Below are 72,089 nucleotides of genomic sequence, written 5' to 3' on the forward strand. Positions count from 1 at the left end.
CAAGACTTTCTATGTTATTGTTACCAAACAAATTCCAATGATGGCTACTATGTACACTCATGGTTTTGGTTCCACTTATGAACAAGGAGGAACTTCTGGATCAAAATCTTTGTCTATGCCTACTGTTCAAGGTTTTGGGAATTCATCAGGACCTTCTATATCATTGTTGTTACATATCACAAATGAGCTTTCAAGGTTTTCAACAATTGCCTCTGCCTTATATGTCCAATACTCCATTAGCTTTTGATTCTCAAAATGGTTTTGGTTCCTATAATAACTTCAGATGAATCAATTTTAAGTCCCTAAAAATTAATATTAAAAAAGAAAAAAAGAAAAAAAAAGGGTTTTACTCTTGGAATGCATCTGGATATCAACTAGAAGGATATAAATACTATGCATCCTCCATAAATGAATGTACTAGCCTACTGATTATACTTGGATATTTCCTGTAATGAATAAAGCTGCAGTTTTTAGTATCTTTGTTCAATTTCTTGCTTTTGTTACAAATCATTTTTCTGCTCATGTTAAAATTTTGCTAAGTGATGGTGGTGAGCAGTACATTAGTTGTCAATTTCAACAATTTCTTAGGGAAAAAGGATGATTCATAAAAAAATGGTCTTATACCCTAAAGCAAAATGGCCTAGCTGAAGAAAGAATAGGTATATAGTGGAGATAGCCATTACTCTTCTTCAAAAAACCTATCTGCCATCAAATTTTTGGATTCATGAATGTGTCACTACTACTTACCTCATATATAGGATGCCCACTTCTGTTTTACACATGCAATTTACCTTTTGAGTTGATATATGATTCCCCACCTAGAATTGATCATTTGAGATTGTCTGGATGTGTTTGTTACCCATCTATGAAACCATATAGATGTAATAAACTTAAATAAAAAACAACTGAGTGCATTTTTCTAGGATATGTTGCACAATATAAGACCATCTCCAATGATTGGGCTAAAAGCCAAATTTTTTAGCCCGAAAAATTTAGCTTTTAGCTCAGAACAGCTTTTCTGCTCCAACCGTTATGGCCTAAAATTTTAACCCGGGATTATTAAATAATGAATTTAGGCTATTTTTTTTCTTAAATTAAATTAAAAAAAAATATGTAGACTATCGTAAATTAATTTTATGAACATTTTAATCTAAAAAATTTAAATTCCGATAAATATTGAAAAATCACTAAATTTTCGACAAAGCAAGCCTTCAACTTTCACTAATCTTTCAACCTTGGGCTAACTTACAATTCACCAACCGTTCAACACCAAATTTTCAATTCACAACCGTTGAACACCAAACTTTCAACTTTTATCAACCGTTTAACACCAAACTTTCAACTTTCGTCAACCGTTCAATTTTCATCAATCATCCTCTATATAAACATATGTCCAATATTTGTTGATCACACAACCTTTCAACCTTTAATCATCCTCTATATTCACCAATCTTTCAACTTTCAAAGAATTTTTATTTCCTAAAAATCCTCAATATCTCATCAATGGATGATGACCAACCAACAAAACTTTGCAGTTTTCTTGGAACTTTGCAATGATTTTATCCCAAATTTTTTTTTTATTTTGATTTGTGCCAACTACATCATCTTCGCTAACAGAAACTCATGCCAAGCATTAAGCAACATCTTCCTCACAGGTCCAATTACGACATCTAATATGCTCTCTTGCCATGTTGAATGATTTGGAAATGGAAAGAAATGGTAAAAAGATAAATTGGAAGAATTGTAGGAGAAAATTGAGTTTTGTGTGGGTGATTGAACAAATACATAGGTATTTATAGAGTTTTTGGGTGAATTTTGAGTTAAATAATTTTTTTTAATTATTTTAGCCGTTAGATTTAAATTTGGACCGTTATTTTTTTTTTTTTTTTACTGTTAGATTTGATTATATTCGATCTCAGCCGTTGGATTCAATAATATATAAATATAAAAACAAAAAAAAAATTGAATCTAGGCTGTTGGATTAACCAACGGCCTGATGATCACGACTGTTGGATGCAAGGCGAAATGTGGCTGACATGCCCACGTGGGTGGTTCCCTCGCGGTCGGAAGGCTCGCACGTTAGGTGCGTTGGGGGTTGGGTTGGGCTGTATTTGGCACCCAAACGCTGAAAAGCAAACATTTCGGTGGGGCCCACACCCACTTTTGGGCTAAATTTTGGGCGGAATCTAGCCTCACTTCCCCATTTACCTTTTAACCCAAAGTTTCCCCTTAGGTTGGACTGAGTGTGGGAGGAAATTTAGCCCACAGCCCACCATTGGAGTGAGTCTAAAGGCTATTCACTCATAGACAATAACCTGCTTGTCTCTAGGCATATAGTATTTGATGAAGGCAAATGTCTTAGTGTGGGCCCAACCATACGGGCCAAGCTGCGAATAAACACTTCGCCTGGAATTGGGTCCTGATGTGGACCTTGCCTAAGCCAAGAGAAAACGTTACTGGGAGGCTAGGCGAGAGTGCACAGTACCAGAATGCTCAGTTCATGACTAAGCAACTGCTTGCTGGGACATTGCTGGAAAGAGACATCATCGCCTGCCTATGTCCTACTCCGTTCAGAAAAATACATGTTTCTTGACTTGGTGCTGGTTATTCTTCGAAAATGAGTGAGGGAAAGAGATTCTCAAACGAGAAAAAGAATCAAATGACTTTATAACAGCGGTAAGGTCGACTTTTTTCTAAACCTCTTTTCCACTAGCACCCCCAACCCAAATTCTGGGCTTACGTAAACTTGCTCTGGACTTGAATTCACAATTAGGGCCCTTAGACCATCTCCAAAGATGTCAAATACGTCTTGATATATATATATATATGATCATTTGATCACTACTCTGAAGAACACTTCTCTAAGACAAATAACCCGCCAAAATTTTCTTCCGGGTTTTAGTGTTTTTTTTTTTTTTTCTTCACCCCATGAAAAGCAGTTAAACGCAAAAAATTGGACAGAGTAAATTGGACTCCATTATAACCTAGAAAAGGAGACCCATATGCTGAATAACTGGAAAGAAAGCAAATTTAAATGGGCAGAAAAATCTCCACGTTCAAGCCATTCACTAGTGTCCCCTGCCATTCGCATTTCCCATCCCATGCTATTAGCTTTTTTTTTTGTTTTTGCAATACTAGACATAGCATGAACAATCTCCGATTCTCAGAAGCTTGCTTAAATGGAGAAAGACAGTGAAAATCTCGTTTATCTATTCATACGCGTCACTAAATAAGTAGATGTTGGTGATCGTAAAAACCCTTTGCATCTTATTTTGTAACAATCACAAGTCAATCTCAGTGTTCCTCATTCTGTTAATCTTACTCAATGCCTCCTCCATTTGCCATTGATATCAATTCTTCTTATTGTAGTAATTAATAAGAATACTACTTGATTCCTTACAAGTAAACAACTTGTCCTTATGCAAAACTCACAGATTGACGTGTGTGCTTATATCACTCACTAAAATCACGAAAGAAAATTTTCCGCAAACTTACCAAACTAGTGATTTGATAAGTTTTGTAAGGCATTAATACTTCAAATTAAACTAACGAAACTCGTATGGACGAACAAAATTATTCTCATTAACACCTCAAATTAAGTACAGCATTATTCCTAAACATTTCGATAAAGTCGAAAAACAAGATTATTATTCTCAATCCTATCTGCATTTTCACAAAATTGGCCTTAATACAACAAGTTAATCTATATCATATGAAAAAGTGGACACTAGTCGCAACAGAGAGACAGATATCCATGTATAACAACATTATTCTATGTTTTAAAACCAAACAAAGGAAGAGTTTAGAGCAACATTACATGATTAAGTCTCCTTATCAAACACCTCCATGGCCGCCGCCAAACGGTTCGATCCTGTCCTCGCCCAAACCCGCCATCAGGACCGACAACCCGGAACTCACCTCCACCAGTACATGCGGATCATTGTAGTTCCTAACCGCCTGAACAATGCCGATCACCCGCTTATACGGATCCGAACAATTGAATACATCCGACCCGATAAACACTCCGTCGCAACCCAATTGCATCATCAGCGCTGCGTCGGCCGGCGTCACGATGCCACCGGCGGCGAATAGCACCACAGGCAGCCGACCCATTTGCTTGGATTGCGCAACCAGGTCGTACGGCGCTTGGATTGTCTTCGAGAACGCGAAGACTTCGTCGTCGTCCATGTTGTTGAGCAGCCTAATCTGACCCATTACGCATCTCACGTTTTTTACAGTCATGGAGACGTTGCCGGACCCGGATAGATCCCCTTGGATTCTGATGACTGCAGCGCCTTCTCTCACTCTCCGCAACGCGTCGCCGAGAGTTTGAGCTCCGCAGACGAAGGGGATCTCGAAATTGTGCTTGTTTATGAAATGCTCGTCGTCCGCCGTGGCCAGATACTCGCTCTCGTCGATATAGTCGACCCCAATGGATTCGAGGATCTGGGCCTCGACGAAATGCCCGATCCGTGATCGGGCCACGACGGGGATCGAAACGGCGCGTTTGATGTCCTTGATGAGAGAGGGGTCGGACATCCGTGAAATGCCTCGGGTGCGGGGCGGGTCGGAGACGATGACGGAGCAAGCGCCGGCTTCTTCGGCGAGCTTGGCTTGCTCGAGGGTGTTAACCTCGACAATGGCGCCGCCGCGGAGCATCTGGGCAAGGCCGACCTTCATCGAATATGGGTTCTGCTTGTTTTTGGCGTCGGTGATTGCGCTGCTGTTGTAGATTGTGACCGCGCCGTCCTCTGCCGCCATCGAGGTGTTTGTGAAAATTCCTGAACGAAACTAAATGCCTCGAGGAGATCGAAGACCTGGAGATTTGGTTGGATTTGGGAGGTGGGGATTGTGTATATTTAGAGAAAACTGGAGGGAAGATGAGGGGGATTGAGGAAGGAGGTGGTTCTTGAAGCTTCGTGTGGGTGGTGGAAGTTTCTGGTATGTTTGTGATTGACTGCTGACTCGCGTGTTTTGGTCGGTGGCGTAGGAAATGTAGAAACTTCGGTTCCATGTGCCAAGATTGATGGCATCTTTGCATGGTGTCCGTCTCTCCTTGTACGGTTGTGTGCGATTCCCGTGTATTAAATAAAGTTTTGTTTGTATCCGAAATAATGAAATCCCTTCTGTTCTTTTTTGGCTCTGCCTCGTAACAACTTTTCACACGAATTGATTTACTGGGGATGGTGAGTTTTTATTTGCATTGCATAATTTGAGATTGTACATTTTTTGGGGTCATATTTTGCACAAACATGTTACTCTTACTACATATTTGTATCATTTTTATAGAGATGAGACCGACATATGCTCGTAAGCCTACCTCTAATTAGAAAAATGATACAAATATGTGGTAAGTGTAACATTATTTGTATTGGATCATTATTGTTGCCTTTTTATAGGCGAGCACTATCTGGTTTGGTTCAATCAAGTTCTCTCGAAATCGAAAATCAAATTTGAAAATGGAACTAGTTTGGTTTGATTTAGTTCACTTTCATACTTAGTTTGTGTTTGGGTATGAAATATTGGATTTGGGTCAAAGGTGGGAATTGGCATTAAGGTTTAATTCTCGGCCTAGTGGTAATCTTTAGGCCGAATGATGTTCAAAATCCAGCCCTTAGTGGAATTCGGCTAAATCCTAACAGAAGTGGGATTCTAATGCATAAGTGGACTGGGTTTAGAATCCCAGTTCTAGTTAAAGTGGTCGAAGAGTTTAGAATCCCAGTTCTAGTTAAAGTGGTCGAAGACCACGTACGGATTGGTTTTTCCATATAAAGGGATAATATCATAATCCAAAAGTACATCGAGGGAGTATAGTTCTAGTGGGACTCTACTTCAGCATACTTGGTCATTACGAAACTCTTTCCTATAAATAGAATGAGTCTGCAACGTGAAAAGAAACTTCAACACAACACACTAAATAGAGTCAAAAAGTATATTGATTTATAAATGGAATTTTTTTTTTTCAAATGCTCAGCGCAAAATCTCGCTAAACAAAATCCTCTCACATTTTGAGAAATTACTAACTCTTATAACTTCGTCATCACCCTTTTAGCTTGGAGTAACAGCATTGTGTTGACAACCAACGACATCTTTCATTTAGATTAACAGCACTGGAGCCATAAAATCGGGCAATTGGGAAGTATCTTCAATTTGGATTAACAACACTACCTCAAGCTTGGTTGATTATCTATTCAAGTCTCGATCGGTAAGGAGTCTTCAATTCTTTCGTTGAACAAGGTCATTTCACTAGCTTTTAACCAAGTGAGGTGTTCTATGATTGCTTATTCGCAGGTGCACTTCAGAGTTTGGCATTTTGACGACCGAACAATGTTCACCATCAAGACACTTATCTTGTATGAGTATTTGTGTCCTTACAATTTGATCCAAGTCCGCGCACCTATATATTAACGAATATAGTTGATACAGCTGAACCTAGTGTAGAAGATCTTGAACTTCACGGTGCCTAGTAACCTTGCCTTTAGGTTATAGAGTCCAAGGCTGAGACATGTTCCTTCCTCGACCTTGATCACTTGAGTATAAAAGCCAGCAGTGCATTCGACATCACCATCACACTCATGCTACTTGCCGACCGAGCTCGGTCATGAGTTAGCACGTCCACATTCACTAGAAGGAAGTAGTTAGCTCTTAGTTACTCAGCCCGTGTGCCACGTAAGCTTGATAGTTTTTAGGGTCAAGAGTTTGATTTGAGCCACACTCATTTGATATTTTTTGTAAAATTTCAAGGGTTTTGGGTGTGAGCTCAAACCAAACTTAATTGTTCTTCAATTGGCTCGGATTCAATTCAAGAACAAGTACTTCTCACAATGAATGAAATTCATCAAACTAAACCTTCATAACTAGTTCAATACAATGACAACAAAATTACCCTTTAAGAACAAGACGCGTATAAGAATAAATATAAGATAAATCTATATGTTTCGTTTGAGATTAGGTTTAATTAGCCAATAAAGCTAAACTAAACTGAATCGAATCGAACCAAATTTGGCTTGATTTTCAAAGGGTTTGAAACTTAAATTTTGACAAATATGAGAATTTCTAAATTGACATATGTAATTTTCTTGCTTGCATTTATAAACATTTTTTTTTTAAATTCTCTGTCAAATATAACTTGGTATTTGGAGGTTACAAATTTGAACTTTAAATTTCATTTAAATACTCTCATTTTCAAATTGACCATCACCATCATGATCATTGCATCAATTGTCCTCTCTACCATTGCTGACAATTTTTTCCCCACACCCCCACCACCTTGGCATGACAATCACAACCGCCACCCCTACCCAACACCCAGACTATGGGCTCACCCCACCCTAGTAGCACTCATTTATATATTCATACCTCTAAAAAGACGAACATTCAATTTCATGTTTGAATCCCACTATACTTGGCAAAATGAAAATGTTGCTCCTTTTACTAAAAGGTTACAGGTTCAAGTTGTGAAAACATCTTTACAAAACAAAAGTAAGACTACGTACGACATACGTTTTTCTCCTGACCTTCTCAAAGCGGAGAACCTTATTGATTTGAGGTTATCATATATATACTTTTAGGTTTTGCTAAATATGAAACTTTTAGGAAAGTAAGTGCTAACGTTTGTGGGATCTCTTTTTGAAAAAAAAAAATATTATTCAATAATTAACTTCAGTAAGATTTGAAATCAAGACATTTTTTTAACAAAATGTGCAGTGAGTCACAAAACTAAATTAGATAATCAAAATTAACCTCATTTAGTCTCGAATTAGTCCTCGCAAGTATACAAATCGGATGATTGTATAGCATATAAGCATGGATATCGTCCCATAGAGATCGAATTGATTCTAAAGTCTTACCAACTAAATTGAAACAAATTATGATTGAGAAGTTTTAACAAAAAAGATAGGAGATTTTGAATAAAACTGAAATAAAATAAAGCTTGAAATAAAATGCCTGTAAATAATAAAATGAAAACATAAGAAAAAAGACCTAAGACATCCGAATTCACCATAACCAATTCTATTTAATTCCCTTAATATTTTATGCTCAAGTAGTTCCCCAATATTGATGATTGATTTTTCCTAAACCCAATGACTATGACATTTGGTTGCATCAAAAGTATTATTACATGTTAACCCTCTATGGCATCTAGATGAATTTAAACAAGTAAGAACCCATTAAGCTCTATGGAAATCGTTGGACAATCACACAAACCCTAATTGCATGGCATCTACAAATAGGTGTATATGGTATTAGTTACAAGAAACTAAACCCAAGTTAAGTATGACATCTACTCTAACTTGCATCAAATCAACTTAATTGAAACCTAGGCGGTGATCAAGCATCTAAATAAAAATCAAGTGCATTATGATTAGCAAAAGATACTCAATAAGGAAGAAAAACTTGATAATAACAATGCCACAAGGCAATTAAATATTCATGATTAGGCTACATCGTAGCCCTAACAAAATAAAAAAATGAAAAGTTCTTCCTCTTGTCCTTCTTGCAGCAGCCTTTTCCTCCAATATGATGATTTTTGGTTTTTGGTGGCTTCCTCCTTTTCACAAGGAGTTTTAATCTCCTTTTGTAACCAACGACAATAAACCTAAGTCCTACTAAATTCTAATTAAAAACTATTGTTCTAAAAGTCTCGGCCTAGCGCCGCCTCGACCTTGTCTAGGCGTTAGGTGGCTGGCTACAACCCTGATTAATGCCTAGGCGTTTGAAAATTAAAAAAGGGTGCCTAAACCTGCTGAGGCGCCCACCTAGACCACCTAGGCACCCGCCTAACCCGCCCAGACCCACCTAGGCAACCGCCTAAGTTACGACTCACTTAGACAGAAAATAGATAACTTTCATTTTGCATTTTTATTTTTTCAATAAATTGTAAGATACTTGTTGAATACTTAAATGAGCACACATTATATGCTTGTAGTTTATGATGAAATTAAATATATTTGAAGTATAAACTGACATTTATTTATACGAAATATAATGGATTTACTTAAATTCGCCTAGTCTGCCTAGGGGCCAGCCCGTCGCCCGACTAGCGCCTAGCATCTTTTAGAACCTTGTTCAAAATCCACTAACTAATTAATGGACTTTAAGACCTTATTAAAGGAAAGGAAAAATAAATGGAAATAATAAAACTAGTAGTTAAGTTCTTTCCTAAAATCCAATGAATAGTGTCCCCATGTCGATTTGATTTCCAAAACCGTTGCAATCTCATCTTCTTGTTGTAATGCACATGTTTTCGTGCAGTTAGTTCAACTCTTGCTCCATTGAAATTACCCTAGATACCCGAAATCACCATTTTTCACTTCTTTTTGGCATAACTTCGGTACTAAAGCCTATATATTAAAACTTAACCAATTTGAATACACAAAATCCGAAGGAAATATATGATAAAAATATATGAAATATGACCACATCAAACAACCCCAAACTTAGACTTTGCTAGTCCTCGAGCATAACAAAAGAAAACACAAAGACTCGACAAAAAAATGGAGAAAACCCAACCGTGAGATAACTTTCAAGAAATAAACAACAATAGTTCACGACATTATCCAAATTTGAATCAAACCAACTTGGAGTGTAGTGTGTGTAATAGTCATGTCAATGCAATTCCAAGCTTCTTAAAATTATCATATGCATACAAAGAGCTTCTCACGCATACACTCATTCACTCATATTTGTGGGTTAATATGTTTCACTCAAATGATCTCACAAAACATACCGCCATATGCTTGCTTGTCCACCTAACTCGCTATAAATATCAAGTAACTTTTTGAATCAAAAGGTCTTTCACAAAGTTGTAATGAGGCTGAGTGTTAATTGACTAAACAATTAAAGGGTATGAAAAACACAAAGTCTAATTAACTTGTAGAGCATTACAATTGTATTGGAGAGATGGAGATTCTTTAAACCCATAAAGCACTTTAAGAACTTGAGCACAAAAATAGAACTTTATTCATTTGGTTAACCTTGAAACGCTCTTTTCTTTACAACATCAAAATTTTCCATTTTTTTTTTTTTTTTTTTTTTTTTTAACTGCAAACAGCATTTTTTTTTTCTCATCATTTTTCTTCCTTTTCTATTACAATATTTAGGCTCCAATACTTGGAATTCTCTCCTCTTAATAAAAATTACTCTACAAGCTTTTTAGACGGGTAGAAAATTCTTTACAAGGTTAGGTAGGGAAAATTTAGGTTTAAGAACAAAAAGCTCACATAAAGGCTCAAAATGGCTAAATTAGGAAAAATAATCATAAAGGCCGGCTAGAAAGGCTCAAAGAAAGAGAAAAAAAAAATGCCTATATCATTTTCAATATTTACATGAATTGATGAATGTAATGAGAGGCATAAAGCAAGTTTTAGATGTAACATCCCACATCGATCAATGGAGAGGGGGTGATGTGTCTTATATGTACATGCTCACCTCCATATAGCACGAGGCCTTTTGGGGACTCACTGGCTTCGGATTCCATCGGAACTCCGAAGTTAAGCGAGTTCAGGCGAGAACATTCCCAGGATGGGTGACCCATTGCTCGTGAGTTCCCAGAAACAAAATCGTGATGGAATGGTAAGCCCAAAGCGGACAATATCGTGCTACGGCGAAGTTGAGACTGGGATGTGACACTAGAAATACATGTCAAAATGAGATCGTACACACAAGAATAAATGGGATTGAAGCATAATGGTTCAATCTATAATAGGCTCAAAAACTCACAAAGGTTACATAGGATCACTAGATTCACATATGAAGCGTTAAATTATGCTCTAGTTTCACATCAACAAGGCTATGTGCATATATGTTTTCCATATCATGATCATAAACGAATATGGTTAAAACAAAGATAAGGTAAAGAACTAATGTCGAGCTTAAATTTCTTGAAAGTTATGTAAATAGAGACCGAATCTCATCACTGAATTGGGAAGTGGCCAATAAGAATGAGACTCAAAGAAAAATAAAATGTTTTTGGATTTTTCAAAATTATGTAATTTTTTTATTTTTATTTTTTTTCGGAACTAAAACAAAAAGAATGAAAAAAAAAAAAAATTAAAAATAGGCATAATAAAACTGGACACAAAGGTACAAAAAAATATAAATGATTAAAGCTCTTGGACAAAAAAAAACTTCCCGGTTTTAAAGAAGCGGCAAATGAAGATGTAGATGGAAATTCACTCCCAAACTTGATTTTGTATTGGCATCAAAGCTGAGTGACCCCAATTTTCTGCAAAGACATTAAACACATGAGTAAGCTAGCAAGAGAATTAGGAAATAATTTATTATTGAAAAAAAAAAACTAACAATTAATGTGACATCCCGTCCCGGAAATATCGAAACGTACGTGTGAAATTACAGTTTTACCCCTAGTGCGTTTTTCGTCACGTTTTGGTTGTTTTGTGTGTTGTGGCATGTGTTTGGAACCACACACACTCCCACACACACAGACATTGTCCCTCTCTCTCTCCTTCTGTCTTCTCTCTCTCCCCCGAGCTCCCATTTCCACCATTAACGTACAGACACACACCAAGAACCCTCAAACCTTTGCAGATCGAGGGAACCAACTATACCATTGAACTCGTGAGGCCGAGGCGAGCACAGCCATACCATTTTCAGGTGAGAAATCCTTGGTTTTCACGTCGATTCGACAATGTCCGATTCGAGTACTGTTCATGCAAAGTTTATTCATTGAGTTTTTGGGATTTCTAAGCTCGCAGCATATCCTCCAAAGTCTAAATAGTTCTATCTGACTGACCGTCTGTCTGTGGATGATACGCCGTACTGTAAAGTAATCTCGTGCCCAAAGCTTCCTGAAAAGCCACCCAGAACTTCGATGTAAATCGTGGGTCACGATCCGAGACAATACTCACAGGGACACCATGGTACTTCACCACCTTTGAGATAAACAATTCCGCTAACCGGCTCAAAGAATACTTCTCTCTCACTGGAATAAAATGTGCCGATTTAGTGAGCCGATCGACGATCACCCAAATGCCGTCAAAGCCATTTTGTGTACGCGACAACTTGTACACAAAGTCCATGGTGATATTTTCCCATTTCCACTCTGGAACGGGAAGTGGCTGCAACAACCCAAACGGCTTCTTCCTCTCTGCTTTAACCTGCTGACAAACAGCACACCTGCTCACATACTCGGCTATCTCCCTCTTCATACCCGGGCAATAATAAAATGGTCGAATGATATGATACATTTTAGTAGCTCCTGGATGCATGGCATAAGCCGAGGTATGTGCTTCATCGAGAATTTCTTTCTTCAGTTCCACACTATTAGGCACGAACATTCTACCCTCTAGCATCAACATGCCATCCGAATCACGAACTCTGAGGTCTCGCCTCCTTCCTTGCTCTCGAGCTTGGATTAGTTCTTGAGTCTCCCGATCAGCTACCTGAACTTCAAGCACCCGATCAACAAGAATTGGCCTAACCTGAAAATTAGCAAGTAAAGCCACATCTCGGTCTTCCGCTTCTAACCTCACTCCTGTCGCACACAGATCCGCCAAAAGAGGAATACGGCTAGCGTACAACGCATTAATGCGGCCCTGAGACTTCCTGCTAAGTGCATCAGCCACTACATTCGCACGACCAGGGTGATAATCAATCGTGCAATCGTAATCGCTGAGCAACTTCAACCACCTCCGCTGACGAAGATTAAGTTCCCTCTGAGTAAAGAGATATTAGAGACTCTTGTGATCTGTAAAGATCCTACACTTCTCCCCGTAAAGATAGTGTCTCCACAACTTCAACGCAAAAATGATAGCAGCCAACTCCAAATCATGTGTAGGGTAATTCAACTCATGAGGTTTCAACTGCCGCGAAGCGTAAGCAATCACCCTACCATGCTGCATCAATACACATCCCAGACCATTCAAGGAAGCATCGCTATAAACCTCGAAATCACCACTATCGTCTGGGAGTGCCAAAACAGGTGCATGAGTGAGACAATGTTTCAACTGCTGGAAACTCTGTTCACACCTATCGTCCCACTCAAATTTAACATCCTTCCTCGTTAACCTCGTCAGTGGTAAGGCAATCACCGAGAAATCCTTAACGAATCTCCGATAATACCCCGCCAAACCAAGGAAACTTCTCACCTTGGTGACGGTTCGCGGTTGCTCCCAACTCTCCACAGCTGCAACTTTCTGAGGGTCCACCAAAATACCCTGAGTAGAAATGATGTGCCCCAAGAACGCAACTTGATCTAACCAGAATTGGCACTTGCTAAACTTAGCATATAGCTGGTGTTCCCTCAACCTCTTCAACACCAACGTAAGATGTCGAACATGCTCCGCCTTCGACTTAGAATACACCAGAATATCGTCAATGAAGACAATAACAAATCTATCCAAGTAAGGCTGGAATACCCGGTTCATTAAATCCATGAAGGCTGCTGGTGCATTCGTCAACCCAAATGGCATAACCAGAAACTCGTAATGACCATAACGAGTTCTGAACGCCGTCTTAGGGACATCATCCCTACTGATCTTCAGCTGATAGTAACCAGACCTCAAGTCTATCTTGGAGAACACGCAAGCACCTCTCAGCTGATCAAACAAATCATCGATACGAGGCAATGGATAACGATTTTTAATCGTCACCCGATTCAATTGCCTGTAGTCGATGCACAGTCTCAAAGTTCCATCCTTCTTCCTCACAAACAGAACTGGAGCGCCCCAAGGCGAAGTACTAGGCTGAATAAACCCCTTATCCACTAACTCCTGCAACTGAACCTTCAATTCCCTCAACTCCGCGGGAGCCATACGATAAGGAGTTAAAGAAATATGATTAGTACCTGGAAGCAACTCAATAGTGAACTTCACGTCTCGATCTGGGGGTAAACCAGGTAAATCCTCCGGGAAAACATCAGGAAAGTGTCTGACCACTCTCACATCCTCAACTCTACCAGGAGCGGCCTCATCTAACACCACATGTGCTAGGTACCCCTGGCAACCTTTAGACAATAACTTTTTCGCTCGCAAAGCTGAGATAACGCTGTGTCTCACCCCACTCTGCTCACCCACAAAAGTAACCACAGGTAGTCCAGGTCGGTGAAATGTAACTACTTTCCCGTAACAGTCAATGTTGGCACGATAGAAATGCAACCAATCCGTGCCCAGAATCACATCAAAATCCACAATATCCAACGGGATAAGATCGGCGGACAAAGCAACACCCTCTACGATTACTGGACATCCTGGGTACACACAATCTACAACACATCTCTCTCCTCTAGGCATAGCGAACTCTAAATCGTACCCTAGAGGTGTGGGGCGAGGTTGCGTCACTTGAGCAAATGTATGAGAAATTACGGAATGTGTAGCTCCACAATCAATTAAGACTCTAGCAAAACAACCAAGAATGTTTAACGTGCCCATAATCAAGTCTGGGTTGTTCTGAGCGTCCTGCAGGGAAATATTACGAAGACGCCCATGTCCCTGCTGACGTCCGCCGCGGCCTCCGCTCGCCCGAACACCGTGTCCCTGAGCACCACGTCCCTGACTGGGCTGACCCGACTGTCTCGAAGACCCTGCACTGCTAGTGGCAATCTCACCCTGCTGATATTGTCCTCCCTGATACCACTGAGAACCACTCGCTGGAGCTGGAGGATACGGCATATAGCCGCCCGAATACTGAGGATAGCCACCCTGGGAATAGGGATCCTGGGGGTACGGATACTGCCCCGGAGCATAAGGGACAGCATCACCCTGATAGTGGTAAGCACCACCTCGACCAGTCTGGCCGTAGCTAGTCGGACCCTGGATCTGCTGGAGCGGTGCAGGTGGTGGCAGAAAGGTCTGCTGCGGTTTCTGTTGCTGCTGACCCTGGGGACAATTCGCCGCTCTATGTCCCACCTGTCCACACGTGAAGCACCCACTGCTACCACGCCTACACTCGCCGAAATGCCGGTTGTTACACCTACGGCAAACAAGGGCTCTGCCTCGACCACCATCGCCCTGCCTCTGGCCTCTAGTACCACCAGAAAATCTACCTCCACGACCCTGTCCAGTGGCACTGAAGCCACCACTCGAAGAACTCGAGCTAGCACCACCCCTCTTGAAGTTCTGAGTCTGACGGGGCCCGAGCGATGCCTGACCTTTACCTTTGTCATCCTTCTTCTGATTGCCGTCCTTTTCCTCATCAGTGTCACTCGACATGTTCTCAGAGTCCTCGATCCTCAACAGTATCTCATAGAAGTCCTGGTAAGTCTCGCTGTGAACAGTAGTCGCCATAGAACGCCACTTCTTCCTGGTGCCCAAACGGAAAAGACGAAGCATCTCTGCCGGATTACCAGCGACATCAGGATGGTAACGAGACAAGTCCGTAAACTTGCGGTAGTACTCATTCGCCGACATCTTCCGCTGTCTCAGTTCAGTAAACTCCTGCTTCTTACGGTCAATGTACTCAGGGGGCACGTACCTCCTCTTAAACAAATTCGTAAAAACATTCCAATCAGTCCTCTGATATGGAGTCAACCTACGAAGCTCCTGCTCCCACCAAGCTGCCGACTCCGTATCCAGAAACCATGAGGTCGTCTCGACCCACCTATCCATAAGCAAGTTCCACTGATTATGCAGCACACGGAAAGTCTTCTCTAAGTGTTCTAGCCAGCGCTCTGCGCCCTCGTGCCCCTCACTACCCTTAAATTTATCCAACTTCAGATTGTACATAGTCTCCAGAGGAGTCCTCTGGGGAGGGCGCAACACAGACTGAAGGGCTGTAGCAAAAACTTCCCCCAACTGAGCAACATCGGGGAAGCTAGACTCAGAAGTACGACGTGGTTCCCGACGAGGCGGCATAATTCTGACAGAAGACACCAAAACCATTAGAATACTCACAAGGACACAGGACTGCCAAACCTAAGCTCTGATACCAAACTGACACACCCCGACCGAGATCGGAGCGTGCTGGCCGTCACACGAATGTGACGTAGCCATGTGCACGTGCGGAAGCTAATACAATAGTAGTATAAAAGTACGAATAATTAAAAACTAGCATACAAAGTCCTAGAACAAATGCTAGCATAAGTGAAATACAAATTCAGAGCAGGTCTATAGCAGTCCAAACGAAATTTCAACAATAGTACACCCGAAGGTGACCCTACAATGGTGTGTGTCTGTCAGAAACGCCGAAAAAGCCCTCTGGGAGACCACCGAAACTGCTAATCAACTAGAACCTGGAGGGGCGCAAAACAAAAGCGTGAGTGGGCAAAAACAAATCTTTCGAAAACCATTTATAGAAATACTTTCTAACCCCTCGCCGTAAAACCTGTATACTTCCCAGAAAATAAACATATACGTATGTATAAATATGCCAATCATGCTCAAGAATATGCCATGTCAAGCCTCATAATGATATGCAAGTGCTCAGGTATAAACATATCAATAGCATAACATCTGGCAGCCGGAGTCACCTAACGTGACCTGTACGACTGCATATAGAGCTCAAATCTCACAATCAATAACTGAACCTGCCCACGAGTCGGAACCACCTAAAGTGGTCTGTACGACAGGCCTGGGTGTAAATAAATGCTACGATCACGTGAAGACTGGGCGAATAATCGCGGGTCACCTACGAGTCGGAACCACCTAAAGTGGTCTGTACGACAGGCCTGGCACCTACCTTGAATCCAAGGTGAGCATAAGGTGCGGGAGGTGAACATCACGTGAAGGAATGTGCCCTGGCCACGGGCGGGAGCACTAACACCGGGGGTGCAGGTTATGAGGTCTCTAACTATCTCAAACCCTTACTGAAACATAAACGTGAATAATGCTTACCTGGCACTTACCTGTGCGTCCACAGCACCCAATATGCATATGTATATATATGCCACTACTAATGCATGTGATGATGCATAAACAATAATAATATGGTGCATGGCATAGACACTTAACCATTTTTAATCAAATTCTGGGAATATAAATGTATATAGGTATATACGGAAAACAAAAGCCCACTCACTGGTATGTAGAAGGGTCGTAGCCCCCCTGCCTCGCGTGTGCACGCTCGTCCTCGGGGTACGTGTCGCCTATATGCGAAATAGCTATAAAAACATTAACTTTAAAGCACATAACCAACTTCTTGAAATAACTTCTCATACATTGCTCAAAATGGACAAATGAATATACCAACGTGCTCTACACAACCTCAGGATCACAACCATAATTTTAAAATAATTTTTGGACCTCTCACGCGTCCCCACGCGCCAAAATAGGCACGGACCTACGCGCCCCCACGCGCGGCCATGTGCCATGCACACTGACGGTGTCAACTGACGCCGTCAGGAATATTCCGTTAGAATCCCGGAATATTCCGTTACAACTGACAGATTCCGTTACTGCCGTTAGGAATATTCCGTTAAAACTTAACGGAATATTCCTGTTTCTTCTCCGGCCTACCCTCGCCGGACTCCGGTCACCGGAAAAACTGGGAAAGTTCAAACTCACTATTCTCCTTCGTTTTTCAACCATTTTCTATGATTCTTGGACCAAAAGAAAGCCCTAGACTAGTAGAATCACGTTATATAACTTTTAAAAGCTAAAAACCACGCGATCATACCTGTCTCAAAACTCAAAACTCGGCCAACTTTGAACCAAGCTTCTCCGACGTCAAAACACTTCCAACGATGCACTCCCAAGCTCCTTGGGACCTCACCAACACACCTACGAGCTTAGAAATCCCAAAAACTCAATGAATAAACTTTGCATGAACAGTACTCGAATCGGACATTGTCGAATCGACGTGAAAACCAAGGATTTCTCACCTGAAAATGGTATGGCTGTGCTCGCCTCGGCCTCACGAGTTCAATGGTATAGTTGGTTCCCTCGATCTGCAAAGGTTTGAGGGTTCTTGGTGTGTGTCCGTACGTTAATGGTGGAAATGGGAGCTCGGGGGAGAGAGAGAAGACAGAAGGAGAGAGAGAGGGACAATGTCTGTGTGTGTGGGAGTGTGTGTGGTTCCAAACACATGCCACAACACACAAAACAACCAAAACGTGACGAAAAACGCACTAGGGGTAAAACTGTAATTTCACACGTATGTTTCGATATTTCCGGGACGGGATGTCACAATTAACGTTAAAGCTAAACCATGTAACAATCCAATAAGTATTAGAATCAAATTGGATCACCAGCAACGGCGCCAGAAACTTGTTGCGAAAATTAGATGACCAAAATTAACCTCATTAAGTCTAGAATTTTAGTACTCGCAAGTATACAAATCGGATGATTGAAATGCGACAATCACAATGTCCTTATCAAATATGGTCACACGAGCAGGAGCTAGTTGATCCCTAAACTCCTTAATCCTTTCTAGATACTGATCTATGGACTCTGCCCTTTCTTAATGTTCTGGAGATCTATTTTTAGCTGAAGTATACTAGTTCTAGTGACACTGGCAAACCTTTCAAGCAGAATAGTCGACATTTCCTTGGAACTTTGACATCCAACTACATAAGATAGTGCAGAGGTAAACATTGTGGCAGACATGCAACAACAAATCATCAACTGATCAAGAAAATCCCCATATTCTAGAGTTTATAGAGACTAAACAACACAGAATCGTAGGTCTATAAGAAATTAAGCCACGAATCAGAAGTATTATGAAAAGAGCAACCTTACAAACTTGATCAGAAATCCACCAATGCACAGCAACCAAAAATCAACTGGGATTCACAATCAGATGAACAATCTGAAAAATCCACCGACAACAACTCAACACACTAACAAAGAAGAAAACGAGCGGAAGCAAAATGATCGTCAACCGGAGGCAGAGGCCATGTCCGGCGAAGATACCATGATAACTTTGTATACAATCTTGAAGAAGAAGCCAACGAAAGAATCGAGAGAGAGAGAGAGAGAGAGAGCTAGAGAGGAAAATTGGTTTCAACTGAATTTCAATTGATGATGTTTAGACTTATAGTTTACAGGATAAGCCAATAGCCACTGCTCAACTAACTAGCTTAAGAGAAAACCAGTGATCTAATGACACTTGTAATAATCTTAGGTACACATCAACTCTGTCAGCATCTATCTTTCTTGTGGCATAAGGGTCAGAAACCTAGGCAATTATAAATGAGAGTTTACTCTGTTGTATTGTTTGTTTTCAATATATCATATAATTTGTATCCGACTATTTTCACTACATTTAATTGTTTGAAAAAACAGTAAGAACACAGTAAGATTTGAAATAAAAAAAGGGCAGCTAATAACAACATAAAACATAATCATATTCTAGTTTTTATTTAATTTTACAACTGAAACTGAATCATACATTTCATATTTGATATTTATTTTCTTTGAAAAGTTCAGAATACATCAAGTAAGGCAGCAAGAATAATGGTCTATCATACAAATTTCTTGTCTTGTTTAAATGTTTGTGTTGGGCATAAATCTTCCCTAGCTAGATTGCATCTTCTCTGCCTGAATGGCCCCACTTCTGTTGCTGAATAGGCACCTTAGAGCAATCTCATAAGCAGCAAAAATTGCCCCATTCACCAGAAATGCTCTAGAAACCGCAGTTCCTAATCCTCGCCATAGCACCCCATAACCATCCTCTCTCACACTCTTCCGAAAGCAATCAGCAATGCCGGAATATCTGGGTGGAAGGTACTGAGATGGAGCTTGAGCCTGCAATCTCGTTTTCACAACATCTAAGGGATAACAACAAATCCAGCTGGCAACTCCCGCTAGCCCTCCTGCCACCAGCATTGTTTGCAAGCTCTCTTCGCCGGTCTTTCTGCAGCCCGGGTGAAGCTTCTCTCTTATGTACTCGTAAGTCCAGAAGTACAAGCCATAGGACGGCGCTTCCCTAAGGACAGTAATAAAAAGTCCTCTATACATTCCCCTTAAGCCTTCTGCTCTCATTATGCTTTTGGCGACATCTATAGGGCCGTTGTGAGATTGCAGCTGATGGGGTTTTGATTTTGCATCACGTTGGAGTTGAAGTCGGATTTTTACAAGTTCTACGGGACTGAGTAGTAGGCTCTGTATAGCACCTGTGCCAAATCCTCCTAGAGCAACACCTTTGTACGAAGGAGGGTCTTTGGCGGAAACAGAAGGATCGCAGGTTCGGGAGAGGATAGCGTATACCTGGAAAACCATGGCATTCTGCAATGCACAAATCATTTGCCAGCTTAGAACAATTATTTTGAATTGGATGGTTTATGCTAAATTTGGTCACAATTTTTAAATTGCTTTTAATCAAGGTTCTAAAAGGCCCCCTAGTCAGGTGGCCGGTAGAGGTTTAGCACCTAGGCATCTTGAGGGGGGCTTAGGTGGGGAACTAGGCAGTTATTTTTTAATTTTAATTAAATTTATTAAATATTAATATACATAATTGTATTGAGATAAATAAATTGCAAAATAAAATGACATATGAATTAAAGAACATTAGAACATATTGAAAACATGAGAACCAACATATAATGAGTGTTCATGTAAGTATCGAACTGTCTAAATGAAAGTTGCAATCTAACAGGTCTAGCACCCTTTCTTAATTTTTAAATACCTAGATTAATTGTAGCGGTGCGGCTAGCCACTACTTTTAATTCAAGCAAGAAAGAATTTCAATTATAATTCGTTTTGCAAAATCTAGTTCTCTGTCTTTTTCAAGTCATATTGGGCTGACTGGCTAGCTATATCTTAAGACTCTTAAAATTTTATGATCAGAGATTTTTAGTTGTTAGAGCTCCATCCTTATTTTTCATCACGAATCTAACAATTAAAAACTTAGGAGAATAAAATATCTATGGTATACTAGAAAATACCGCTATTAAAATTGATACGAAACATTGAAAGTTATGTTACAGAAACTTAGCATTCACAAAGCATGCAAAAAAAAAAATGATCTGCATTGTTAATCTTTACATAGAACTTTTGTTTATTCTAGGGTTTATGTATGGGAAATGGCTTTGACACTCCAAACACATAGTCCTCCACGTAACCTCGGTGCACGAGGTTATGTAAAAGTGATTTTGATGCACCAAAATCATATATTTTAGAATATTCTTACTAACCCTTGATTGTATATACTCTTGTATCTAACTTCTTATTACGTGACCAAAATCACATAATAAAATAGATAAATACAAAATGATATACAATGTGGCACAAGACAGATTTTCTAGTATTCAAGCAAGAACAATATCAATTTGTAAGTTGATAAGTTCAGTTGGTACCAATATTCCTGCCCGTGCGTTGCGACGGGTCGAGAAATTTATCATGTAATTAAAAAAATATACTAAAAGTTTTAATACCATATATTTGTACAAGACAAAGAATAAGAAAAATAAATCTTGTTTATTTTCTACTCAAAATGAAATTAAAGCAACATTAAAAAAATACATTTGTTTTCAACAACAATACAACTAAGTGTGCTTACATCTCCACTAATTCACCGTTAACCTTAAAGAGATACTAGATACATTTAAATAGGCCACAACTAGGGATGGCAACGGGGCGGATTGGGTTTGGATGTGCCATCCCCAAACTCGAACCTGTTTATTTTCCCCAAATCCGAACCCATAGAATCCCCGAACGGGTTTTCCCCATAACCGAACCCGTCGGGTGATGGATTTTTGATTGGGGAACGGTTTTCCCCATTATGAGATTTATATATTTATTTATATTATTAACGAAATGAAAAATATTTAAAAAAAAAAGAAGAAGATATTAAATAAATTGCTATTATTAATACAATTGATATACAATGCATCTAATAAGTAATATTAAAAAATTGTATTACTAAGAAAACATTTACACTCTTAAAAATTATAAGCATATAATTCCTATTATTAATGATATAAAAGTAAATAATTAACATAATATTTAATAATGCATGATTATTAACAACCCATTTTCATATAATAAATATTTATATTTTATTTATTTATAGATGAAATGGTTCGGTTTCGGGTATGGGTTTGGGGTAGATATCCCAATAACCATAACCGAACCCGAAACCGAAAAATTTACCTGGTTATCCATACCCGTAAAATACCCTAAATTTTGTACCCAAAACCAAACCATTCGGATCGGTTACTTACAAGGATCGAATTTAACGGGTTAAATTGCCTTAGCCACAACTAGTTGTGCCAGACTTACATGGGCTTAAATGAGTAAAAACATTACTCTAACAAGGAACACCATAGGATCAAACCCACAAATTCACACCAGACCCCATATGGGGCCCAAACTCACAAACCAAAACCATGCCCATATTTACATAAAAATGAAAGAAAATGATAATTTCGCAATTAAAACCAAATTTCTCCCTTCATTGCACTGTAACTAAACTCTAGTGTCACCCCTCCCAAGTTTAGAATAAGAGTAAATTATGGTCCATTGCTAGATAGTGACTTCTAAAAAGAAACAAAATGCAATTCTCATGATTTCAAAGACGTTTGAAATGCAAATACTTAACACTATCAAAAGTGACTAAACCAACAAAGGACCAAACCCACACGTAATCGCACTTGTGATTTGACTCAAGCAAGAACAATATCAATTTGTAAGTCGATAAGTTCATTTGGTACCAATATTCCTGCCTGTGCGTTGCGGCGGGTCGAGAAATTTATCATGTAATTAAAAAAATATACTAAAAGTTTTAATACCATATATTTGTACAAGACAAAGAATAAGAAAAATAAATCTTGTTTATTTTCTACTCAAAATGAAATTAAAGCAACATTAAAAAAATACATTTGTTTTCAACAACAATACAACTAAGTGTGCTTACATCTCCACTAATTCACCGTTAACCTTAAAGAGATACTAGATACATTTAAATAGGCCACAACTAGGGATGGCAACAGGGCCGATTGGGTTCAGATGTGCCATCCCCAAACTCGAACCTGTTTATTTTCCCCAAACCTGAACCCATAGAATCCCCGAACGGATTTTCCCCATAACCGAACCCATCGGGTGATGGAATTTGATCGGGGAACGGTTTTCCCCATTATGAGATTTATATATTTATTTATATTATTAACGAAATGAAGAATATTTAAAAAAAAAAAAGATATTAAATAAATTGCTATTATTAATACAATTGATATACAATGCATCTAATAAGTAATATTAAAAAATTGTATTACTAAGAAAACATTTATACTCTTAAAAATTATAAGCATATAATTCCTATTATTAATGATATAAAAGTAAATAATTAACTTAATATTTAATAATGCATGATTATTAACAACCCATTTTCATATAATAAATATTTATATTTTATTTATTTATAGATGAAATGGTTTGGTTTCGGGTATGGGTTTGGGCCGGATACCCCAATAACCATAACTGAACTCGAGATCGAAAAATTTACCCGACGGTTATCCATATCCGTAAAATACCCGAAAATTTATATCCAAAACCGAACCATTCGAATCGGTTACTTGCAGAGATCGAATTTAACAGGTTAAATTGCCATAGCCACAACTAGTTGTGCCAGACTTACATGGGCTTAAATGAGTAAAACCATTACTCTAACAAGGAATACCATAGGATCAAACCCACAAATTCACACCAGACCCCATATGGGGCCCAAACCCACAAACCAAAACCATGCCCATATTTACATAAAAAATGAAATAAAATGATAATTTCGCAATTAAAACCAAATTTCTCCCTTCATGGTCCATTGCTAGATAGTGACTTCTAAAAAGAAACAAAATGCAATTCTCATGATTTCAAAGACGTTTGAAATGCAAATACTTAACACTATCAAAAGTGACTAAACCACAAAAGGACCAAACCCTATTGCAAACACGTAATCGCACTTGTGATTTGACTCATCATTCGTAACGTTAAGAATCTCTATGACCAAACAACCAGATTTTGTTTTGCTTTCTACTTCTATTATCTATTTGGTAACCCTACTCCATTCATCACGTCTTTTTTATAAGAAAATTCTAATCATAAATTTCGTCTATACCTAAATTTAAATATTCATTTTTAAAGTTATGAGTATTTTAGTTGTTCGATATGATTTTCATATTATTATATCTTTATTTTCAATTTTAGTCATTTATTATTTGTTATATTCAATCCTATAATGCCGTTGAAACTTTTTTCTGAACTAACTTAAAAAGACAGTTTAACATGCAATTGTGTGTAATTAGTTTGAGCTACTGGACACGACTAGTGTGACATCTTATGTACATGGAATTTTATCAAACAGTTGTCACATTACTATTCCAAGAAATGCTAAAAGCAAATGAATTAATTCATCTAACGGACATATTGTGATCAACATTAAGAAACAAAATCAATCAATCTGAAACAAAAAGAAAGTAAAATAATTATGAGATAATTTTTGTTGGGTTAATTACACTAACACCCCTTGAGGTTTATCGAGTTTTCACAAAACCCCCTCACATTTGAAACATTACGCTAACACCCCCTCACGTTTTAATTCACTTTCACATAACCCCTTCAGTCAAAATTTTGCTAATAAATGGACAACTTTACCCTTGTAACTAATTAATTAAATAATAAAGAAATATATTAGAAAAAAATATTAAAAATAAATAAATTTAACATTAAAAAATAAATTAAAATTTTAAAATCAAATAAATCAAATAAATCAAATGCAAACCTTTATGAAGTTACTGTTAGTAAAAACATTAGGCTGGCATTGCGGGAGAGTCTTCATCAGGTTAAGAATTCAAAATGCCTCATTAGTCATATTGTTCAGACAAAGATGAAAATTTTCTTAATTTTTCTTTAGATTAAGGGCAAAAACCTCAAGAGCATAAAGACACTACTTCTTCTCAATGGCGTCGAACAGGGTCTCGGTGACAGTGTTGACCTAGGCCTTGGCATTGTTCTTCCGATCCACCTTATTCCTCACAAAGGGGAACGAGTGGAGATGAAGTGGAAGGAGCGAAGGTTTTTCTGTAAGTCATCGGAGTCGATGTATCTGAGACGCCTGAGAACTCACCTCTCTCCCAATGGAGTTTTTGTTGAGAGGAAGTAGATGCAGGATGAGACAGGAAGAGAATGAGAGAAAGATTGAAGAAGCCATAGATGGCTTTGGCCTGCAAAATTGTTAAAGCAGTGACGGGGTAGTGAGTAGTGAGGGTGGGGCAGGGGAGAGAAAAAGGATGAAGGTGGCAATGGTGGGACAACGAGAAAGGAAAATGGCGGGGAGTGAAATTGGGGAAGGATTTTAGGTTTACTTTTTTTTTTTTTTTTTTTCCTTTTCTAAATTTAAGTTTTTAATTTATTCTTTCAATGTTTAATTCATTTTTAATGTTTTTTTTACTAATATATTTCTATTTAATTAATTAGTTATAAGGGTAAAGTTGTCAATTTATTAGTAGAACTTTGACTGAAGGGGTTATTTGAAAGTGAATTAAAATGTGAAGGGATGTTAGTGTAATGTCTCAACCGTGAGGGGATTTTATGAAAATTCGATAAACCTCAGAGGGTGTTAATGTAATTAACCCAATTTTTGTTAGATAAAAAAGGAGGCGGAGAAGAAGAACCTGAAAGGTGACAGCTGCCATGGGAGCAGCCATGCCTCTGTAGAGGGCAATTGGGCCTTCAGCGCAGACCACATTACGGAGGATGCTGAAGGCCGAGCCCGAAGGCGAACTCTGTTGCAAGACCCGGAGAGTGTCGAGGGGATAACCAGAGACCACACCAGCCATCCCTCCAACCCCTCCTGCCACAAACTCTCTTCCCCAACTGCTCGCAAGAAACTCTGGCCAGAAATCCATTTTCCCATTCACCAAACACCTCAAATTCCAATTTCCACCGCCCTATCCTCCTCTCTGATCAATACCCAAATCTTGTTTCCCCTTTTAAAGGTAACTCAAATCAAAATCCAGCCTCCAATGCTAGGATCTGTGTTTAAAGTTCAAACCTCTCCCCCTTTCTCTCTCTCTCTCTCTCTCTCTGTTGGTTTCTACGTTTTTCCCTCAGAATTCGGATTCAGTTGGAAAACCCAATTCAGATACAAAAGTATTTATAATTCTACAAAGGGTTGTTAGAATTTCCTTCTGGGTTATCTTTTTCGATCAAAATCTCCTGAAAATTATGCAGAAACAACAACAACGTCAACAAAATAAGAAAAAAAGTGATATTTTTTTACTTAAGTCTTTTTTCCTGAATTGCTGCAAAGGACATGCCTCTTTCTCTCTCTCTCTCTCTCTCTAAACAAGGGACAGAAACACAAGCCACCGGTTTCCAATTTGTAGGGAGCGTGCCTAAAAAAGCTAAGCGCGAAGGAAACGGCCAATGTTTTATTTTCAGAGAAGCAACCAGGGAATGCCAAGTGGACCATTAGCAGGCTCACACGTGGAAGCTGAGGATATCCCAGTGCTTTCATCCTAGTGTATGTTAACCAAAGTTCTGGGATTGTGAAGTTGAATCACACTCCAATTCAACCAATTTTCAGTGGTTGGCTGAGCAAAGCAACAAATGATGAAACCTGAAAGACTCTGGTTGCTTGTGAAAGAATTACATGGCACGGAATAACCCGTCACTCTTGATGTCTCATTCTAATAATCAATTTATGTAAATTTTTATTTACATAACATTGTATTGTTAGTACGAAATATTATAATGAAAATATGTCCGTGTTATCTAAATTGTTGTCTTGATTGATAATGAATTCAAGGGAATTCATGTGGTTGCTATAAATATCATGTCAAATTTTATAGTTGTTCATCAAATTTTAACGGTTCGGATCACTTGATCCTAGACCTTTGATGAGAGAGATCCGGACCGGATCTCTTCCCCAATTTATTCATATGTGGTTCTTTGCTTTGTAGGCAGAGTGACATCACTTTCGACCAAAAATTCTTAGTTGCTCCGAAACATTTTGTACTCTGAATATTTAATCGTTAAATCTTAATTTTAGATTTTATATTGCTTTGGAGGAGTGTGGATTTTACACTCATCAATCAATCAGTCATAGTGCTACTGTCACAAATTTGAAGGTTTTATTGTTTGTGTGTGCCCATAAAGTCAAAAGTCACAAGTGAGTGCGTGTGGTTTAATAAGATATAATATTTAACTTCAAAGAGAAATGCTAAGGAGATTTTTTTTTATTTTTAAAATGAGGCTATTCATAAATTTTGCGTCACTTTATGTTTTTAACACGATTTTTGTGTCAATATTATAAAATACTGTGAAAAAAAAATGAGATGGTGGAGAATCCATTAAGAGTCTCTTTTTAAGAGAGTCTTCTTAGTATGGTTTCGATCTCACTTAAGAAGTTGTAAAAATGGAAGCTCAAGTTTTGTTAATTCATTACCATGTGCTATTCCATTTTGCACTACACATTTTCAATTTTTTTTTTCCTATTCAAGGGAGGATTTGTAATTAAGACAACTTTCAATCTTAATAATAGAAATATCACTAAATCAAGAGTAAATTTAAGTTATAATCCTTAAACTACGACTTAATTGTATCTTTTGTCCTTGAACTCAACATCCATTAAATTTGGTCGCTAAATTTGATAAAATCTGTAGTATTAGTCCCTCTATGCTAAATCTGTTATATTTTATGTCTATGTACTTGGGTGGTAGGAATAAAATTAAGTCACGAGCAATAGAGATAAACTTGATAACAAACTTTCTTGAGCAGCATAAATTTAGTCAAGATCTCGATTAGAGAAATACGAGAGTGGCAGTTTAGTATTGAACTCATATAATTTCAATTGAAAAAAACATGAACGAATTTTATTATCTTTAACAAAAGAATGTACAGCTAGTGATTAACCATTGCGTATATATTTATGAACCAAACTTGTTTCTCTTGCGAGTGGGCTACAAGTTTCTACTGCAATTGCTTGCAGTTCGTTATTGTTTGCCTCGGTTTCCTTCTCCTTGAGTTTGTCCATGATACACTTCAGTTCTCCGTTAGAGCAACTCCACCAGTGTGGAATTTCCCCTGCAATTAGGTTTAATTGCCCCCATAACCCTCTTAAAACTGCTCCAGCAGTTGAAAAATCAGATGGCAATTGATGCAAGGGCAGGCAGCATGGCAGCTGCCCTGCCAATTGTTGCAAGGGCAGACGCCCCAAAGTTGCTCAAGCTAACAAACGTTGGTCCCCCCACATGATGAGAGCATGAGTCAAATGGCTCTTTCCTGGTGCATTCCTATGGTTGGATTTCCAATGGTCCATTAATCTAGACCGTTGGTTTTCCAATAAAAATAAAAAATAAAAAATCCTTGACAAACCCAAAATGTTACTAAAGAATTCCAAAAAAATAACCAAAATTTTTTTTCTACAAATACCCAACCATATATTAAAAATAAAAATAAAAAGAAAATAAAAATTATTAAAAACATTCAAAGTTCAACACGTTTAACTAAACATTTAAAATTAAAAAATATATTTGTAAATAGTAATAGCCTTTAGCCTTGCGCTTCGTCCTTTCAAACTATTGGACTTGCACAAAGGCAATTACTGTTTATAATGAAAAGTAATGGTAATTTTATTGCCCTTTCTATCTAATTGCCATTGCCCTCTACCAACTGATAGATATATTCTTAACCTGTCAAGGCAAAACCATATTAGTGGAGAAATTGCAACTAAAATAGTACACATAACACAACGCAATGGTGTTTTTGTACCAAAACAGCTTGCTATACCCACACTTGTAATTTATCTACAATGTTGACTATTTCATGATGATCAATCATTTGCGCTCATAATATTCTTCCACCCCGGCATCTTCTCTCTCTTGTTTTATCAATTCCATCATAACCTACTGATGCTGCTTAGCAATTGGTTTTGTTATAACCTTCTGTTTGTGCCCAAAATAATGGAGTTGGGCCGAGTAAGATTATGAGCTCGAGCCATAAGAAGACAAACTTGGGTCCCATGTCTGTTTGGATAAGAAGCCTATCCCAAAGTGGTTTAGCCGAGTTTGAACTAATGATGGACACTTGAAAATCAAGAATGAATTCGGCTAAGTCCTGATTCAATTAGGAGTCCTCAAGGATCAGGATGGCATAATAAGATTTGTAATATTTTAAAAATCTGATTAAAACAAGGAGTGAATTGAATACCAAGAGATGACTAGGTTCAGAGTCCTAAGTCTGGAAGGAACGACCAAGTTCAATTCAAATGAGAAGATAATTTGTTACTGGATCAAGACATGTCAAGGAGATTTAGTTCGAGTGGGACTCTACCTCTGCACTAGGTGAAAATCACCCCTATAAATAGAAGAGGGTTTGCAACATTCAAAAGACCTTCAATGCAACACATAAATTTGCCTTGCGCAATTTCTCGCTTTATGCGAAACACTTTCATCTTTGAGAAAACACTAACTTCCCTAACTTTGTCAAACACATCTTACAGTTTATATTAGACAGCACTGTGTTTGACAACCTCGTCGAGCACATCTTATAGTTTGTATTGAACAACATTGTGCTCGGCAACCGACAACATCTTACAGTTTGTATTGGACAACATTGGCGTCATAGTTAGATGTCGTGGAGCATCTTACAGTTTATATTGGACAACACTACTCCAAGTTAGGCTGACTATCTATCCAAGTCTCTATCAACAAAGATTATTTGAGTCCTTGTTGGGAAGAGGTCACTTTATTAGCTTTCTCGACGAAGTGAGGTGTTACCAGGTTATATCGTTCAACACATTGAAAGCTGAACATATTTTATGATTGGATATTCACAAGTACATTTTAGAGTTCAGCACTTTGACGGTCGAACCAATTTTACAATTAAGACACTTATCTCTTTTGAGTATTTGTGTACATATAGTATAGTACTGATTCAACGCATTTATTTTTGAACAAATATAATTGAAGCAGCCGAGCCCGGTGTAGATAGTTCATGAACTTTGCATATACTAGCGGCCTTGTCTTTAGGCTCTAGAACCCAAAGGTCGAGACGAGTTCATTCCTTGGTTGCAATCGCAAGATATAGAAGTCAGCAGCGCGTTCGATACCATCACTACCAATTCATTTACTCATCGACTGAGTTCGGTCATCGAGTTAGCACGTCCCATATTTATCCAAATGACGTAGTTAGCTCATTAACTATTCAGCCTGAGCGTCATGTAGGTTAAGTACTTTTTAGGGTCAACATGTTGGCACGCCCTGTAGGACCTAGTGCTAAATAACTATGAAGTTCATGACCATTGAAACACGCAGTGTGGAGCCTAAAATAACCCCAAAAATTCTAGAGGCGACACGTGGACTTTTGCTCAAGAAAGACAAGATTGCCCTCAATAAATGGGCAGGCTCCTCAGATACTCCGACACGCAGCTCACACCTTTGAAGGTCTCAGCAGCTAAATACGACTGCCCACAGCTCACCTACCCTTGGCAAGGAAAAGTCAAGGCATTAAAGATAAGGATTAATTACCTAAATCCTATCTTTAACCAAACCCTATCTTTAATACATTCCCAATTGAAGATTGACTCCAATCAAGTAAGTATTGACTCCAATAAAGTAAGTAATCCCAATTTAAATCAATTAGGGATAATTACTCCTATTTAATATCTTGACAATATTTCTCCATAAACATTGGCCAATAGGATGCCGCCATGTGTAGGGTAAAACCTTAACGCTATGGCCGGCCCTCTCACCTATATATACCCCATATTTTACCAAAATTCAGAAGCTTTTGGCTACCCTAAAAAGCCCTAAACATTTTACTCTTATCAGAGAAACTAACTTAAGCATCAAAGATCCATTGGCCTAACCTCCCCCTACCTCGTGGGCTCGTGAGGCTTAGGTCCTTGATCAAAGATGTTAATTGTTTTGCAAGTGCGTTTTCGTCAAAGTTAGAGACGGTGAAAATTTGCATCGACACGCAGCATCAAGAAAAAGCCAACGATGTGAAAAACAACCAGAAATCAAGTATTTGTAAATCAAACGGTAGTACCCCCCCATTACAGAATCGGCACAGAACCCTCCTGCTGCTGTTACCCCCGACTCTACACCACGCTGAGAGATATAAATTAAGCTCGACGGACAGAGACATTCGGCAGTGGTCATTACTCAGATCACTCAGCCTGCTGACGTTGGCCTTCCAGAATGAACAATTAAAGAATATGTCAATGATGATGATGAAGCATCATCCACCAAAAGTATTTTTTCGGTGTAAACTCTAAGAACACACTCGACATCTTGAGGTCATCCTTGAGTGCGAGATTGGTAACTTGGGTCTCAAACAAGAAAAAGTGAATTTTTGCCATCACAAAGCAAATCGTTGGTTGGAGTTATTAGTAAATGAGTCTCGAGAGAGTAGAGCTATTACTGAAAAACAAACGCATAATTTTCTTGTGCCCAAAAAGAAAATTCTCCTAGGAAGTGAAAGGCATGAGTCTTCACATATCAAGATCAACCCATAATGGTAACAAGGTTGATCTTGAACCTATTCATGGCCTACCTTCGATTAGCGGAACACGAGCCATCGGTTGCAAAGGAGAGTCATTGGTTGTTGACATAGAGGAATCCATCGGATGATAGATTCGACTATGAAGAGAGGGTCGAAGATCCCTAAGTACATTCATCCATATCCATTGTACGTTGAGAAATTCAAGTATCTTCCGGAATTCAAGATTCTTAATTTTAGCCTCTTCAATGGTGAGTATAGCCTCTCGTCATTAGAACACGTTGCCCATTTTATTGCCCAATGGAGATGCAAACCATGACTACCACAAGTTACGTTTGTTCAACTATTCTTTGATAACAGCATCATTCTCTTGGTACATCAATTTGTTAGCGAATTCGGTGCAGACTTGAGAAGAACTGGCAAGAAAGTTATGTAAACAATTTCATAGACCTGGAATGGAAGTTTCAGTCTCTTCATTAGCCAGGATGGCCTATGCATCCGATGAATCCTTGGCTCAGTACCTATATAGATTCAAGGCAACTAAAAATTGGTGCTAAGAACCTCTTCTAGAGGCCGAATATGTACGGATAGCTCAGAATAACATAAATATGGAGTTTTAGAAAAAGTTCCTCGACATGAATTTTCAGGACATGTATGAGTTGGCCGAACATCTGGAACAGTACGACTCAATGAAAACATCATAAAAACCGCATCACAAGGAACTTTGTGCAAGAATCCAAGTGTGAGTTATGCTTTGGTTGACGATACTGAGGCTCAAGACACTAGTATTGACATGGTCGGAATCATGATTAACAAACCATTTATGTGCAAGGCATTAAATCATGCTAACACTAAGGATACAAAAACCCATACTGCTTCGGCCAAAGTTTCAGTGAAGGCATCAAAGGTTTATACTTTTGATATTATAAAAGGCCGATGTAATTTTTGACCAGCTCTTGGCAGCCAAGATAATTAAGCTTTAGCCCGGACATAATATACCCCAAGGCCAAGGACCTGAAGGGGAAAGTATATTGCAAGTATCATAATTCTGGTAAACATTCAACCAACAACTGTGTGATATTTAGGGGTGCTATTCTGAGTTGGATAAATAATGGAAAGTTGAAGTTTCCTAAGAAAAGCCAAATGTTGGTCAACATAGATCCATTCTTAGATGGGACAGTAAACATGGTCGATGCTCACCTGCCAAAGAAACATTTGCAGAAGTTGAAAGGGAGTTTATCGAAATGCATCACGTCCCTAAGCAAAACTCTCGACCACCTGAAAATCGACTTGTTTAAGAACTAGCTGCCAGAAATGTGCCCAAACCCTACATATTTGGCCGACTTCAGACAATAGTCGAGTTCGAGTGATTCCAAGGTGCATATTTGTACTATGTAGCCAGAAATGTGCCCAAACCCTATATATTTGTACTATGTAGCCGGTATAAGTCAAAGGCGACCATTGCAGGTCCAAAAATGCAACGCCGTCTAGATGGGGCACCACACCAATTGGGGGCACCAATCGAGGAAAAACACGAAATACGTAAAACTAAATAGTAAAATCCAGGGACGAGATTTTACAACATACGGCTTTTTATTTTCCACACACCTCTGACAATTTTTGTATGTCGAATTAAATAAATTGAAGACAATCAAATGATAGAAATTAACAGAGGATGTGTGAAAGATAAAATTGGGTGTGTGAATAGCACCGCCTAAATGAAAGTCCAAATCTGACATATAATTGTGAATAACTTGTAGTATTGTGGTATTCAATTTGTAAATAATTTTTTTCTTTCAGAAATGATGAATGTAACTAAAATAGAGAATTAGATATAAGAAGGATAACTTGTTATCAAACAAGCTCTTACTTGTATTCCAACATTTTTCGACTTGGTAAACCCTTTTGTATTGTAATCCTTTTGGCAGGGCATAAGTGGAGCGCTTTTCATTGCAATAGTTGCTCAAAAAGAATAATCAACAACATAGAAAATGTTTGCTGAAAACAAATCATTACTTGTCCAATTATTAAGGCTCAGAAGAGGTAATCAACTAAAATGAAAGTTTATGAAAAAAATTGACAATTGCTTACATGTTGCGTGGGAGAAATTAGTGAATACCTATATTTTTTTCCCCAAACCACCAGCTAGGGTTACAACTTGGGTTGGGCCAATCCGAACCCGTCCATGTCTAACTCGACTTTAAACCCGAACAAGAAAGTTTTTTTTTTAGTTATAACCCGCCCAAACCCAACCCAATTTCAACCCGTTCATTGATTGGGCTTAGTTGGGTTGATCATTTGCCCGTCCATCCCCAATCCAACCTAACTCGACTAACCAAACCCAATCTAACCAGATTATAACCCATATCAATTAATTCTCATACTACACCCAAGTGAGCCAAGTCCAAAAACCAACGCCTTTTCTAATATTTTTTTTTATAAATAAATTACCCTTTATAATTACTTAAGCTTTTAGGGAATAAGAGGCTTTGATTAGTCAGCAGACATTCGTAGTCTCTAAATCCTAAAGCTTTATAGTAGATTGTTAGTCTCCAAAAGCTAAATTATGTGTCTTGAAGCAATTGCTCAACAACTTTGATTGATTTATGAAATTAAAGTTAGCTCGTTTTGATGCTACTTGGCTTAATTTTTTTACGAATTTTTGGAAACTAAGTTGTTACAAGATTAAACTTGAAAAAGTTAGGCAACCCGAACCCAAACCCAAGTGAGTCATAACCCAATTAAACCCGAGCCCAACTGAACCCAAATGAATCTCAACCCAAACCTAAGCCCGAATTGTAAAAGTTGGGTTAGGATTGGGTTGACCTTCCAACCTGCCCAACCTGCTCGAGTTGCACCCTACCACTAGCCCATTACTTAGACTTGGACTTATAAAGAACAGAATTGGGATTGGATTTGTGGATTGAGTCGGTGTGGACGGGAAGAGATCCTCTCTGGATCTCTCCCATCAAAGCACACCAATCAATTAATCCGGATCCTTAAAATTTGATCCAACAGTTAAAATTATTATAACTTTTAAAGTGACCCTCTATTTATAGTCATTTAATCAAATTTTAAGAACCCGATTAATTGATTGGTGAGATTTGGTGGAATAGATTCCGAGAGGATCTCTTCCCGGCGCGGACTTGCCGAAGTTACATCGGGTCAGCACTAAGAGTCCCGAAGAGTAGCAGCATAATGCGATACGATTTCAGTCTCAGTAAGAAACTCAGCAATCCAAACTCCCGACCCAAATATGGCGTTGCGGAGCCTCACGCTGCCTCTGCCCGCCGTAATCCCGCCATTACCAACACCTTCTTCTTCTTCTCTTCCTTCACCATATCCTTCTTTCTAGTGTAGTTTCAGACAGAACCAGTATAAACGTTATCCCGGTTGCTCTACCACTCTCCGCCCAAAACCCCTAACTTTTGTCAATCGTCAGACGCAAAGCCATGTCGTTCGGATGGCTCCCGAGGAGGAAAAGCTGACCCACCGCTCCCCTCTCGAATTCCCCATTGTAAGTTTCTAAACCATCTCAATCTTTCTGTGGGTAATTTTGCCGAACACGTTCTGTGATCTATTTTGTGTCCAAAAATTGGTTTATTTTTTCAGTATTTTCTTATACAAGTACCATAATGCTTGTAATGTTTGCCTGTTGGGATTAGTTCACTTAGTCCAGTTGAGCTCTCAGCAGCATAAGGGTTCCTGTTTGTTGGGTATTTCATGGGTACTTGGAAACTTAAATATTCTGGAAGCAATATTCCAAGTGCCAATGGATCAGTTCACTTAGTCCAGGTGAGCTCTCAGCAGCATGAGGGTTCCTGTTTGTTGGGTATTTCATGGGTACTTGGGAACTTATATATTCTGGAAGCAATATTCCAAGTGCCAATGGCCTGTTTGTGTAGTGGAACTATTCCATCATCTGGTGTAAACTATACTTTTGTGTATGTGCGCGCGAGCGGGACGCACATACCAAACAAGGGATCTCTAATACACTCTTGCTTCTTGTTGATTGGATTGTCCTTACTTAACATCTTTTGATTGAGTTCTTATAAGTGTACACCGGTGTCTTGCCAACAAGTTAACAAGATTTCAAGCAATGAAATTGCTCAACCAATTTTGTGATTTGTCAGCTACACATATATGAAAAATCAACATTGTGTTGTCTTAGGCTAAGGCAGCATTGAGAGGTGTTTTTGTTTATTCATGCTCAAACTATTGAAAAATCAAACACTTTCTGTACTCAAGTTCAGAATACAAGGTGCACTGGTTCGTTTGACCTGGTGCTTGTTGCATGATTTATTAGTCTGCTTCACTCTCCATCCTAAGTTCCTAAACTTCAAGTAACCGTTATGTAAATATAATCTTCGATATAGCACATGCATTCTGGAATGGTGTTAATGGGAAAATGTTAAGGTTCTATTGTCACTTGATAAGGATTTCACCGTAGATTACAGAGGGAAGGTTAAACGTGCTCTTAATTCCGTAGGTATATTCACCTTTGGAAAATTTAGATATGCTTATCCTGTGTGCATTTTTTGACATTGAAGGAATGGGAACGGCCTAAACCTGCGAGGAGACCAGATATATTTCCCCAGTTTAGCCCAATGAAAACACCTTTACCGCCTCCACTGCCAGCAGATCCTCCCGAAGAAGACGAAGAAGAGGAAGAAAAGAAAGAGAAGGAAGAAGGGGATGAAGATCCAGACAAAGAAACCCCAGAAGACCCAGGGCAGCAGTAGTTATGCATCAAGCCAGAGTTTGTGGAGCATATTTCACTTGTATGTGCTACTGCCTTGTGCATTTCAAGCTTTGCCAAGTAGCAGATGCGAGTGCATCTGGTATAACCAAAGGATGAATAGATAGAGTTGAAGCAATTTTTTTGGGAACAATACTGGAACGTAACTCTTGTTGCTACTTAGATATATATAAATAGCAATGCCTTTTTGTTAAGCAAATCAGAATCTTGGTTAATCAGAGTGGCGGGATTTTTGCGTTGTTTCATATTATGTCTCCATTACACAAAAAACAGATCAGCAGGTTGTGCGATATAAGAGTATCAATCTCGAAACCTCTTTGATATTTTTGAAAATAACAAACCAAAGCAAACAAGGTAACACTGCAAAGAAAGCTCAAAAAGACCGATCAGAAAAACTTCAGATTAGACAAACTCAATTTATTTAGACTGGGTCATAATGTTACACACTGAAATTCACTCAAGCTAGATCTAGCGCACATTAGAAACTAGACCATCGCATAAATTGAAAGACGTCGACACAATCGAGTTCATAATTACAGCTCAAGATCGATATATTGTATCCCAGCTTGGGGTTGGATAAACCCACTCATTTCTTCCCACTTTTCTTGAGCCCAGCACCTCCAAATGACCCCTTCTGTTGTGCCTTGGTTCTAAGCTCCTTCAGTGCCTGTTTATCACAAGCATGATAATTTCATCAATAATTTATCAAAACACTCGATAAAGGAGCCTGGTTACGGTAAAAATAAACCTACCTTTTCCTCATCTTTTTTCTTCTGAAGGTTGGCCAAATCGGACTGCACAACAGAAGATAAAGATTCTTATTGCAAGGGATATAAAAAGTAAGTTTAAAAACCACTGAAAAGCAAGCTAACTACTTCATGAACTTGAACATGTATTTTTCCAACCATGAGCTTCAATGCACGGTGATATAACAAACCACCATGGGCAATAATAAGTATAAAGATTCAAATCTAAGTGCAGTTGAGAACAATTCAGCTAACATTGTTTCAGCAGCTCCTTTGCTTCTCAATTCAAAACATGCAAGATTCGACATAGAGTGGCAAAGGAGTCATCAAATAGCAGAGCATGTAATGTACAAGGTAACACAAAATATGCTCACGTTTGGGGATCGGGGGAACGGGGCAGAGACAGCGTTTTTCAAACTACAAGTCTAAAACAACGTTCATACTATTAGCTGAACATTGAGCATCTGCTAGTCAGAGAAACAGAGAATCCATTTTGTTGAACACAAATTTCCTTGGTTACCATACTAAACCTATCGAGAAATAGTTATTTGCATATTGTTTCCACAATCAAATCCGACGTTACAAAAAACAATAAACCATTCTTTGAATAACTTCAATTCCTACAAAATACAAACTTTACGTAAAAGAACTAAATAACATCACCCTGCTCCTATCTAGTGATTAATCAAACACAATAACGAGTTCAGCTACATACTAATTCATTAAGCATAAGTTTTGCCCAATAAAAGGGATTTTTAAATCTCAACATACAGTAAAAAGAAATTCCGAGCTAAAAAGATCCAGCCAAAACACAAATCCTTATCCACCTACAACATAAACCTAATCATTCCTTACCTCGTCGTACTCCTTCTTATCGGCCTTGGGTGCCTTCAAGGGCTTAGCTTTTCCACCTAAAAAACGAAACACAATTTCATATTTCTGGGCTCGAAAATCCAAACGAAAGCTAACGAATTTCTAGGGTTTTTTACCCAATTTTATGGTTTACAAAAAATTGGAGTCGGAATTGGGAACTGAAACTTGAAAATCTAGGGTTTCAATCGTAAAGAACATACCTTGCTTGGAAGACATGGCTGCGATCTAGGGCAAAAGTCTTGCCCGGTTGGAATTGGGAGCGACGAAAAATTCACAGGACAACCCTAGTCGCAATAATACGCAGCTGCTCTTCTTTACGAGAGGCTGGAAAATCACCAATATATATTCGATATTGCACGCACTCATCACGTGCGTGTGTTAAGCCCATTTACTGGAGTCCACTACTTCCCTCCTTGCAACCGGCCCATGTCAGCCCTTTTATCACCATGCCCAAATAGCTAAGGTTCTCCTACGAGGAGTATAAATACGTAATAGAGAGACGAGGACAGATTACGAATGAAATGAATTAAAACTGCCTCTTTTTCCTCAAAACTCCTCTCTCTTTTCTCTTTCTAAATTCCTGCACTATTTCTGTTGAAGTTGCCATTTTTAGCCAACCTAAACCGATTGGGTGTACCAATTAGTATCAGAGCCCTTCGATCGATGGGCAAAAACACACAATCTGCTAGCTCTGACCCCGACGCAGTCACCATTGCAGTGGATGTTCGTCACGAGCACCTCCGTAACCAGGTCGAGGATGTCTGTGACACCATCGCCATTCTAGAAAATCAGCAAGCTTCATTCTAAAAGTCTCTTGAACAACTCAGCGACTTCAACACGGCCTTCCAAACTACCATGACTTCCTAGTTCGCATCTTTCCAAACCTTGCTGCTTGACGAGCTGCGCCACCTCAAATCAGCCCTCCCACCAACCCCGACCACCACCATCATACCTACTGCCACCCCGGCCACCTTTGTACCACCCACCGCCACACCTAACCCGAGATCCTCTACACCTAATCTCCAACCCTCTTTCTGCTCCCTTTTTCCTTCACCGAATACATCCTACATGGACTTTAGCCTTTCTAACCCACCCACCCTCAACCCACTACCTACTTACATCCCCTCAACCCGGCCTACTCCATCCCTTAATACTATCACAACTAGGCCTACCCACTCTCAATTGAACCCAGCCTCTTCCTCCAATTACTCACCATACCCTTACACCTACACCCACCCAATACCATATACTTCCCACTCCTTCCATGTTGCACTGTACCCCACCCTTATTTCTATTACCCAAACCCACCCAACACCATACATTTTCCAACACCCTCCCAATACTTTCAAACCCATCAAAATGGAACTCTCGCGTTTCAATAGGGAGGACCCTTACGGGTGGTTGGCCATGGTCGAAAGCTATCTCGACTATTACGAGGTCCCTCCTCACCAATGGGTCCTTGTAGCAACATGTAATTTTGGTGCAAATGCTTCTATATGGATGAGAGCTTTTGAACAAAGACATGGCAGAGATAATTGGGGTTTATTTGTTGATCTGTTGCTTCAATGTTTTGGTGGGGGTGATCAAGCAAACATTGAATCCCAGCTCATTCACATTCAACAAAAGGCTACTGTTGATGATTATTTGGCAAAGTTCACACGATTTTCTTACCAGGTAACTGATTGGATAGAAAACCAATTGAAACACGTGTTCTTGGGCTGTCTAAAGGAGGACATCTGTCATGATGTCCTTGCTCTCGAACACGAATCTTTACATTAAGCCCAGAAATTATCAAATTTTTTTGAAACTAAGCTGCAAGCCAAACGTTTTACCCGCCCCACTTTTCCCCGCCCCTACCTATCCCATACCACCATTTCCCATTCCTCTTTCCCTAACCCAACACCACCAACCACTACAAAACAACCATCCCTGTCTAATAGTGCATTCAAGCGCCTAACCTCAACTGAAGTATAGGATAAACAATGGAAAAATGAATGTTTTGGCTGTCATGAACAATATTCACCCATCCACAAATGCAAACCCCACTACTTATATTGCTTGACCCTACTCTGCATGAGGACGATTCTACAGAATTCCATGATTGCCGAAAGGAAAACACTATGGTAGAGGAGACCTCTTGTCACATGCTTGAACTGTTCTCCATTCTGGGTATTAATATCGGGCGACTAATGCGATTGAAAGGCTCAATTTCCTCCAAGCCTATCACCATTCTGATCGACTCCGGAGCCGCGTACAATCTCTTAAATCCCCACATTGCTGAACAGTTGGCCCTACCTATGAAATTCATCAATCCTGTGAAGTTCACCATAGCATCTCATGATCGTTATTCCTCTAAACGTGTTACTGATGTGACTCTCAAATTACAAGATTATATTATGCACGGCTCTTTCCTCTTACTCGATGTGTCTGGCTGTGACCTCATTTTGGGTGCATAATGGTTGGAATCCTTGGGATTCATTGGTTGGCATTTCAAACAGAAAACAATGATATTCTCTGTGGAAGGCCAAAGTTACACCCTCCAAGGCTTGATACCCTCAGCATCTTTATTTCCTACATACCATACGATGGATCACTTACTAGACAATCCTTATTCTTTTTTAGCCTCCATAGCCCCCACAGATACTACACTTACCCTACCCACTGACACTCATCCTACCTTTATCTCCCTCATTCACCAATATAAACACATATTTGCTAACCCATCAGGCCTTCCACCTAAAAGACCCATCGACCACAAAATACCCCTCCTACCCCATACCAACCCCATCAATGTTCGTCCATATCAGTATCCACACTATCAAAAGGCGGAGATTGAAAAACAAGTGCAGGAATTCTTAAATTCAGGTGTCATTCGCCCTAGCTCAAGCCCCTTTTCATCCCCGGTTCTTCTTGTCAAGAAGAAAGATGAAATTTGGCGCTTATGCATTGATTATCGAGCCTTGAATGCTACAACTATCAAAGATTGTTTTCCTATTCCAGTGGTGGATGAATTTCTCAATGAACTCACATGCGCCACAATCTTTTCGAAACTGGACCTCCGGTCCGGTTACCACCAAATTCAAATGAGCACTGAGGACATCGCAAAGACCACTTTTTGCACCCACGATGGACACTACGAATTCACGGTAATGCCCTTTGGCTTATCCAAAGCACCTGTCACCTTTCAATCCTTAATGAATTTGATTTTCCATTCTTACTTATGGAACTTTGTCTTAGTTTTCTTTGATGATATATTGGTTTATAGTCCTTCCATAGCTACTCACCTTTTCTATTTGGAGACAATTTTGGAGATTTTGTCTACTAACAGCCTGAAGGTGAAACTAAACAAGTGCTCATTTGGCCAAGAACAAATTACTTATTTGGGCCATATTATCTCTGGCAAGGGATTTGCTGTTGATCCATCTAAGATACAGGCCATCATAAACTGGCCCCGACCGACATCTCTCAAAGGCCTTTGCGGTTTCCTCGGCTTAACAGGTTATTACTGGAAATTCGTCAAGCATTACGGCTTACTTGCAAAACCCTTAACAAACATGTTGAAACAGGGCAGCTTCTCATGGTCACCTGACTCCATTAAGGCATTCGAAGCATTAAAGCATGTGTTATCCACAACACTGATACTCGCTCTACCAGATTTCTCAAAGTAGTTTGTCATTGAAATTGATGCATCAAGCAGTGGTATTGGGGCTGTTGTAAGCCCAGATGGTCATCCAATCATTTATCTGAGCAAAACACTTACCCTTGGACTTTCCACTTATGATAAGGAGATGTTAGCAATCGTCTTTGCCGTGCAACATTGGCGTCTTTATCTATTGGGTCAGCATTTCCGCATTATCATGGACCATTAACCACTTAAAACTTTTTCTGGGGCAACGAATTACAACACCTTAGTAGCAAAAATGGTTGGTGAAATTATTGGGGTACAACTATTCGGTTAAGTATAGATCGAGTCCTCAAAATAGTGCACTAGATGCTCTTTCAAGACAACAGGACCTACCGCTGTTAATAGGGCTTTCCACACCTATTTTTTATTGTATTCCTTAATCGCAACAGTCCTATGCTCAGGATCCGCAAATGAAAGAAATTTGGACCCTTTTAGCTCGAGCACCCAACACTTCAATCAAAGGTTTATCCATTATAAATGATGTGCTACACTACAAACAAAGAATCTTCGTTCCACTCACATCACAATGGTGGCCTAAACTCTTAGACGAATTCCATGCCCCTCTTCAAGGAGGTCACTTCGGCTTTCTTCGAACTTACAAAAGACTATCCAGAAATTTTTTGTGGCCAGGAATAAGGAAGGAAACAAAGAACTCTGTGGCTAAATGCACAGAATGCCAGCGCTAAAACATTGAGAATATACACCTTTGTGGGTTGCTGCAGCCCTTGCCCATCCCCACGGGCATCTGGCAAGATATATCTCTTGATTTCATAGGAGGACTTCCTCTCTCAAACGGGTATACAGTGATCCTTGTGGTGGTAGATCGCTTATCCAAATATGGACATTTTATTCCACTTAAACACTTATACACCTCTGCCTCTGTAGCTGATACTTTCATCAAGGAAATCTTCCGCTTCTATGGCATGCCTAAGTTGATCATGTCTAATCGTGACCCAATTTTCATCAACAATTTTTGGCAAGAGTTTTTTAAACTCCAAGGCAGCAAATTGTGCCCAAGTTCAGCCTACCACCCTCAAATGGATGGGCAAACAGAAATTCTCAATCGCACTCTGGAACGTTATCTCCGCTGCTTCTCAACTAACAAACCCATCAAATGGTCTTCTCTCATTCCTTGGGCCAAATGGTGGTATAATACCAGCTTCCAATCTGCCATCAAAATGTCTCCATATCAGGCTGTTTATAGCATTGAACCACCATCCATTCGCATGTATATGCCAGACTCCACTACGGTTCACTCCGTTGATGCTACACTCCAGGATAGGGACATGTTACTATGTCTTTTGAGAACAAATTTGCACATGGTGCAAAACTGAATGCGACAAGTCTATAATAAACAGCGAACCGAGCTGGAATTTAACGTTGGTGACTGGGTTTATCTTAAGCTTCAACCATATCGTCAACAATCAGTGGCTACTTGATCAGCAAACAAGTTGGCACCCAAATTCTATGGGCCTTTTCAAATTACTCAACGCATCGGTTCCGTCGCTTATCGCCTTCTCTTACTTTCAGATTCCAAGATCCACCCCGTATTTCACGTGTCTCTCCTCAAACAGAAGATTGGTAGTGCTGCAACTCCACTTTCAGTTTTGCCTCCTATCGACTCCACTGGGTTCTTACACTGGCAACCAGAAAAAGTTCTCGACATGGGCTTGTCCAAGAAGAAAAATAAAGCTATGACCAAATGGCTGATCTAGTGGGCTGGCCTACCCACTGAAAACGTTACCTGGGAAGAAGCTGACGAAATCTTGGCCCGTTACCCATATTTCAAGGCCTGAAGACATGCCTCTTCTCAAGGGTGAGGGAGTTGTTAAGCCCATTTACTGGAGTCCACTACTTCCCTCCTTGCAAGTCCATGACAGCCCTTTTATCACCATGCCCAAATAGCTAGGGTTCTCATACGAGGAGCATAAATATGTAATAGAGAGACGAGGACATATTATGAATGAAAGGAATTAAAACTGCCTCTTTTTCCTCAAAACTCTTCTCTCTATTTTCTCTTTCTAAATTCCTGCACTATTTCTGTTAAAGTTGCCATTTTTAGCCAACCTGAACCGATTGGGTGTACCAGCGTGAGGCAGCTCTGTCTTTTGATCTGGCACAAGTCAATCCTTTTGGTCATCTATCTATAATAACTATTTTGGAAGCAATATTCCAAGTGCCAATGGATCAGTTCACTTAGTCCACTTGAGCTCTCAACAGCATGAGGGTTCCTATTTGTTGGGTATTTCATGGGTACTTGGGAACTTATATATCCTGGAAGCAATATTCCAAGTGCCAATGGCCTGTTTGTGAAGTGGAACTATCCTATCATCTGGTGTAAACTGTACTTGTGTGTATGTGCGCGTGAGCGGGATGCACATACACATGCACATACCAAACTAGGGATCTCTAATACACTCTTGCTTCTTGTTGATTGCATTGTCCTTACTTAACATCTTTTGATTGAGTTCTTATAAGTGTACACGGGTGTCTTGCCAATAAGTTAACAAGATTTCAAGCAATGAAATCGCTCAACCAATTTTGTGATTTGTCAGCTAAACATATATGAAATGAGTTGTCCTTCCAACATTGTGTTGTCATAGGTTAAGGCAGCATTGAGAGGTATTTTTGCTTATTCATGCTCAAACTATTGAAAAATCCAACACTTTCTGTACTCAAGTTCAGAATACAAGGTGCACTGGTTCGTTTGACCTGGTGCTTGTTGCATGATTCATTAGTCTGCTTCACTCTCCATCCTAACCTACAAGTAACCGTTATCTAAATATAATCTTAGATATAGCATATGCATTCTGGAATGGTGTTAATGGGAAAATGTTAAGGTTCTATTGTCACTCGATAAGGATTTCATCGTAGATTACAGTGGGAAGGTTAAACATGTTCTTAATTCCGTAGTTATATTCGCCATTAAAATTTTTTCCCATGCATCGTATGGATTATTAAGTATAGGATTGAGTAATTGTAAATTTAGATATGCTTATCTTGTGTGCATTTTCTTGACATTGAAGGAATGGGAACGGCCGAAATATGCTAGGAGACCAGATATATTTCCCCAGCAATGAAAACACCTTTACCGCCTCCACAGCCAGCAGATCCTCCCGAAGAAGACAAAGAAGAGGAAGAAAAGAAAGAGGAGGAAGAAGGGGATGAAGATCCAGACAAAGAAACCCCAGAAGACCCAGGGCAGCAGTAGATATGCATCAAACCAGAGTTTGTGGAGCATATTTCACTTGTATGTGCTACTGCCTTGTGCGTTTCAAAGCTTTGCCAAGTAGCGGATACGAGTGCATCTGGTATAACACTTGTTGCTACTTATATATATATATATATATATATATATAAATAGCAATGCCTTTCTGTTAAGGAAATCAAAATCTTGGTTAATCAGAGTTGCGGGATTTTTGCGTTGTTTCATATTATGTCTCCATTACACAAAAACAGATCAGCAGGTTGTGCGATATAAGAGTATCAATCTCGAAACCTCATTGATATTTTTGAGAATAACAAACCAAAGCAAACAAGGTAACACTGCAAAGACAGCTCAAAAAGACAGATCAGAAAAGCTTCAGATTAGACAAACTCAATTTATTTAGACTGGGTCATAATGTTACACACTGAAATTCACTCAAGCTAGATCTAGCGCACATTAGAAACTAGACCATCGCATAAATTGAGAGACGTCGACACAATCGAGTTCATAATTACAGGACAAGATCGATATATTGTATCCCAGCTTGGGGTTGGATAAACCCACTCATTTCTTCCCACTTTTCTTGAGCCCAGCACCTCCGAATGACCCCTTCTGTTGTGCCTTGGCTCTAAGCTCCTTCAGTGCCTGTTTATCACAAGCATGATAATTTCATCAATAATCTATCAAAACACTTGATAAAGGAGCCTAGTTACAGTAAAAATAAACCTACCTTTTCCTCATCTTTTTTCTTCTGAAGGTTGGCCAAATCGGACTGCACAACAGGAGATAAAGATTCTTATTGCAAGGGATATAAAAAGTAAGTTTAAAAACCACTGAAAAGTAAGCTAACTACTTCAGAACTTGAACAAGTATTTGTCCAACCATGAACTTCAATGCACGGTGATATAACCATGGGCAATAATAAGTATAAAGATTCAAATCTAAGTGCAGTTGAGAACAATTCAGCTAACATTGTTTCAGCAGCTCCTTTGCTTCTCAATTCAAAACATGCAAGATTTCATAGAGTGGCAAAGGAGTCATCAAATAGCATAGCATGTAATGTACAAGGTAACACAAAATATGCTCAGGTTTGGGTGTCGGGGGAACGGGGCAGAGACAGCGTTTTTCAAACTACAAGTCTAAAACAACGTTCATACTATTAGCTGAAGATCGAGCATCTGCTAGTTAGAGAAACAGAGAGAATCCATTTTGTTGAACACAACCATACTAAACCTATCGAGAAATAGTTATTTGCATTATTGTTTCCACAATCAAATCCGACGTTACAAAAAACAACATACCATTCTTTGAATAACTTCAATTCCTACAAAATACAAACTTTACGGAAAAGAACTAAATAACATCACCCTGCTCCTATCTAGTGATTAATCAAACACAATAACGAGTTCAGCTACATACTAATCCATTAAGCATAAGTTTTAACCAATAAAAGGGATTTTTAAATCTCAACATACAGTAAAAAGAAATTCCGAGCTAAAAAGATCCAGCCAAAACACAAATCCTTATCCACCTAAAACATAAACCTAATCATTCCTTACCTCGTCGTACTCCTTCTTATCGGCCTTGGGTGCCTTCAAGGGCTTAGCTTTTCCACCTAAAAAACGAAACACAATTTCATATTTCTGGGCTCGAATATCCAAACGAAAGCTAACGAATTTCTAGGGTTTTTAACCCAATTTTATGGTTTACAAAAAAATTGGGAATTGAAACTTGAAAATCTAGGGTTTCAATCGTAAAGAACATACCTTGCTTGGAAGACATGGCTGCGATCTAGGGCAAAAGTCTTGCTCGGTTGGAATTGGGAGCGACGACAAATCCACAGGACAACCCTATTCGCAATAATACGCAGTTGCTATTATTTACGAGTGGTTGGAAAATCACCAATATATAGTCGATATCGCACGTGCTCATCACGTGCGTGAGGCGGCTCTGTCTTTAGATCTGGCACGAGTCAATCCTTTTGGTCATATACCTATAATAACTATTTTGTAATAGGAGGTATCATGTACTATTTGTTAACACGATACGACATTAAGGTATCGTTTTGTATGCAGACGGGACTGGACGGAACGGAATGGGACGGGACGGGACAGGACGGAACGGAACGGAGCGGGAGCAAAGATGCCCTCGGATGGAAACAAGGAGGAAGAAGAAGGAGACGGAGAGGTTATAATTTTGTGTTCCACGAATGTGGAACGAGTCGTTCCAGGGGGTGAGGTGGAACGAAAATTCACCCAAATCTCGTCCCGTGGAACAGCTCGTTCCACCCGTTTAAGGCGCACCAAACCTGGGACAGAACGCCTTGTCCCACTCTGTTCTGTCCCGTCCCACGTACCAAACGGTACCTAAAGGAATCGACTTATTAGCGGTTTGTCAAAGTACGTATCACATGGGGTAAAAATAAAATAAAATTTTCTGTACCTGCAAGATAGAATGATTAGCGAATACCACATAGTGTCTAAATGAATTGAAAGCAACAAACTTTCATCAATTTGCTTAAAACAATCAAAGTTCCAAATTTATACTGAGTTAGGCTTAAGCAAATTAAAACAAATGAACTTTGACCAAAACCTTGAAATTGGTTTGAAGCTCTGGTTTAGAGTGAAGATTTTCTTGAGAGTTTTGATATTTTTTGGTTGAAATGGGAGAGGATATGAATCAAAATGCAACGTTTGTTTGCTTATGTATTATGGTTAATCCTAACAACTTGGTAGAAATAATTGAATTACGTAAGATTTGATTGGTAAGTCATAAGTATGGGGATTTAAGACAAATCCAAAACTCAAATATGTTCAGTTGAAAGACAACCATGCCTTCCGTGGTTGATCCATCCTTTCAAACACTAATTGCTCGTATAATACCTTGAACCGCAAATATTGGTTTATCGTGATGGATAGGGCATTCATTTGCAACTCAGGATTTAAATCATCACTTTTTATTTAGTCTAGTTTATTAAAGTAATATCTCTTTTAACAAAAATCGCTTCAGTCCTACTTGGATTTTATAAAAAGGAGAGATTTTCCAATGGGCTAGGAATACGGGATGATACACCATATGTTATTACATAAGTAGTGTGAAGTTTTTCTTTTCAAGTGTCTCTCTACTTGTATAATGACCTATGACGTATATGCACGGGTTTCGGACACACGAAAAAATATCTCCTTAAAAAAAAATAAAAAAAATAAAAAAAAAACTAATTGGGCCAATCCACACTATTTTAAAGTATTGAAACAAGGCTCAATTATTTTGAAGTCCAAAGCGATATTGGGGTGCTATGAGTAGGCCCAATTCTAGTTTAGGCCGAAGAATTGAAGAATCCTAACCTGATAATCCCACAAGCTTATAGTTAAAATAACTGCATCCCATCCATGAGCAACTAGTCCACCTTAAGCCCATCCCAACGAATGTCACTAGAACAAGGCTTCATGTTAATCTTCAGTTTACTGTTGTTTTTTTTTTTTTGGATTACAATTTTCAATGTAGTTATTGTGAGGTTAAGTTTACCATCTCTTAGAGTAATTTCACTGGGGAACTGATAGGCTAGCACCCAGCCAAAAAAAATGGCTCGGCACCTAGCCTTTCCCCTCCAGCCCAGCAGATAGGCTGGCACTCAGCCCAAGCCAGGCAAGAGACTGGCTCAAAATCGACAAATCCAGATGCCGGGCCATCTGATGTCAGCTGGGCCATCAACCGTGACAACCTCCGATTCCGAGCTGCAGCATAACAGAACAACGAGAAACAAACCCAGAAAGCAACCTGGCAAACCAAGAAAAACCCATATCACAATTTGCAATACCGAGCTCAAGAAATTAATTTTCTGAAAATTTGGATAGGAAAAGGAGGCCACCTTCCAATAGAACCCATGAGGAAAAACAAGTTTTTGTGAGATTTGTTGGCTGTTTGGTTAATTTTCCGAGAAAAACCAGCTGAGGATGGAAAAGGTGGGCCGAGGAACCTTACTGCTGCTATGGTGTTTTATTTTTCTGTGGGGAAGACCAAAAGAGTTCCTTAAATCCGAATGGAGAGAGAGAGAGAGAGAGAGAGAGAGAGAGAGAGAGATGTAGAGGGAGGTTCCAGGGGAGTGGTGCGACATGGTGAGGTTTTGAGGGGGAGTGGGAGCGATGGATTAAATGGGGTTTAATAAAATTGATAATATTTTAATAAATCAAATTATTATTTTATAATAAAAAATAATAATATTTTAATAAAATTGACTAGGCTATTTAGTTTTAGGAATGAAGATGCTCTTGGCCTATTACGGTTTATTGGGGTCTATCACTGTTCATTGAGTGCATAAATACGCTAGGTGCTGGCGTGAAGTCTTTAGGGGTGGAATTGCTCTTAATGCAAATAATATTGTTTGTTCGAACTTTTTTGTAAAAAAAAAAAAAATAAAAAAACCGAATTGAAAATTGAACTCGTTTGATATCAACTATCATTTATCAATAAAAAAAAATGAAACAAAAACTAAAAATGAAATAATTTTCAAATTCCCTTACAAAAACAATGTTCATATTTTTTTTTGCCGTAGAACAATGTTTTTGTTTTTTTTTTTTTGTTGACAACGGAGAACAAAGCTTTGGAAAAAAAAAAAAAGAGACAACTACTTTAAAATATCACGAAGTCAAGTGACTCCAACTGTATCAACTATCAAGAACCTATAAAATATAAAAAAAATGGAAGATGACAAGCATCTATGGTCCTCAAAATTTAAAAAGAGTTTGATGACTCTAGTACTAATGTATATAAAAATGTTACGTACTATAATAGGCCCATGTGTTTTGGTTCAATACGGAATATTTCTTGGTCCCGAAAACTTTGGGGCTCACAGGAAATTAAGTGGCATGTAAGAATTAATTTTTTTTTTTTTTTTTGTCAACATGGAAGAATTAATTGGGTAAACTATTAACTACGATTGCCTCCTTGTTTTTCAAGTCTACGTGTTCCATAAGTTTTCTTCCTTACCAAGTTAGAGCTCCTTCTTTATATAAAAGACGCTTTTTGTCACAAAGAAGACAACGGTTGACTCAGTTCTTTTTGTTGTATTGCTTTCACTGTGTTAAAAAAAAAAAAAAGCCCGCTTCGTGCATTTGTTGGGTTTTTTTTTTTTTTTTTTTTCCTGGGAACTTTGTTGGCTGGTTATATATATATATATACACACAGATATATAGTGTGGGTGATCGATATGCCCTAGGTGGGGCATTATTCACGAGGCCGAACAACTTTCAGGAGCTTTTGTCCTGGGTTTCTCAGTCCCTTTCTGCACCTTCAACATTTGATTCTACTGTAAAATCCAAATCACATCTCTCTCTCCCTCAGTGTCTGTGACTCATTATTATTTTTATTTTATTGGTTTACGAATATATTAAACAAGATTCTTTCATCTCCAACGTCACGATTCTTCCTTCTTTGTCAACCCATCTTCTTCTTCTTCTTCTTCTTCTTCTTCTTCTTCTCATGATCAATCCATCACCATGGTATGCTCTCTCTCTCTCTCTCTCTCTCTCTCTCTCTCATATGTATATGTTTATTGGCATGCAGTCTTCTTTCTCTTTTTCTACTTTAATTTAATATCAGCAAGATTTGTGGTACCCTTTTGTGTTTGAATGTTTGAATGCATGTGTGTCACTCGGATGATTTCAATCATTTGATTATGTGTGCTTTGCTTAATGCCACTGGTTTTCACTCAACATGGATTCATTTCTAGTAATTGCCATCTAATTCTCGAAGATCATAGTTTGGACGCAGCAGTAAACATGTACCAATTTTGAAATTATTATTTTGTCATATATAGTAGTTAAATACATCTGATCAATACTTTCGAGTATTAGGTATATGCAAGTAATTTCATGTATATATTAGGCCTGAAACTCCCTCTCGAGTCTCGACCGGTTAAAATTTTAGGAGTCTGAAAATTAAGCTGATTAAAAGTCTTTAACAAGTTCAAAATTTGGCTATTTTTTAAAATGTTTATTTTTAATCAGTGGCAAGTAAACATTTTGGTTAATAACAATTTTGACAGCCTGTAATGCGAGTGATGCTTGGATCACTGGTGAGCCTTGTGACGGCATTGATATCCCGGCCGGCAGCTACTACCACAACCTTGCTCTACCACAGTGATCTCCTCCCTCGAAATTTCAACTCACGGCAAAGGCGGTTAGAGCGATTGGTTCAACGAGACTATCTCGTTCAAGAAAATTGCCTTTTCAGCTCTCTCATTAACGTTTTGAGATGTTTTTGGTAGCATACAACTTGTATATATAACACAACATGCGTTTGGGTTAATCACTGTCACGTGATCGTTAGGGTTTTTGTTTGTATAACATGGTGTGGTGGCAAATGACACCATACTTGTGGAGTTGAGTTGGCAAAAAATTTCCTTATGTAATATGCCTTGAGCGAATGCTGATTTTGCTTGGTTGAACCTCTTTCTGTACCTTCTTCTTTTTTTTTTTCTTTTTTTTTTTGTTTTTGTTTTTCGTTTTTTGAAGAGTTTAGGTGCGTAGAATTTGGAGTTTTAGGTGCATGGTTTTCTCAATTAATGGGTTGGCCTGTTGGCACTAATACAACAATAATGAAAATATTATGCTAAACACCGAAAAGAAAAAAGGACTAAAACAAAGAAGAAGAAATCAACAAAAGTTGGGGATTGGGCTGAAAGATTATCTTAAATATCCTATTTGGGCTGCCATTTACTGCCCTAACTTGGTTCACAACTCACGAAATCCGGGTTCTAGACATTCAAATATCATTTGGTTGGTGATTCAATTCCGTTTTGAGTGTTCAGTTAATACTTGGTGTGATGCCAATCGAATATTCCATACTTTGTTGTATCCTGGAAGTGACTTGCCAAGAACCCTTTAGCAAACTCATTCGAGTGGAGGCAAATAACACTTTAAGGAAACGATTCAAGTCGTACCTCAAAGTCATCATTCAGATTATTCTCTATATTTCTATATTTACTCTAATAATCTTAAAGTGTTATTTTCATCATGGAGAACAAGTCTGATAACATGGCTTTGAAGATTATCAATCAAGATGTCTACAAGCTAGAAAAATTTGATGGATCAAACTTCACCCGATGGAAGGATAAGGTGCGTTTCATGCTTACCATTCTAAACGTCATTTATGTGTTGGACTCGAAATTGGAGCCTATTCGTGAACCAAGTGACGAAGACTCAGACAAAATAGTTGCTGATCGAAAGAAGTGTGAAGAAGATGAATTGGTATGTCGATGATACATCTTGGGCACATTATCTGATTACTTATATAACCTGTACGCACACATTCTCCAAATGAAATATGGGAAGCACTCAAACACAAGTACACAACAGAGAAAAGAGGTACCGATAAATTTTTAAAGTTCAAATATTATGAGTTCACTATGTTTGATAACAAACTCATCCTAGACCAAGTTCATGAATTATTGGTCTTGGTCTCAAAGCTTCGTGAACTTAAAATAGTTATTCCGGATCTTATGATAGTTGGGGCTATTATGGCAAAATTACCCAAAACATGGAATAATTATAGAAAGAAACTTCTACACATGGTGGAAGATATTAGTTTGAAGGATTTGCAAAAGGGTATTCAAATTGAAGAAGAAACTCGAAATCGTGATAAGAATTTTGCAAATCAAGATTTCTCCAAAGTTCACATTATCGAAGGAAACAAATACAAAAAGAACTTCAAAGTCAAAATTGACAAAGGGAAGTTTAAAAAGACCAATTCCAACAACAATCAAAAGAATGCAAATGGTGTCTGCTACCATTGTGGAAAGAAAGACCATTACATTTGTGATTTTAGACACAAAAAAAAAAGTGAGGAATATGCCAATAAGACTAATAGCGCAAATATGGTGGAAAACTCTGGAATTGATAACATTGTTGCAATGGTATCAATGATGCATATTGGCATGATTACCGAACTGAATATGGCAGCGGCAATAAAATCCTCTGATTGGTGGCTCGACTAAGGAGATACTATACATGTGTGCAATGATAAGGCACAATTTATGACATATGAAGCATCAACGGACAATCAAGAGGTTTTAATGGGGAATCATGATTCCGCCAAAGTTCTAGGAAAAAGAATCGTTGAACTTCAGTTTACTTCTAGGAAGAAATTGACGTTGCTTAATGTACTGCATGTTCCAGAAATTAGAAAGAATCTTGTGTCTGCAAATTTATTATGTAAGAACGGTATAAAGACTGTTCTAGAGTCCGACAAGTTAATAATGTCGAAAAATGGAATGTTTGTTGGGAAGGGGTATCCTTGTGATAGGATGTTCAAACTAAGTATTAATAATAAAGTGAATTCTTCTGCTTATATTGTTGAATCTCCCTCTCATTTATGACATTTACGTTTAGCACATATAAATTTTAGATCTTTAAAATACATGCGCACACTTGGTTTAATTGCTTGCAATGATGATTATAATGATAAATGTGAAACATATATTCAAGCGAAAATGACTAAGAAACATTTTCCAACTGCTAAAAGAAACTTAATACATTTTGACATATGTGAATTTAATGGTGTTTTAACAAGAGGAGGAAAAAGATATTTGATCACATTTATAGATGATTGTTCTAAGTTCACTTTTGTTTATTTATTGTCTAATAAAGATGAAGCCTTTGAGTGTTTTAAGCGCTATAAAGTTGAAGTTGAAAACCAAAAAGGAAGGAAAATTAAATGCCTTCGTAGTGATAGAGGTGGTGAATATTTTTCACATGAATTTGATATTTTTTGTGAAGAGCATGATGTTATACATCAAAGAATTGCACCCTATATACCACAACAAAATGATTTGGCAGAAAGAAAAAATAGGACACTCACTGAAATGATTAATTCTATGATGATTAATGCTAATACTCCAAAATATTTATGGGGTGAAGCATTGTTTACTGCATGCCACACACATAATAGAATTACATCTACGAAGACACATGTGTCACCATATGAAATTTGGAAAGGAAGAAAACCAAATTTGTCATATTTGAGAGTATGGGGTTGTGTGGCCTTTTACAAGGCATTGGACCCTAAGAGATCCAAGTTGGGTCCAAGAGGAATTAAAAGCATATTTGTAGGATATGCAGATTCAAAGGCATATAGGTTGCTTAATTTAGACTCAAATACAATAGTTGAGTCTAGAGATGTCGAATTTATAGAAAATAAATTCTATAACGACTACTCAATGTCTGGAAAAGAGAATGATCAAACACTTTTCTCTAATCCAGCTAGTAGTCATTCTCAAGGTGAGAAAAGAAAACAGTTTGAAACTGTTAATGAACCAAGGAAAAGCCAAATAGTAAGAAAAGCAAAGACTCTAGGCTCTGATTTTATTTCGTCTCAATCTAATGTATTTTTAGGAGGGGTGGAGTCAAACTAAGATTTTAAAGGATTTTAAAAGTGATAAATTTGATAGGATTTAGGCCTGGTTTGGTACTGAAGTGATTCTGAAAAAAGCTGGTATAAAAAAAAGCTGGGAGCTGTTTTTGTGTTTGATAAACATTCAACTTCAGCTTTTTTTCACAGTTTTGGGTGAAAAAAAGCCAAAAACAAGAAGTTGCAAAACCCAGCTTTGAAAAACCGGTTTTTTTTCACATCTGTTTTACATAAAAGTTTATCAAACACTATAATACTGTTTTTTTTTTTTTTCAAAAGCACTTTTACAAAAAAGTTTACCAAACATTCTGCTGCTTTATTTCACAGCTGCTTATTCTCACAGCATAACATAAGCAGTTTTTTTTCAAAGCACAGCAATACCAAACCAGCTCTTAAGAGGATTAAGGCCTGGTTTGGTACTAAGGTGATTTTGAAAAAAGCTGGGAGCTGTTTTTGTGTTTGGTAAACATTCAGCTTCAACTTTTTTTCACAGTTTTGGGTAAAAAAAGCTAAAAACAAGAAGCTGCAAAACCTAGCTTTGAAAAACTGACTTTTTTTCACATTTGTTTTATATAAAAGTTTACCAAACACTATAATACTACTCTTTTTTTTTATTTTTTATTTTTTTTCAAAAGCACTTTTACAAAAAAGTTTACCAAACACTCTGTTACTTTATTTCGCAACTGCTTATTCTCACAACACAGCAGAAGCAGCTTGTTTTCAAAGCACATCAATACCAAACCAGCCCTAAAGACTCCTACAAAATTCATATGGATTTTTAAAGAATTTGAATGGATTGTGGTGGAAGGATTTGAAATCCTAGGTGTAACATCCCACATCGCCCAGGGGAGTAATCCATAAATGTATATTCTCATCCCTACCTAACACGAGGCCTTTTGGGAGCTCACTGTCTTCGGGTTCCGTCGGAACTCCGAAGTTAAGCGAGAAGGGGCTAATGTAATCCCATGATGGGTGACCCACTGGGAAGTTGCTCGTGAGTTCCCAAAAACAAAACCGTGAGGGCGTGGTCGGGGCCCAAAGCGGACAATATCGTGCTACGGTGGTGGAGCGGGCCCGGGAAGTGATCCGCCCTGGGCCGGGATGTGACAGTTTGGTATCAGAGCCTAACCCTGGCCGAGTGCGTGCCAGCGAGGACGTCGGGCCCTTAAGGGGGGTGGAGTGTAACATCCCACATCGCCCAGGGGAGTGATCCATAAATGTATATTTTCATCCCTACCTAACACGAGGCCTTTTGGGAGCTCACTGGCTTCGGGTTCTGTCGGAACTCCGAAGTTAAGCGAGAAGGGGTTAGAGTAATCCCATGATGGGTGACCCACTGGGAAGTTGCTCGTGAGTTCCCAAAAACAAAACCGTGAGGGAATGGTAAGCCCAAAGCGGACAATATCGTGCTACGGTAGTGGAGTCGGGCCCGGGAAGTGATCCGCCCAGGCCGGGATGTGACACTAGGGGTGGATTCTTTGTAGTATTGGTTATATATACCTTTGGCTCTCAAATCCCATAAAATCCACAACTTATTGAAATCCTCCAAAATCTTAATTTTTTGAATACGCTTAGATTTGGATGGATTTTAAAATCCTTTAAAATCTTTTAATTGACTACACCTAGATTTTAAAGGATTCTAAAATCCTTTAATTGACTACACCTAGGTTTGAATGGATTCTAAAATCCTTTAAAATCTTTTAATTGTTGAAAATACTAGTGGGTAATGAATGCCCACAGTATTGAATACCTGCCACAACATTGAAAACATTGCCAAAGGGTTGAAAACCTTGGCAGAATATTGATATGTGGAGATTATATTGTGTGCTTGGAGTTGCTCTATAAATAGAGCACTCCGTATGCTTTGAAAAAGAAGAGCACAGAGAAAAAGAGAAGAGGGAAGAGAAAGAGAGGAAGAGGAGATGAGAGAATAAATAGAGTTATCTTTGTACTCTTATTATTCCAATTATAATGAAAGCACCACTACTGCCCGAGGACGTACTCCAGTCACACTGACTGTAGAGGAACCTCGTAAAATTTGTGTCTTGTTTTATTTATTCCACTGTACACACACTGTCGATTTTACAACACGTTATCAGCACGAAAAGCTCTCATGTCAGTGGAAAGCACAACGCTATAAATCCGGTGAAGCACTATCCACCTCTCACCTCCGTCATCTAAAATCTCACAGAATAAAAGGTATGTCCATTTTTCGTCTCTCCCACTGCGCCAGAAGCGCCCCACCGAATTCCGGTGAGAATTGAAATTTACGACCTGAAGTCGTCACGAGATGAGAAAACTCGTACTTGACAACTGGTTTCCAGAGATCCAGAAGAATCTCATCAGACTTGGAAACCCAGATCACGTTGTTTTCGACGGATCTTGAGAACTCCCATGAATACTTGATTGTTTGAGATGGTGATGGCAAGAATGAATCCACACATGCCTCCCTCTCTTGTGCCTTCGTCAACCCCATTGTCATCTATGTCTCTGTAGGGAGGTTCTTGCTTAACGATGCCATGTTCCCTGGGTCATGCAAGAACCACGCCAGTCTCTGGTAGCCTTTTGGATTGAATTGATTTTTGGGAAACCTCCATAACTACCCAGCTGGCCTTGTGTTTCGAGACTGGCAGAGACAGAGAAGGAAGAAAAATAATAGAAAAAGGGGGTGGAATGGCAAGGCACATGTGAAGAAGAAAAAAAAGGAGATGTTGACTGCAACATAAGAAAATATATATATATATATATATATATATATATATATATATATATATATATATATATATATATATATATATATATATAAAGGATCAGAATGGTGCATGACACCATTTAGTCAAAATGATATAAATGGTTTCTGTTGGTGCATGGCACCATGCTACAGAAATAAGAAAAGTAAGGTTTGAATAAGTGCTGACAAAAGAAAGAAAAATAATAAATAAAAGGAGGTATGATACTTCTTGTTATTTATGTGAATTGGTGTTGGTTTAAAACCCTTTCACAAGTTCTATTTACTTTAAAGCAATTTATTTATCATGGACGGTTTTACCGCCTACCGCTTTAAGTTTTGATTTATGTGAATGGTGCTGAATTAAAGCCCTTGTCACAAGCTATATTTACTTAAATGCAATTTATTCATTATGGCTGGAATTATCGCCTATTGCTTTAATTTATTTATTGTACTTCTTTTTGTTACGATGAGTACATACTGGACCCGAAGTTCCTTGATCAGATCAGAACCTGCAGTTTCTTGATCCTCATCAAATAAAAATGATTGGACCTGAAGTTCCATCAAACAAAAAGATCGGGTATGAAGTCCCTTGATCTCCAAGATCAGGACATGAAGTTCCTTGATAAGTAACTTAAGTTTGAAGTGCCTTAGTGCCTCAACTTAATTGCAATAAAAGCCATAAGAATCTTAGTCTACAGACTATTAAATAAGGACCAGAAGTTCCTTATGTCCATACTCAAAAATGGTTTAGCAGAAACATTTATTAAGCGGATGAAATTGATTACCCGCGTTCTGCTGATGAAAATGAAATTGCCAAATTTTCTACATGGAACATGTCATTTTACATGATGCATTATTGATTTGGTTGAGACCTGTTGACAACCATCAATACTTCTCAGTACAACTCGCGTTTGGGAACCAGCCAAACATTATACATTTACGAGTTTTTTGGTTGTGTTATCTATGTGCCTATTGCACTGCCACAACATACTGAAATGAAGCATCATTGCGGATTAGACATTAATGTTGAACATCATCTATCATTCAATATTTAAAACCCCTGACTGGGGATATATTTACCGCGTGGTTTGCGGACTGTCATTTTGATAAGACAATTTTCCCGCCGTTAGGGGGAGACAATAACTTCGTTTCAGAAGAACGATGAACAAATATCATTCCAGAAGAATGATGAGAAAAAACCGTTCCAGAAGAACGAAGAGAATTTGTCGTATTTTGATTCATGAAGCAATCAATATACAAACAAAGTGAGAATAATTGAATGATGCAACGATATGCAGATCAAATGCTAGATGCATTTAATGATGCAACGAAAGTGATAAAATCACATATGCTTGCTGCAAATGTGCCTACAAGAATTAATGTCCCTGTTGGACAAAATAATATGGCAGCAAATGATTTATCTGTTACACGCCTGAAGCGTGGCAGATCCTTAGACTTAAAAGGTTCAGTCCTTCGAAAGAAGAAGAATATGACACTACTGAACTATTGCATAACTGTCGCATGCCAGACGCATGACAGTTGTTGCAAGGATACTTGTCCCGAAAAGGTCAATCCGCGGACATGGGAATATTGATGTCTCATGCATGAAGCATGATAGACGTATAGGTTCCAATGACTCAACTCCCGAAGTGGAGATTAAAATCCAAGCTCTATAACGCTCAAAAGGAGGTTATGATCCGCATTCTCTAAATTATAACTATCTTGGAAGAGATAGTGTAATGCCCTTGAAGAGGCAATGGATATCCAAAAGAAATAAAAAGCTTTTATGCATGCGCATGCACATGAGAATATGGGATCACAGATTGATGATAACCAATGGTAATTTTGGTTTTTAGCAGTAGCTACTAAATTCATCAATGAGCTGTGGTGATATTGAGTCACGTTTTTTTTCCATCAACAAAATTATGGGCCAAAAAATGGAGAAAGGCAAATTCCATTATAATTTTGTAAGAACGTGGAAAAATAGACCTATATACTTGGATACAATACAAATAGCCAAAAGATGTTGAACCTATAAGGTTACATATGGGCATTTGTAATACCTTGAAATACACTCATATGATAAGACACAGGGTTGGAAACGAGTTTATATAAATGGAGAATTATATACGAAGGGTTATGAGTCGCCTACATCATATCTCCATAAGTAAATCCTTCAAATATACATTGAAGCAAATTGCTCTGTATAAATTCTAGAGGAAAATGTGTCATGAAATGTAGAAAATCCCTGAAGGATTCAAATTGCTTGAAGAAAGCCCCGGAAGGGTAAAGCATAAATTATGTACTCAATACCAATGAATGGTATAAATTGCCTTAGTGAGTACTTCCATTATGGTATTGTTGCAACATACTAAAATCTCTTGCAAGAGTTGATGATATTAAATTGGGACTCCTGAAGAGTCAAGAAAGATTATAAAGTGTTGAGAGAAATATTGTCTCGAACTGCAAAATCGAACAATATGCCAACACGAATCTTATCCATGATGTTTATGACATTAAAAAATCATATGGATTGAAGATTATGAGTTGAATACTCAAATGATTTAGACACTGAGAACAATCATTTATCTTCGCGAGGGGTAAAGATAAATTGATATTTGGTCCAGAAGTATCACATCTTAGTGAAATATATGCTTTATTGTATTTAACACAATACACTGAATGAAATAAAGCTTATATATTAATATCTCTGAGAAATTACAGACACATGAGTTAAAACAAACAAAAGGGAACCTTCACAAAGGTTTCTCATGTGAAGCCTCAGTACTCGGAAGTACCCTAGAAGGGGAAGACACCAGAAGTTGATTATTTGGAGTCTCAATACTTGGTGAAACTCCAGATAGCTAAGACAATGGATGTCTTTGGAATAAAGACTCGAACCCCCGATTGTCATTTTGAGTCCGACCTTCGGATTCCAGTAGCTGGTCGAACTTTCTTTTCATGCTTGAAGAGTAATTATTTGCAAGCATGTGTAACACTCTATTCTCATGCTTGAGCCCTCTAATCTCTTGTTTAAGACTTGCCACCTCAACCATTAATGATTCAACTTGATGAGTTCGAGCAAGTAAGCGCTGGCCCATATTGGATACAGAGCCCGCACATTGAACACTGAGAGCCAATGAGTCTTGAACGGCCTCCTAATCAGACCGGTTTGAAAGGATTCTGTTGTCCTTTGGAGTGAGAAGATTCCTGACTACCAGTGTAGCAGTTATGTTATCCTTCATCACAGAGTCCCCAACCGTAAGAGGACCATTAGAAGATGAGAAGGACGGGCGCCATATGTTATCCTGACGCTGCTCGTCTGTATCAATCTTGAGACTCAAATCTAAGCAAATGTTAGATGGGCAAGCCATTTTCAGAAATGATGAAGGAAGTCAGATAAAATCTCAGAAATGCAAGAAAGGGAAATTTTTGCAGGCAACAATTTTCTGAGTGTTTCTGAACAAAATTGATATCTCTATAAAAGGAGGGGCAACATGACCACTTATTCAAAAATCGAAGAGACACCGATTTTCAAATTTCAAAAGCCGGATTTCTCTGCATGACGTCTGTCAACATTTTCTCAGACGCAATCTCAGCTCTTGGATATCACGTGCAACTTTGTCAAAGATCTCTGATAAAGTTGAAAACGCGTGAATCTTACTGTTCTAATTACACCACAGTTGCTGACAAGAGTAAAGGCACATCACTACTACCTGCTATTGGGAAATCCATATATATGTCAACCTCTGTCCTCCATGGCAAGGCAGAATTGAAAAATATCTAACTCTTCCTCATTTCCGAGAATGCATCTTTCACAAAGTATCTCGAAATACTCAGTTTTCTTCCTCTCCGAGAATACCTCTACAAACAAGTCATACCAGAGTAAGAGTATCTCATATCATCAGGGACGAGAGCAAGAGTATCTCATATCATGCAATCTCCCTGTCCTTTCCTTTGTCCTTGTTCTTACCTGCCAAGACAAGGACAAAGAAAGCAATATGTCGGAACCTCCACTCAAACTTTCGCTGCCACCAAGAAGTGATGATCCATTCAAATACCAGGTTTGCATCCCACTCCTGTATCAAAGGACAAATACTACACGAGAAGATGCCAAACCTGCATAAGGAAAATACCACTTCTGCAAGGGGAGCAAGTAAGACAAGTGAAAATGATACATTGAAGCATGTGGAGACAACCACAACAAACACATGTCAGTTCATCCCCGACAAAGTCTAAGATCACTTATCACATGAAACTCTTCATGGTCCAATTTCATTCAAGATCAAGCCTAGACGGTCTTTGAAGAAATCACAAGTCCGATTCAAGATCAAGTGTCCACCACCCTTGAATCAAATTCAGCTCCAGATAAAATGGGTAAATTCAGACCTTTGGAGGAAGTCTAGCAGAAGACCCTCTAACCCAGTTCAAGAACAAGCATGTGGAAAGTTAACAACAAGTGAAACACCTCATTCGGCAACTATCACCGCTAAAAGACTAAAGCAGCAGGATCAATGATCAGCCTAAAGAATTTGAAGTCAGGGGGAGAAACTCATCAAGGGGGAGCATCCAAAAATAGATCAAGATTTTAACGAGGCAATTGATGTGATGTGTGAGCATTCAAGGGGGAGTGTTGAAAATACTAGTGGGTAATGAATGCCCACAGTATTGAATACCTGCCACAACATTGAAAACATTGCCAAAGGGTTGAAAACCTTGGCAGAATATTGATATGTGGAGATTATATTGTGTGCTTGGAGTTGCTCTATAAATAGAGCACTCCGTATGCTTTGAAAAAGAAGAGCACAGAGAAAAAGAGAAGAGGGAAGAGAAAGAAAGGAAAAGGAGAGGAGAGAATAAATAGAGTTATCTTTGTACTCTTATTATTCCAATTATAATGAAAGCACCACTACTGCCCGATGACGACTCCAGTCACACTGACTGTAGAGGAACCTCGTAAAATTTGTGTCTTGTTTTATTTATTCCACTGTACACACACTGTCGATTTTACAACATTAATTGACTACACTATGATTTTAAAGTCTTTTAAAATCCTCTCAAATCCAAATTTGACTACACCCCCCTTAGTCGAAGGAAATAGAAAAAAGGTTCTTAAAAAAAATACCCATATTGTTGAATGTTGAGGATGATCCTAAAAGTCTAAGCAAAGTAACGACTTCAAGAGATGCAGCCTTTTGAAAAGAGGCTATAGATGATGAATTTGAATCATTGATATCTAATCAGACATGGGTTTTAGTAGACTTGCCTCAAGGATCAAAAGCAATAGGTTGTAAGTGGGTATTTAGAAGAAAAATCAATACAGACGGGTATATTAAGACATTTAAAGCTAGGCTGGTTGCCAAAGGTTTTAAGCAAAAAAAGGGAATAGACTATTTTGATACATATGCACCAGTAGCTAGGCTCATATCAATTAGAATATTGTTTTCATTGACATCTTTATATAATTTGCATGTGCATCAAATGGATGTGAAAACGGCTTTTTTAAATGGTGATTTAGATGAAGAAGTCTATATGGAACAACCAGAAGGGTTTGTTCTCCCTGGGAATGAAAAGAAGGTTTGTAAATTAGTAAAGTCGTTATATGGATTGAAGCAAACACCAAAACAATGGCATGAAAAGTTTGATTTTGTCATTTTATCATATGGATTTAGACATAACAGTGCTGATAAATGCATACTCTAAATTCACAAATGATTATGGTGTTGTTATATGTTTATATGTCGATGACTTGCTAATTTTTGGTACAAACATGAAAGGTCTATTTGAAACTAAAGAGTATCTAAATTCAAAATTTAAGATGAAGGACTTGAATGAAGTATATACTATCTTGGGAATTAAAGTAAAGAAGTATAGTAGGGGTTACGCTTTGTGTCAGTTACATTATACAAAAAAATTGCTTCTTAAGTTCAAGTATCTACAAATAAAAGAAGCAAATACCCCTTATGACCCTAGTGGAACTTTGCTTAATAATTATGGTAGGTCCGTTGTACAGCTTGAGTATGCTAGTGTAATATGAAGATTAATGTATGCTGTGCATTGTACTAGCCCAGACCAGATGAGCTTGACGGTGTCGTAGGCAGCTACTTGCGCCTCCATGGATGTGGAGGTGCGAGTGGGAATATTTGAGAATCTTGCCCTTTTAATGAAGGTAATCTTGTCTTTGGGATAAAGTCCACGTGTCGTCTTTTAGATTTTTGGGATTATTTTTTGCTCTACATACGGTATAATGATTTTCTTCTTTATTTGTAAGTGAGAAGTCTTTGTGTAAATATATTGTTGTATAAAAAATTTCGTTTTTCGTGTTAGGTAACCATGTAGTTTTGAGTTTGCATAGTGTTTTATACAATAATATATTTACACTAAGGGGTAGGAGAATAAATTGGTATTTCTCATTTACAAGTAAATAAAAATACCACTAGACCATAGTATGTATTAAGTGGCATAAATTTACTATTTTTTTTTTTTTTTTTGGGGTGGAACAAACAATATTGTCTACACTAAAGGGGTAGGGGAGTGGGTTAAGCCTCACAATAAGCTAGCAATAAAGTGGTTCAAATTCACATTTTGGCAATAATCAAACATGTGACCTCTCACTTACAAGTAAAGAAGAATATCACTAATCCGTAATAATAAATGACTACTATTATTAAGAGAAGGTGCTTGTCAACCCTTTTGACACATTGCCAATTATGCCCTTATAACAAGAAGTCCCATTTCCATTTGATGGATATCCTTATTTAAAGGATTCTTTTTAGCGCCCATCCTACATGGTATTTCAAAGATCAAATTGTTCATCTTTTAGGTCTTCCTTCAAAGATCACTTCTACAAAAAAAAAAAAAAAAAAAAAAAAAAAAAAAAAAAAAAAACCCAAATCTAAAATTATTTGCCTGTTGAATTAAATGGTAGTCATTTTAGTATTTCTTCAAAAAACTGTATTCATCTATTTTTTCCACTACAAGTAGATGTCTTCATGGTTTTAAATTGATCTTATTTTTTTGCAAGAATGTTATATGAATGATGTACTAAAATATAGACAGTTTGAATCATGAAAAATGATATGAAATGAGCACCACAAAGTATCCCTCAAATACTTTAAACTAAATTGAATAAAAAAAGAAGTTACATATTTAGGAAAAAATGGAAAGTAAGAAAATATTCCCTTATTTCTTTCTTCCCACAATTTCCTTTTTCCTATTTCCTCAACGGAATAGGATCTTCTCTAGATCCCCTTTGTAGGGATCTGGAGGATCAATCAATCGTGTCCGTTCATCGTCCATCGTGTGGTTTGAAATTATTTTTAATTTTTAATTTAAAATTGAATATAAATAGTACTTAACGAAAACTGACCGCACGATATACGATGAACGGACACGATTGATTGATTTTCGGATCCCCACAAAGAGAATCCAGAGAGGATCCTTGTCCTTCCTCAACTATTCTAACAAAAAATCGCTTGTGCCATGTTTGCTATTTATTTATGGAGAAGCCATCATCCATTTATTGTCACTTGAAACGTGAATATGATTGCCATTTTCGGCATAGTCTGAAGAAGTAACTGTGCAACTGAGAAGGGTCATCGGCTTATCACCATTTCCACCATCACTTCTCCTTTGCCATTTCTAATGACAGTACTATACTATCAACTCCACAATCAGGATAAACACAAAAAGGGAGAGTAGTGAAATTCACAATAAATAATTAGATATAAGACCAATTATGTAGTTAATTATTAAGTTTAACTCCTGGGATTTTTCTTTGTAATATCCATTTATTGACTTTTGATCCAACTAACCAATTTTATGATGATGAGTCAACATTTTTTTTTGGATAATTATTTAAAAAAAAAAAAAAATCCAATGCCTTGTATTATATACCCTTCTACACATTTGTGCACCCCTGATTTTAATTAGGTCTATGTTAGTATAGGAGAATCTAATTAGGATTCTCATGAGCTAGGTTTTGTAAATCTCTGTGGGTTTAGGATTACTTATATTTCAAATCAATTGTTTAGTATATATTTGTAATATTGTCACATCAATGAAATCAAGGAATTACAATTCTACATGGTTTCACTTGTTTTAGATTTTCCCTTCCTGGTAAAACCCTAGCCTAATTTCTCCTTCTAAAACTTTTTTCCGTGACTTCTCATCCCTTTTCTACCATGACTACTCAACCCTCTTCCTCCTCTATCCCATTGGACCCTCTCTCTCAAGTCCTAACGTTGCTCACTTTCTGAAATTCACTGACCCTAACTACCTCATTTGGCTTAGTTAGATGAAGCCGTTTCTTCTCGGTTACAATTTATTTGGTTATGTTGATGGCACTAATCCGGCCTCTGCCGACACTATTCCTGCTGCTGACAAGGAACCTGTCAAACCGAATCCGGCTTTTGTTATCTGGTTTCAGACTGATCAATTGGTTATCAGTTATTTAATTTCCACTCTTGACTTTTACATTGTTTCTCTATTTTCCTTTGAGACAAATTTTTTTTTATAAACCACATAGATAGGTTTATAAACCAAAGTGTAGTGACATTACGAACCTAACAAAATATCTACTACTCTTCATCATAGGTTCATTAACATTATAAACCACATAGATACATTTTCTAAATCATTTAGCCTACAATACATGATCATTATAAATTTTTCAGACAAGCAACCAATGCCAAGGTTAACAAGGTTCACTAAATCATTATACACAACCAAATAACCAAATCTCATTCGAATATACTATGAACATACATTGTTGGCAACTAATTTTTTTCTATTCTTGTGAATTATTTTACCTGTAAGTTGCTTGCTATGGTAGCAAGAATTTTCTTTCTTTGGTCTTGACAAATTTGTACATATAAAACAATTGAACACCTTCAATAAAAAATCAAAGTCACCCACTCGCGCGGGGGGGGGGGGGGGGGGGGGGGGGGGGGGGGGTGGGGGGGGTGGGGGGGGGGGGTGGGGGTGGGGAAGGTTTGGCCCATTGATCTTTGATGCCTAAGTGGTTTGAAAATTACAATCTTCTCGTAACTCCTAGTCTTGATACAACGACTCAATGGGGGATGTTGGAAGTGTGCCCTAGAAGTCAATTATAAGATTAAATCCTTCAAGATAATACACAACGATAGTCAACTTTGACTAGTCATAGGGTAAGATCACTGACCAAGACTATCTTATTAATCAATGTACGTCTAAACAGTTAGTCCATAGATAATTTATAGAGAAAGAAGCAATCTAAATAAGTTGGATTGGAGAGATCTTCTTCAGATCATCTATCTTATCATAAAATGTTCCTAGTCATAGGATTATCTAATGTACACTCAATAATCTGGAAAGATCGGTATACACTATGTCTACTCAATTGGGAGGATGGCTAATTTGAAGCCATTTGTGTGTAGACACTAAGATAAGTGTGTTTATGCTCAATAGAGAGTGAGTTCACTGAACATGATCAAACTAGAGTACTTGCATGAAGTTCCACATACATGTCAAGCAAGTAACTCTAAGATGTAAATATTTCTAGCCATTGATCATTTAATGATGCGACATGGCCATACCTCATCTTAGGTGGGTTTCTATGTATCTTTGGGGTCCTTGACTTATTCATAAAGGCATATTAGTGTACAACAAGAGATCTCTAGCATTCAATAAAAGAAGAAGAATACTTTACGATATGATTCGAGAATCGTTGGCCAAAGTATTGACCATGGTTAAGGAAGGCCTTATGCGTCGCAATTGAATCCTATACAATTAGGAAAATCACTTTAGCGGTTTGACATAAACCATCCATACACTAATAATATGATTAAGAGTATTGAGTAAGAGAAGGATTGAGTTGCACTACAATTGCAATTGAATAAGTCCTCCAAACTATTCTATATTGGCTTGGATAGTCAGGACACATTGTTAGATGTCACTCATGACTTGTGGGCCCTCTTGATTACTAACGACATAGTTGTCGATGATTAGGAGAATTAAAAGTGTTTTAATTCACTAGGTAATTGTGGTAGTACTAATCACCTCATTGCCTTTCTAATTGGAACCTAATGAATCTTACACAGATATGCTAGTCCATGAGATATAAGATAAAGGAGTGGTGGGAATAGTTCATTAGATTAATTAATTACAGTGAAGATTAATTAAAAAGTCGTAATTAATCAAACTAACGATAAATTATTAGTAATAACCCTTAAGTTAGTTTTGGGCTTTCTAGGCCCAATGGGCCCAAACCCATGGGACCCAACTTATGAAATAAGATGACATTAAGTGACAAAAGGCCCAAAAGCCCCACCCTAAGGAGAAAGCAGACAAGGAAGATCCAAAGGACGTTCAACAAAAGAAATGAAGGATCTAAGGAGCATATAAGCTTTCTTAGAGAGGCCAATCTTGGCTCCAAATGGTGTACCCATCTCTTCCCTTCTTGAATAAATGTGATTTAAAATAGATACATCAACCATTAGGCCTATGGATTTTGAACGAGATTTATTTAGTTTTGATTAGTATTTTGTTTATTGGTTTCATTGCCATGCTTTAATTTTAAAGTATATGCATGCTAATCTAGTGAAATCCCACTCTAGTTTTTCTCTTTGGGGGAGTGTATTGTTGTGTTGTTTAGGCGTTAGAGGCAAGGGCCTTAATGTTTTGTCCAAGTTCATCTAATGCCCACAACTTAATAATCATAACCACATATTGTTAGGAATTATTTTAACTTTTTTTTTTTTTTTGAACAAATGATATTATCTACATTAAGGGAGAGAAGAGATGGGCTTAGCCTCACAAGAGGCTAGCAGTAATGTGGTTCAAATTCGTCTTTAATGAGAATCGAACTTAAGATCTTTTACTTACAAGTGAAAATACAAATAAAAACTTGTAGCCGAATTCATTGGATATTCTGAACTCTAAACCTAAACCTAACAGTCCAACTACAACTATGAGACCACACTTTTACGTTAAATAATTTTCAACAATTGGCACATATGGTCTTATAGCATTCATATTTACATATCAAATAACACTAAGGAAAAAGTGACTAATAAGAACAATGTGGCTAAAATAATTTTCTCATCCTGCCTGTCACATGATCATGTCGATGATCTATCCTGGCATATTATAAATAAAAATGTTCATTTTCATCCACTAATCAACATAATTAGCTTAACCAAGTCAAAAGTCTAGGAGTTGTCACGAGTGCTACTACAAGTTGCTGATAGTTTGTGACACCAATTTACCAACAACTTATATTTCAAGCTACTTTCAAAGAGTGTCAAAAAGTGTCAAAAAGTGTGATAGCAAAACCCCATCTCACAGCACGTTTTCGGCTGCTATTATATTCATGACAATGAAGTGTTTCCCTCTATGTCACAAGAATCACAACCAACTCTCTGCCAGCTGCTATTGGATTTTTCCTCTTGGAGAATGTCATGATCCAATCTCATCTGTAATAAATGTTGGATAAAACATTGAGAAAACAATGAAATAATCTGACTTTTGTTAGAAAGTTCAGTTAATTTTTAAAAATAATGTTAATTATTAGTCTTCACATGTGTATACGTGATTAACAGTCGTTGATCATTGTAAGTTTTGTGATGGTATTCCCATATATATATGCCTATGCAAGCAACCATTGATTTGAGTGAATCCATGAAAGACGACGAAAGCGAAGAATTTGTATATGCTAGCTGGTAAATATTTTCCTTTCAATAAAACTATTTTAGACAAACAAAACCGACACACTTACTGACATATTTTTTAATATAGGTGAGCTCTACCATTTTATATAAACCTCATATGTATTAGAGAAGGGTAATGCTAGGGACACTAAATTTGTAGACAAAATTTACAAACTAAATGATGTGTCATTAATAGGAAATGAGCACGTTTGTCATGCCCCAATCCTGACATATGTTCAAAATCGACATGTGACGTCACCAAATACTGTTATCTCTAACATACCCCACCTCCGGGATATGGCAAAGCACAACTTGAGAATCGAATCGCATAGTAATTTTTCGTATACTTTATGGTTGCATCTAATCTCCTCGTTAGATTGCCTACGTACCCTAAACAGGGATCAAGCCATTCGTAGTTTGTCTTTCACTATATATATCATTACCCAAGCCATGCGATATCTTAAATAACAATCGACGAAGCACAACATTATTCTCTAGCCATATTGGTCAACGAGTATAATCATAATGACAACAATCATAACCAAAATCATTCCACAATCACATCAATTAATAACACATACCATACACCGAAATGCAGGGCTGGAGCGACACAATTCGGCCGAAGCCTACATCTTTGAAGCTGATATCAAATCCAAGGATCCAATAAGTCAAATGATGTCATTTCGGACCACTCAATGAAATCTATCAACATCGGGTTCCGAACCACTTAACGGAACCAAGACACCAAAAAGGATTTCGAACCACTCAACGGAATCAAGACACCAAAGGGGATTCTGGACCACTCAACGAAATCCAAACCAGGATACGATTTCGGACCACTCAACGGAATCGCGGAGTAAAAGGGATTCCCGACCTCTCAACGGAATTCGAGCGGATACGATTTCAGACCACTCAATAGAATTGCGGAGTACAATAAATATCAGACCACTCAATGAAATCCAAGCTGGATACAATTTCGGACCATTTAACGGAATCGCGGAGCATGAGGGATTCTAGACCACTCAATGAAATCCAGACGGAGCAGGGAACCAGACCACTCAACGGAACCCCAGCGGAAACCCAATTCCGAATCACTTAACAGAATTGAGCGGAAGTCCAAAAATATAGCAACACTCGAAGAAGAAGACATGAAACAAGTACTCAAAAAAGCTCAACGAAACAAGAAATGGAATAATGACACGATATGTGAACAAGTCTTGAAGCAACGAACCCCATGACAATGGATTCATGGTCCACTCCTAGCCCTCACATTTCATCACATCAGGCCAAACATACAAATCAACCACACTTCACAACAAGTTCAATACACAAGTCAAATCTCATAAAATAAACAAGCATAACACAATGTGATTCCATCAGTACGTAAATCGAGGTGCATGTCAACCGAGGAAGACACGTCATCACGCTGAGTCGAATAAGCTCCATGGAATCTCAACAACACTCTAAGCTCAGCAACACACTAGAAGAAGTCGGGCTAATTGACTAAAAAGTCAACCGTCGATCAAGGTCGAGAGTAGGGTCCACAAACCTAGAAATCCAAACCAGAAGATCCTCCTATCAGATTTCTAATCCGTAACTTCCCAAAGTCCACATACTAAAACTTCATTACGATCCAACGGTTGGATCTTCGCTAATTGTTAGAATTAGGTTGCTATCAACGTTTGGTTTTACAAACTTAGAAATTCAATTTGGGAAGATCTGTACGTCGGATTCCCAATCCATCAGTTCCTATGGTCCTCAAATATTACGTACTATAATGTATTAAGGTTTGGTAACGGTCTAACATCGAATCTTCGTTTGCTACATTATTCAAATGGCGGACTTTAATGGAACTAGGTTCAAGGGATGGAATTTCATCAATTGGACATCACATATGGATTCAAGGTATTGAATTTAGACTGGAAAGACAAAGTTGGCCTCCTGGCCACGCGCCGCCGCATGCGGCAATTTCCGGCGAACAGAAACCTAATTTTCTGACGAACTCCAAAAATTACCAAATTATACAGAAATGTAGAGCAAGTCAAGGGGAATAATTTTCATACCTGGGCCGAAGTCCAATTCGGTCGGAAAATGGCCTAAAAATGCCTCGATCTACCAAAAACCCTAGAAATGGGTGTTCTCTAATTCGACAAATCCACAACTCCACCGCCCCCAAACCCATTTATGCTTTGTTCTTGGCCTCAAGGGAAGTCTTTTAGTGGTGGTGGTTGAAGGGAATTCTTGCAAGAATGGCGATCTGCCATCGTGAAGCCTTCGGTCGTCCCAACTTGGTTCCTCACAAATTTGGGGCTACACCCAGTCGAGTTTGGGTGGGAATTAAAGAGGGGACATCGATGAGTCTGGTGGTGGTGTTGGATAGCTTCAACTCGTCGGAAATTTGACGAAAACGGCGACGGAAAGTCGCCAGAAAATGGGTTGGAGTCGGGTCATGGTGGGGTGTCGGGTATTGGGGGGAAATCCTCTCCCCGGTTTGCTGTTTTCCCCCCTTCCTCCTTTCCCTCCTTTTCTCATCATGTCATTGGTCCCTTTCTCCTTCGCCAGTCACAGCCACCCACGTGGCGTCTCCCTTCCCCTCCATTCTCTCCCGCAATTCTTTTTTGGGAGTTTTAATGAAAAGCCCGAGGTACTGTTCACTTTAACGAAAAACCACATTTTTACACTAAAAAGTCAAATATGGTACTATTCATTTTACTCTTTATTTTGTCTTTATCATTAAAACTAAAAGTTTTCAAGCCTTTTTCCATTATTTTTCCTTTTTATATATATATATATATATATATATATATATATATATATTAGTCCCTTCCCAAATTAATAGGGACCCCTAAAAATATTAAATTCTTATTTTATTTAAGAAACTTCTAACGTCCGTAACTTCTTCTTTCACGTCTGATTCACGAATAGCCTTCGCCTATGTGCTCATGGGGTTGAGCTCCATTCGAAAACATTAAGAATGACCTCAGAAGGTCTATGGATTTAAATAATTATTTCAAACGTTGTAATTAAGTAATTAAAATCTAAATTTAATATAAATTCCCAAAAATAATATAAAATCTGCTTAATACATATACGTAGTTTGCAATAGTGAAATCCAGGAACAGGATTTCACAACGTTCATCAAAGCTTAAGTTGTAATCCAGTCATCAGTTTCTATGTCATTTAGTTTACAAAATGTAAAAACTGAAAGGGTAATGCTAGGGAGATCAAAATTTTAAATCAAATTTGCAAACAAAATAATGTGTCACCAATAGACAATAAGCATGTTAATCAACGTTTAAGTAATAATAATTCAATTATCAACAATCACATCATTTAGTTTGCAAATTTGATTTAAAACTTTGATCTCCCTAGCATTACCCTAAATTGAAATATCAACTTACATGTTCGAAAGTAGTTGTTAAACAAGTTTTTAAATTTCAATTTTAAAAATGTAAAAACTGAAATATTAAAATGATTATCTAACAGTCATTACTTAATTGACGCCTTTCGACCTGATTTTAAGCATTGACTCACCCTTTGTTGATATCGTTTAATTAGTACATGTTGTGTTGATGGCACTTTACCATATTAACGGAAAGCAATAATGCCTATACACCATAATGCTGGTTCGATCCTCATTACTCCTCTTTTTTCTTAATAT

The 72,089-nt window shown here is 38.2% G+C and overlaps 3 protein-coding genes, 1 long non-coding RNA gene and 1 other non-coding gene across 5 annotated transcripts; 2 read left to right on the forward strand and 3 right to left on the reverse strand.

Annotated features, from left to right (window-relative positions):
* Positions 1 to 3,560: 3,560 nt before the first annotated feature.
* LOC137740382 (pyridoxal 5'-phosphate synthase-like subunit PDX1.2) lies at positions 3,561 to 5,097 on the reverse strand. Its single transcript, XM_068480258.2, has one exon. It carries the CDS (start codon positions 4,759 to 4,761, stop codon positions 3,835 to 3,837), a length of 927 nt encoding a protein of 308 aa, XP_068336359.2. The 5' UTR covers positions 4,762 to 5,097; the 3' UTR covers positions 3,561 to 3,834.
* Positions 5,098 to 12,681: 7,584 nt separating this feature from the next.
* LOC148694313 (uncharacterized) lies at positions 12,682 to 17,763 on the reverse strand. Its single transcript, XM_088699549.1, has 4 exons — positions 17,572 to 17,763; positions 16,975 to 17,041; positions 16,118 to 16,189; positions 12,682 to 15,816 (listed from the first exon to the last, which is right to left on the reverse strand). Exon 4 carries the CDS (start codon positions 15,810 to 15,812, stop codon positions 12,693 to 12,695), a length of 3,120 nt encoding a protein of 1,039 aa, XP_088555675.1. The 5' UTR covers positions 15,813 to 15,816; positions 16,118 to 16,189; positions 16,975 to 17,041; positions 17,572 to 17,763; the 3' UTR covers positions 12,682 to 12,692.
* Positions 17,764 to 19,229: 1,466 nt separating this feature from the next.
* LOC137740958 (mitochondrial arginine transporter BAC2) lies at positions 19,230 to 26,671 on the reverse strand. The gene is made up of 2 exons (XM_068480763.2): positions 25,502 to 26,671; positions 19,230 to 20,120 (listed from the first exon to the last, which is right to left on the reverse strand). The coding sequence occupies exons 1-2, from the start codon at positions 25,733 to 25,735 to the stop codon at positions 19,410 to 19,412; spliced, it is 945 nt and encodes a 314-aa protein (XP_068336864.2). The 5' UTR covers positions 25,736 to 26,671; the 3' UTR covers positions 19,230 to 19,409.
* Positions 26,672 to 34,414: 7,743 nt separating this feature from the next.
* Positions 34,415 to 36,292, forward strand: LOC137739521 (uncharacterized). Its single transcript, XR_015966989.1, has 2 exons — positions 34,415 to 34,851; positions 35,885 to 36,292. It is a non-coding gene; the product is annotated as an uncharacterized LOC137739521 (transcript).
* Positions 36,293 to 49,811: 13,519 nt separating this feature from the next.
* On the forward strand, positions 49,812 to 51,047 carry LOC148694314 (uncharacterized). The gene is made up of 2 exons (XR_015966179.1): positions 49,812 to 50,103; positions 50,649 to 51,047. It is a non-coding gene; the product is annotated as an uncharacterized LOC148694314 (long non-coding RNA).
* The last annotated feature ends 21,042 nt before the right edge of the window (positions 51,048 to 72,089 follow it).

Source organism: Pyrus communis, chromosome 9, assembly GCF_041283825.1.
Source record: "Pyrus communis isolate YQ-2024b chromosome 9, ASM4128382v1, whole genome shotgun sequence".
NCBI classification, from domain to species: Eukaryota; Viridiplantae; Streptophyta; class Magnoliopsida; order Rosales; family Rosaceae; genus Pyrus; species Pyrus communis.

Coding starts and splice junctions, on each gene's coding strand:
- LOC137740382 (XM_068480258.2), bottom strand. CDS start 4,761: ATGGCGGCAGAGGACGGCGCGGTCACAATCTACAACAGCAGCGCAATC.
- LOC148694313 (XM_088699549.1), bottom strand. CDS start 15,812: ATGCCGCCTCGTCGGGAACCACGTCGTACTTCTGAGTCTAGCTTCCCC.
- LOC137740958 (XM_068480763.2), bottom strand. CDS start 25,735: ATGGATTTCTGGCCAGAGTTTCTTGCGAGCAGTTGGGGAAGAGAGTTT. Junction 20,121..25,501: donor TGGCAGCTGTCACCTTTCAG/GTTCTTCTTCTC, acceptor TGTGCATTGCAG/AATGCCATGGTTTTCCAGGT.